Here is a 72,089-nt window from a genome sequence, read left to right on the forward strand (position 1 = left end):
CGAAAAGGTCCAAATGTAGTAATTCCAATGGTCTCTTGGTTGAGACAATGTTTTTACTTTGAAAAGACTTTTTCATTTGTTTACCTTGCTGACAAGCATTACATAATTGATCTTTTTCAAATTTCAATTTGGGCAATCCCTCAACTAGTTGCTTTCTAGCCAACTTGGCAAGGAGGTCCATGCTTACATGACCAAGTCTCATATGCCATAGCCAGGAGTTATCCTCTTTAGATACTAAGCATATATTTCTTGAAAACTGTTTTTCTAAACCCAACATATATACATTGTCAACACGAGGGGCAGTTAAAATCAAATTGTTTGTTTTTCCCTCGAGTATCTGACACTGAGTAGCATCAAATATAACCTGTCTACCGCTATCACAAAGCTGAGCTACGCTCAATAGGTTATATTTGAGACCCTTAACTAAGGAGACTGACTCAATGGTGGGGTTACCTCCGATAGTACCTGATCCTACTATCTTACCCTTCTTATTGTCTCCAAAGCTTACATTGCCACCTTGTTTAAGCTCAAGTGTGATGAACTGAGTTTCATCACCAGTCATATGCCTCGAGCATGCGCTGTCAATATACCAAAGCTTTGACTTCTCCACGCATCTCAGGCTCACCTGTATTTTAAATCATTCATATTTAGGTACCCAATCCTTTTTGGGTCCTCGTTTGTTAGCATAAGCAGGTGCTATGTCATGTTTTAACTTGTGACGACATATATTTATGGTGTGGCCTTGTTTACCACAGAAGTCACAATGAGTTACCCTTTTTGGGTGACTCTGTTTTTGGTCAGCACCATTGTGCTGAGCATGCCAACATACCTTAGTGGTATGCCCTTTCTTTCCGCAGAAGTCACATTGGACAATCCGCTTGTTATACCAACACACATCTCTTGTGTGTCCCCGTTTCCCACAATAGTCACATTCCGTGAACTGTCTATGTTGACTAGTACCTGAGTACTCAACATGGGATTTATTTTTGTTTGAGCCTTTAGTTTGGCTCTGTAGGTATGTGACATCCTTTTTCAGTTTCTTTGAATCTGACTGGACTTCCGAGACAAACTTATGCATAATTTCCATGTTACTATGCAATGTTGAGTTGTCTTGGAGAAGATATCGAAGGTCACTGAGCTTGACCTCTTCAATCTCGTCACACCGCATGTTGAGTGCCTTTATTTTCTTATTACACTTTTTAGTCAGTGTATATAAGTCACTCAGGGCATTAATCATTTCATTTCTAAGCAAGTGTAAGGATGTTACCTCATTTGAGTATTCCTCCTGTTCAGATTCTTCAGAGAGGTCAGCTTGCTCAGATCGAGTGTGGTCAGCAGCATCATCGGCCATGAAGCATATGTTTGCTGACTCGGTGGCATCAGCTTCAGATGATGTTGAGTCGTCGTTGTCACTCCATGTGGCCACCATAGCCTTTTTGTTTCCCTTTTTGTCTTTCTTTAGATTAGGGCAGCTTGACTTGATGTGCCCAGTTTGATGACACTCAAAGCACGTGACAGGCTTGGAGCTGTCCTTTTTGTATTTGTCACTGGACTCAGCTTTATACCTATCACCTCTTCTGAATGGCCTCTTGCTATTCTTTTCATTCTTTCTGAACAGCTTCTTCATCTTCCTTGTGAACATGGCCATTTCCTCATCATCTGATGAGTCAGCTTCAGTTGAGTCAGCTTTCATGACAAGTGATTTTTGTTTCTTATCTTCTGACTTTTCTTTTGCTTCAAAATTTTTCATATAGATCTCATGAGTCAGCAGAGATCTGATCAGCTCGTCGTATTTATATGTGGTCACGTCTTGAGCTTCTTCTACGGCAGTTTTCTTAGCTTGCCAGCTCTTAGGTAAGCTTCTCAGAATTTTCTTCACCTGCTCTTCTTCAGTGAAGTTCTTGCCGAGCCTCTTTAGCTCATTTATGATGTTGGTGAATCTGGCGTTCATTCCTGAGATGTCCTCATCGTCTTTCATCTCGAACAGCTCGTATAATCTCATATGTTGATTCACCTTTGACTCCTTGACCTTGCTTGTACCTTCGTAGGTTACTTCAAGCTTTTTCCAAATCTCCTGTGCTGACTCACAACCTGAAATCTTATTGTATTCTGCAGCATCTAACGCACAGTGGAGCATACTGATAGCCGAAGCATTGTTTTGTAATTTTTTAAGGTCATCTTCTGACCACTCAGTTTCACTCTTAACAATTTTCTCATTGTCAACAGTTTTATATAGCACATATGGGCCTTGAACTATTGCAAGCCATGCACTCATGTTTGTGGCTTGAATGAAGTTCTTCATCCTATTCTTCCAGAACGTATAATTAGATCCAAAGAATAGAGGAGGCCGACCAATTGATAATCCCTCAGGGAGTATCTGTGTTGTTTGGTTCCCTGGAAGGAAACGAGTGCTGTTCTCAGCCATTTATCGGGATCAGCTCAAGATAGTTATATCTTTGAGTAATGAGCTATTAGGCTTTGATACCACTTGTTGGTCCCGTGTGATTAGTTCCAAGGGGGGGGGGGGGGGTTAGGAACTAATATAACTTTTTCGTTTTAATTAAGCTGACTTAATATATTTTCTTGAGTTCGTTAACTCAGCTTTGGTCAGTGTTATCTTGCATTTTCATATAGTTTTTAATATATTTTAATTATAGTAATCATACATTTTAAGATAGTTTTTAATATTTTATAATTGTTTTATGTTTAGTTTTGTGTTTTAAGAAATAATACTTGTTCCATATGTTTTTAGGTATTATTTGAGGCAAAAATGCAATTATGGAATCATTACTGAAGTAAATAAAGTTGCCTGGCCAGAACTCCCTCCAGTTGCGACCTCGTAGCAGTTCAAAAATGAAGAATCCATGACTCTTTAAATAAGTCTTTATTGTCATAAATTCCTCAATAACCATCCAAGTAATGTTATGACTATTTGAAGAGTCTTTTGAATGCTCAAGAAGGAGTTACACTACTTAATGATCTCTTTAATTCTATGAAAGTTAAAATGTTGCAAAGAAGAATTGAACTCTCCATTAATCTTCTTTTTAATTACATTAAAGTTAGGAAGTTAGAGCAAAGAATTCAATCTTCCATTAACCTTCTCTTTAATGGCATTAAAGTTGGAAGTTTCAAGGAATGCATGAAGGCATGTGCAACTATAAATACCTACATTTGGAAGCATGAAAGCAGACCTGGAACACACGTGGAACAGGCCTCACCACACTCTCTTCATTTCTCTCTTTTAGACTTTTTATAGTTTTCTTTTTATTCATTCTCTTTCTACCTTTGTAACCGATTATAGTTTCTATTTCAAAGTTTATTCTCCTTCATCTTTTCTTTTCTTTTCTTTAATTATGTTTTCTAGTTTGTTTTCTATTAAATTTCTTATTTTCTTTCCATCTACCATGAACTAACTCCTCCATAGCTAGAGTTATGGCGGATCCTAATCGAAGTAGATGATTTACTTGCAATCCGATTTCAAGTTCATAATTTATTAATTAGAGAATTAAACTATGGAGCTTAATTTCCTAGTTAGATATTTGGCCAATATTTAGCTAAATTACAATTAATGATTTTAGTTGACCGACACTAAGATAATTAATGGAACTACATAGTTTAGACCTGTGTCTATGCGGTGCGGTTTTCAGGGTTTAGTTTCACGACTTAACTTTGGGGTTATTTTAGAGAACTTAATGCTTTCATTATACATTTATTCTTGACTCGACCAAAGCTAGGATAATTGTATGTGAAATAGGATTAATCTTGACTGGACCAAAGCTTGGTTAATTACCTTAGGAAATAATCACCGTCTCTAGATTAAAACTAAGAACTTGGATATGATTGTTGAGTTGATTATATATATTAGGTTAGGTGAAGTTTTGCTCTAGTGATTCACATCATATCTAAACTCATTCTATTTCCTTACTTGTTTACTTTATTTAGTTGTTTTAAATTCATTAATTTCGTATCACAGCCAATTCAAGTTTCGATTGCTTAGATAATAGAAATTCACAAAAATCAATAGCTATAAACACAATCCTCGTAGGAACGATACTCTACTTATTCTTTATTACTTGATCACGATGGGGTGCACTTGCCCTTAGTTTTGCACGATACACATTTCGAGCATCAAGTTTTTGGCGCCGTTGTCGGGGATTGTTTGTTTTATAATTTTGATTTAGTTGAAGTTCTATTAATTTAAGCGTTTTTTTGATATTTTGTTCCTTTTTACTTTTTTTTTTCTTTTATGTTTATTTTGCAAGGTGATGGACCAAAATAGATCTCGATGGTGGTTGAATGCTCCAACATTCAACAACCACTTAGAGATGCAAGCTCAAGCTAATGAGGATAAATTTTTGATGTTTATGAAGGATAACTTTCCGGATGTCTCTCTTCACGATGCGGCATGTATACATTGCAGGGGTTTACATTTTGAACTGGATTGTCAATATCAAAATTCAAATCTTTATACTAATTCTTGCTATATGGATGATCAATATGAGCTGCCTAGAGAAGAAATTCCAAGCGTGTTTCCCCCATATTGGGAGAATGGTTATGGGTGTCACCAAGATTTTCAGACCTTATGACCAAATTTTGAGCATGAGGAGGATCCACAATGGAATGAAATAATCAAAATTGTTGAGCAGATAAATAATAAATCCTCTTCATTCGAGACTTTTACCAAAAATATTGCTGCTTCTCAAAGAAATATAATGAAAACTTTAGAAGGTCTGATTGCAATTACGTCAATTGAAGAGCCGTATTCAGATTTTTCAAGTGATGCACTTAACTTGATTGAATCTCAACATGAAGAAGTCCTCGAGGAATGTTCAGAAATATGTTTGGTGATAAGTTGTGAAGATAAATCAATAGAGAAAAAAGAGTTTGAAATTTCAAATGAAGTTGAAAGTACCATCACCCGAATATATAAGACCACCACACCTGAACTTGTGGTGCAGAAATCCATGATTGAAGAGTTTGAAACAACCCCGACTGAAGAATTTTACGTGTTATATGATTTACCAAAAGAGTCAAAAAGGGAGACATCTAAACTCTTACATAATTTTTACAAATTTATGTCATGGATTTTATTGATTTATTTTGAAGCTAAAAATCCAATTTGCATTCATAGAATATTTATTAAAGAATTTGGATTCCTCATAATGCTCCATTCATTTATATAAAAGGGAGGTTTGTAGTCAAGCTAAACGACTATAATCTTAGCGCTTCCGGGAGGCAACCCGAGTTTTTTTTAATCTCTCTTTTATTTACAATATTTCTTTAAGTAAGTTTTATTTTATTTTATTTTATTTTTGTTTATTTATTTTGCAGGTAAACCAAAAAAAAAGAAAACAAACTTGAGCAACAGTAGAATTGAACTATCCCATCTCCTCTACCACATTCGGTTTAAGGGAGTTTTTCTTTAACCCTTTTTATTGTTCCACTTTACCTTTTATCGCATTTTTGGGAGTAAATGCATGCTCTAAAGTGTGAGGAAGGGTAAAATGGGTTTTATCTATCTTAGTTTAAGTTTTTATTATTTATTATTTATGTTTGTGTTTATTGTTTTTTTTAGGATAATTTCATTTAGTTGCATGCTTCCTTAGATGTTAAAATCATTGTCTTTGCTTTTCAAGGATTTGAGATGGACTTAGAAAGAAAACTCGTAAACAATTGACTCTTAATAGGATGAAACTTCACCATGAGAGTCATAAATTTTGAAATTACATTTTTTTTAGAATTACGAAACTGAGGAACTTTGGATTAAAATGGGAGTTCCGGAGACTACATTTTGTGGACTGAAAATAAGTATTGAACTTGTCATTTGGTTGTACTTTTTGGTACAAATATTAACCCGAACATATGTGAGATTTTGAGACTAACAATTTGAGCATTTTATTACACATTGCTCGGTTTATTTTTTGCTTGAGTGTGCTCATACTTGCTATTGTCTATAGAATTTGCATCAAATGCTAGTCGAAACCGCGTGCATCTAGTTGGAACTTGGCGTGATCAAGGCAATCAAGTGTAGCCCTTTGTTAATGTTAAAACTTATTTTTCCTTGTTTAAACCCAAAACCCTTTTACATCGTGTTTAGTTAAGCCCCGTTGAAGCCTACATATACCACTTTCTTTGTTTCACCATATTACAAACCCCTAACGTCTTAAATACCTTTTTCTCACCCTTGAATTTACAATTATTGTGCACAAATAAGAATGTTTTAGGGAGCTCAAGATTTGTGGAAAATAGAAAGCCGAGAATTATTTTTGCTACTTAATGTGCTTTTGCAAAGAAAAAAAAAGAAGAAAAAAATAATAAAAAAAGCTCAAGAAAAGAAAGAAATTAAAAAAAAGGAAGAAAATAAAAAGAGAAAGCATTAGTTGAGTCATTTAGTTCGAGGTGGAGATTCATGCACAATCGATCTAAAAAAATGCATTTGAAGCAAGGAACTCTAATATGTAATCATAAGTTAAGAATAAGGATAAGCGGATGAATACTCAACATTATGAGATTGGTTGCAGTCTCGGAGATAGAAGTTGGTAAGAAAAGAAAAAAAATTATTTTCTCATCAGTAGCACATCTTATGTTTCCCGGTTAATCTTTAAAGAGCTCTGAGTCTTATTGTAATTATTTTGCACAACTAGTTGTTTATTCACTTTCCACATATTTTCCTTATCCAAACCTGTCTCTAAACCAACATTACAACCCGTAAAAGACCTTGGGATCTTGTTTCTGACTAGATAAGCACAATGGTAACGACTGGATGACAATCAAATTCACATTAACCAAAGCTAGTATAGGGCTTGAGAGACAAAGTTTACACCCAAACACTTGAGTGAAATGAGTGACCAATAGTGAGGTACCAAAATAGTTTGCCTTTTGATTTTGTGATATGATTGAAGATACGTCTGCTTGTGTTGGTTTGCGGAGAAACGATTAGAATCTTTTAGCGTCCAAACCTTTCGTTTTTCATCCAAACTTGTGAAATCAAGATCTATGAATGCCAAGTGAAGTAAATCATGTTATTGTGTGAATTATTTATAGTGAGTATTCTAGAGTTTGTTTTGAGTCTAAGGCTTGCTTGAGGACAAGCAAGGTTCAAAGTGTGAGGAAGTTGTTATCTTGCATTTTCATATAGTTTTTAATATATTTTAATTATAGTAATCATACATTTTAAGATAGTTTTTAATATTTTATAATTGTTTTATGTTTAGTTTTGTGTTTTAAGAAATAATACTTGTTCCATATGTTTTTAGGTATTATTTGAGGCAAAAATGTAATTATGGAATCATTACTGAAGTAAATAAAGTTGCCCGGCCAAAACTCCCTCCAGTTGTGACCTCGTAGCAGTTCAAGAATGAAGAATCCATGACTCTTTAAATAAGTCTTTATTGTCATAAATTCCTCAATAACCATCCAAGTAATGTTATGACTATTTGAAGAGTCTTTTGAATGCTCAAGAAGGAGTTACACTACTTAATGATCTCTTTAATTCTATGAAAGTTAAAATGTTGCAAAGAAGAATTGAACTCCCCATTAATCTTCTTTTTAATTACATTAAAGTTAGGAAGTTAGAGCAAAGAATTCAATCCTCCATTAACCTTCTCTTTAATGGCATTAAAGTTGGAAGTTTCAAGGAAGGCATGAAGGCATGTGCAACTATAAATACCTACATTTGGAAGCATGAATGCAGACCTGGAACACACGTGGAACAGGCCTCACCACACTTTCTTCATTTCTCTCTTTTAGACTTTTTATAGTTTTCTTTTTATTCATTCTCTTTCTACCTTTGTAACCGATTATAGTTTCTATTTCAAAGTTTATTCTCCTTCATCTTTTCTTTTCTTTTCTTTAATTATGTTTTCTAGTTTGTTTTCTATTAAATTTCATGTTTTCTTTTCATCTACCATGAACTAACTCCTCCATAGCTAGAGTTATGGCGGATCCTAATCGAAGTAGATGATTTACTTGCAATCCGATTTCAAGTTCATAATTTATTAATTAGAGAATTAAACTATAGAGCTTAATTTCCTAGTTAGATATTTGGCCAATATTTAGCTAAATTACAATTAATGATTTTAGTTGACCGACACTAAGATAATTAATGGAACTACATAGTTTAGACCTGTGTCTATGCGGTGCGGTTTTCAGGGTTTAGTTTCACGACTTAATTTTGGGGTTATTTCAGAGAACTTAATGCTTTCATTATACATTTATTCTTGACTCGACCAAAGCTAGGATAATTGTATGTGAAATAGGATTAATCTTGACTGGATCAAAGCTTGGTTAATTACCTTAGGAAATAATCACCGTCTCTAGATTAAAACTAAGAACTTGGATAGGAATAAGACTTTCTCTGATTGTTCATCTTGTGTTTATGGGAAACAAGTTAAATTACCTTTTCATGCTTCTAGTAATTATGCTTCAATGCCTTTTGATTTAATACACAGTGATGTTTGGACGTCTCCTATATTAAGCTCTAGTGGTCATCGTTATTATATTCTGTTTCTTGATAATTACACCAATTTTTTATAGACTTTTCCATTAGCTAGCAAATCTCAAGTTTATTCTGTTTTTCTTTCATTCCGTTCCTTTGTTCGTACCCAATTTGAACGCGAAATTAAAACTTTTCAATATGATTATGGAGGTGAATTTAATAATGCCTCATTTCGTGAATTTGATCAAACTCACAGTATGCAATTCCGTTTTTCCTGTCCTTACACATCTTCCCAGAATGGAAAATCTGAACGTACAACTCGTACCATCAATAATGTAATTCGCACTATACTCAACCATGTGTCAATTCCTTTCTCATTTTGGCACCATGCTCTTAGTGTTGCTACATATCTCCTTAACATTTATCCTCACAAAATTCTAGGCTATCAATCTCCCACAAAAATTCTTTATCAACATGATCCATGTTACTCTCATTTACGAGCTTTCAGTTGTTTATGTTTTCCTCTCATTCCATCTCCCTCTCGTCATAAATTACAGGCATGTTCCTCTCCATGTGTCTTCTTAGGCTACCCATCCAACCATAGAGGTTACAGATGCTTCAACCCATCCACAAATAAAATCATCGTATCGCGTCATGTCGTGTTTAACAAACATCAGTTTCTGTTCTTACAAAACAAGCCGCTCGCACCCCTACCCCCTATACATCTGATCCTGGTTTATTTCCCACACCAGTACCTCATACCCCCCTCCTACACGCACGACACCTTCACAAAATCCCCTAACTCCATCGCCTACGCCACCCGCAATCAGCCCGCATACATCGCCCTCTCACATTCCCTCACCACTCTCGCCTGCCTCTCCCCTTCCCTCGCCACTCTCGCCTGCCTCTCCTCTAACGGCAGTTTCAACAGCACCTCCTACTTCCCCAAGCATAAAAAATCTCCAACTCGTCACTCTCATTCATTCACAACCAGAAACGCAAACATTCAACCTACTCACAAATGACAACCTGTGCGCAACACGGAATCTTTAAACCGCGTCATATTCTGAACCTTTTCGTCTCTAATTCCGTTTCTATATCTCCTCTACCCAAAACACCATCCCTGGCGTTATGTGATCCGAATTGGACACTAGCCATGACCGACGAGTTTGAGGCTCTTATTAAAAATAAGACGTGGGTCCTTGTACCCCATCCTAAAAATGCTAATGTTATTCGTAGTTGGTGGATTGTCAGGCACAAATTCAAGTCAGATGGATCGTTTGAACGATACAAAACACGCTTGGTTGGAAATGGATCAAGTCAAATGGTGGGCATCGATTGTGGTGAAACATTCAGCCCAGTTGTTAAACTTGCCACTATCCGTGCAGTTCTCAGCATTGCTATATCTAAAAATTGGAGCTTTCATCAATTGGACTTTAAAAATGCATTTCTTCATGGAGATCTTAATGAAACTGTATATATGCATCAACCGATGGGTTTTCGTGATACAAACCATCCTGATCATGTTTGCCTTCTTCAAAAATCTCTGTATGGGCTCAAACAAGCCCCACGGGCCTGGTACCAACGGTTTTCTATTGATGATATTGTTTACCATCAAGGTCCAGAGACAGCCTACTTACTGCTTTATGTTGATCATATTGTTCTTGTTTCTTCATCTGATACTCTTCGAAAGTCGATTATGTCACAGTTAAGGTTGGAATTTGCAATGAAGGACTTAGGTCCACTTCATTATTTTTTGGGAATCTCGGTCACCCGCTCCAGTAACTCTCTGTTTCTGTCTCAACACAAATATGCGTCTGAAATTATCGATAAAGCTGGCCTTAGTTCATGTAATGCGGCGGCAACTCCAGTTGACACTAAACAGAAACTCAGTATTTCATCTAGATCATCCTATCATAATCCAACTGAATATAGAAGCCTAGCAGGTGCCCTCCGATACTTGACTCTAACGGGGCCAATTCATATGCCGTACAACAGATATGTTTGTTCATGCATGATCCTAAAACTTCACACATGGAGGCTCTTAAATGGATTATTCGGTATAAAAAGGGACAATTAATCTCGGCCTGACTCTTTGCGCGTCATCTCTTGGTAACCTAGTATCGTACACAGACGCTGATTGGGGAGGCTTCCCTGACACCCATCGCTCGACCTTAGGCTATTGTGTTTTCCTCGGGGATAATCTAATTTCCTAGTCCGTGAAACGACAGCCGACGCTATCTCGTTCTAGTGCTGAAGCGGAATACCGCGGAGTTGCTAATGTTGTTTCGGAAAGTTGCTGGATTCGGAACCTCCTACTTGAGCTTCGCCACCCTCTGCAAAAGTCCACCCTTGTCTACTATGACAATGTCAGCGCGGTTTACCTATCAGGGAACCCGGTTCAACACCAACGCACCAAACACATCGAGATGGGCACCTATTTCGTCATGGAAAAAGTCGAAAAGGGTGAAGTTCGGGTTTTACATGTTCTGTCTTGCTATCAGCTAGCTGAAATTTTCACCAAGGGACTTCCACTTCCTCTTTTTGAAGACTTTCGGTCTATTCTCAACGTTCATCCTCCTCCCGTTTCAACTACGGAGGTGTATTAGCTATGTATATTTTATTAGATATTTCTGCATATCATATACATACTTCACTTATGATTAATAAATCATCAAGAGTTCTACTCTATCAAAAACAATATGTGTCTTAAGAATGTTAGAAGTGATTAAACAAAAAAACAAAATGAACACAAAAAAGTATATAAACAATAAAACTTGAAACTAAAGAACAGAGTTAGACAAATCTGAGGCTTGTATTAGCAGTCTCCTTAAGACAGATTTCATCGCTATCGATGATCGTCTCGTCTCTCAGGATACAACAGATTAAGCAAGCGAACTCTTACCGCGTGTTAATTCGTTACCACCGGAGTAGAAAACTGAGAACAATGTAAATTTACATAGAGAAAAAAATTTGAGAGAGTATTTCTATTTTTCTAGTATCTGAATTTGGCAGTTTCATTCTGTATAAATAGAACTCAGAAGAATATTTCTATTCACGAACAAACACGACTGTTCATGGATAGACATGATTGTTCATGAGCAAACACAACTATTCATGGAGGAAGGTGTTTGTTAGTATTTAAATTAATTTCATAATTTTATTCATTTTGTCCAACAAAACTAGATCGTAAAACTGACTGATAGAGAAAGGTTAAAAATATGGTATTTTAAAAATATTGGTTATCCCCCTTCTCTTGTTATATTCATACTATAAAACAACAACAACAAAGCTTTAGCCCCGAAATGATTTGGGGTCGGCTAACATGAACCATCATATAAAACCGTGAAATAAAATCGTGTCAGCGACACAAATTCTCTCTCTCCACTCTGTCCTATCCACTACCATATTTTCCTCAATCCCCAATAAAATCATATCACTCTCGATCACCCTCCTCCAAGTTTGCTTAGGTCTTCCCCTACCCCCTCACCACTACATCCATTTACCACTCTTCATTCCTCCTAATCGGCGCATCAAGCGCTCTTCGTCTTACATGGCTAAACCACCTTAGTCGGTTTTCCTTCATTTTATTCTCAAAAGATGTAACCCCTACTTTTGTCCTAATTATTTCATTACTCACCCGATCCTTTCTTGTATGACCACACATCCATCTCAACATACGCATCTCCACCACTGTCATCTTATGGATATGACAGTGTTTCATTACCCAGCACTCCGTACCATATAACAATGCTGGTCTAATTGTCGTGCGGTAGAATTTTTCCTTCAATCTATTAAGCATGTCGAGGTCACAAAGGAAACCCGTAGCATTCTTCCACTTTGCCCATCCAGATTTAATCCTATGGGCAACATCTCCATCTACTTCTCCGTTCGTTTGGATAATAGATCCTAAATACCGAAAGCAATCTGATGTCTGAACAACTCTCCCATCTAGGGTGATTGTCTCTATCTCCCTGCTCCTATCGCCGCTAAACTTACACTCCAAATATTCCGTCTTACTTCAGATCAACTTAAAGCCTCTAGATTCTAAAGTTTGTCTCTATAGTTCCAACTTCCTCTCCACGCCTTCTTTCGTCTCATCAACCAACACAATATCATCTGCAAACAACATACACCATGGTAAACCATCTTAAAGTGAATTCGTTAGTTCATCCATAACGACGATAAAAAGAAATGGGCTTAGTGCAGAACCTTGATGAACTCTAATCGTAATAGGGAACTCTTTCAGTCTTCCCAACACTAGTACGTACACTCGTTCATGCTCCCTCATATATGTCTTTTATGATGTCAATATATTTCCGCGAAATGCCTTTCCTTATTAAGGCCCACCAAAGTACTTCCCTTGGTACCTTATCATATGCCTTCTCCAAGTCAATGAAAACCATATGCAAGTCTTTCTTCTTATTTCGATAGTGCTTCATTAATTGTCTTATTAGATGGATGGCTTCCATAGTTGATCTTCCCAGCATAAAGCCAAACTGGTTTTCCGAGATCTTCATCGTCCTCCTTAGCCTTTGTTCGATCACTCGCTTCCAAAGTTTCATAGTGTGACTCATTAATTTGATTCCTCGATAGTTGGCACAATCCTGGACATCGCCTTTGTTCTTATACAAAGGGATTAGGATACTTTTCCTCCATTCTGATGTCATCTTGTTTCTCCAAATTTTATTGAAGAACGTCGTCAACCATTCAATTCCTCTCTCTCCCAAACATCTCCAAATCTCAATAGGGATGCCATCAGGTCTTACTGCTTTCTTCAATCTCATCTTATTTAATGCCATTTTGACTTCACCCTTTTGAATTCTCCGTATGCATTCACGATTTACCATATCGTGAGGGATACTGATATCTCCAACATCTTGTCTGCGATCTCCATTAAATAAATTATCAAAATAGGACCTCCATCGTTCTTTGATATCCTTATCTCCAACTAGGACTTTTTGGTCCACATCCTTTAAACATTTAACTCGCGTCTTCCTATCTCTCATCCGAGCAATTCTATATATGTCTCTTTCCCCTTCCTTCGTATCTAATCTTGTATACAGATCCCGATTCACCTTTGCTCTAGCATCTCGTATGACCTTCTTTACTTCCCTTTTAGCCTCTTTGTATTTTTCGTAGTTCTCATCACTCCTGCACTTCCCTAATATCTTATAGGATTCTCTCTTACTCTTTACTGCTTGTCGTACTTCTTCTGTCCACCAAGATGTGTCCTTACCCGGTGGCATGCTACCTTTAGATTCCCCTAAAACTTCCTTCGCTACTTCCCTTATACTATGCTCCATCTTAGTCCATATCGAATCTATATCTAAATCCATATTATAAGTCCAAATATTTTTTTTGGCCATCTCATCCACAAATTTTTTGTTGATTCTCCCCTTGCAGTTTCCACCACTTAATCCTAGTCTCCACTTGTGGTGTTCGTTTTCTCATACATCTCCTACTTCGAAAATCAAGCACCACTACTCTATGTTGGGTTGTCGTACTCTCACCAAGGATCACCTTACAATCAACATAACTCTTTCTCCAAGCACTCCTTACTAGGAAGAAGTCAATTTGGCTCGCATTACCGCCACTCCGATAAGTCACTAAGTGGGATGTTCTTTTCATAAACCATGTGTTCATGATACTCAAGTCATAGGTTGATGCTAATTCCAAGATATCATTTCTTGCTTCAATTTTATCTCCAAAGCCATACCCTCCATGGACACTCTCAAACCCATCTCGCCTAGAACCCACGTGTCCATTGAGATCACCACCCAGTACCATCTTTTCATCCCTAGGAACGTGTTGCACCACTTCCTCTAAGTCCTCCCAAAAGGCTTGTCTTATAGAGACATCTAATCCTATTTGTGGCACATATGCACTTATGACATTCACAACCTCGTCTCTTATCACAAACTTAACACTCATAATTCTATCGCTCTTTCTAGACACCGCTACTACATCATCAATATACTCCCGATTAATAAGAATACCTACTCCATTCCTACCCCTGTCCTTTCTTGAGTACCAATGTTTATAACCCCAATGAGCTATCTCTCTAGCCTTGGCTCCAACCCATTTGGTTTCATACTATATTGATTCTTTTTTTTTCTCCACTTTTTTATTTTTATTTTATTTTTATTATAGATGTATAAATAGAATAGTTATGGAAATAGAATGTTAATCTAACTCTAACCTAACGACAAAAATCATATCATAAATATCTTTTTTTTTTGCCTAATGCTCATTCAGCCCCCTTAACTTATTCAAATTGGTCATTTTACCCCTCCAACTCATCAAATGTCTTATTTACCCCCTTAACTCTATAGGAATGATATTTTTCATCCTCTTAACTTGTCCAAATTAGTCATTTTACCCCTCCTCAACTCATTGAATGTCCTATTTACCACCTTAACTCCATAAAAGTGGTATTTCTCACCCCTTATGATCATATTTACCCCTCTTAACTCCATAAAAGTGGTATTTCTCACCCCCTATGATCATATTTACCCCATTAACTCCATAAAAGTGGTATTTCTTACCCCTTTATAGTGCAAAATTAATAGCACTTATTCAAACGAGTTTGAAAATATATATTTTTAATATCAACTTTTTATTTTGTTTTAATTTGATAACTATATCGATCCCTCATGTGTTTATTGTAATAATATTGTATTACAATAATTAGATAATCAAAATTTAACTAGCAAAAAAAGTTGAAAAGAGAAAGAATGAATAAAAGATACAAATAACAAGAGCATTTTTTTTTATATAAAAAACAAGAACATTAATATAAACAAGTTAAAGACATTATATGTAGGGAAAATGTACCAAAATAGGCCTATGATTTTGGAGAAGTATCAATTTAGGTTCCACGTACAAAATAACACTAATATAGGTTTAACGTTTAAAAAATGTATCAATTTAGGTCTCGATGACAGATTATAAGGGGTGAAAAATACCACTTTTATGGAGTTAATGGGGTAAATAGGACATTCTATGAGTTAGGGGGGGGTAAATCAAGTTGAGGGGGCGAGAAATACCACTTTTATGAAGTTAATGAGGTAAATAAGATATTCTATGAGTTGGGGGGGGGGGGATAAATGGACAAGTTGAGGGGGTGAGAAATACCATTTTATGGAGTTAAGGGGGTAAATAGGACATTCGATAAGTTGATGGGATAAAATGACCAATTTGGATAAGTTAAGAGGGTTGGAAGAGTATTAGGCCATTTTTTTTTTATAGGATTACTTCTCCTTTTCTTTCAAGATTTTAGTGTGTTTGACATTTTTGGAACAAAAATATAGTTTATGTTATTTAAGTTCTCTTATTTTATTAAAAAAAAAAAAGTATATATAGGATGGTTAATTAGCGAAAAGGGGAGTACTTAATCAGAAAACACTATCTAATTAAACTATTAATTGAATAAAGCATTCATGAAAATAGATGACTAGAACAGGAAGTTTGGATCAAAACAATATAAATTAATTATGAGACTTTTATTAAAATACAATTATTATTTTTAGTAGAAAGCATGCTTAAGAGAACATATCTATCATGGCTACGTTAATATATTTCTTATTTTTCTGATTAGTTGATATATAAAATTAGTATTGAAGGTTGTACGTTTGATGTTTTAAACCTTAAAACCAACCAACCACTTGAGTTGATATTACATTACATTACATAAATCAGTTGGATTCATATATACCATAATGTAACAAACAGATTGGTTCACCAAAAATCATTCAACCAATATTAATAGTGTACTGACTTTATGTCTAATTATAATAATGATGAAATTTCCCATTTAATTGAGTTTTTTATAAATTAATTATTTGATTTTCGAAACTCTCTCCTTTCACATAATATTAATCAATATTTATGTATTATGAGAATATTTCCAATACTAATTAGCAATTTCATTTCTAAAAAAAATAGCAATTTAAATGTTATCTACTTAAAATTTAGATAATTATATTTATGTTTGCTCTAACTATCTTAACTATTTCACTCTCTATTTTATTATTTTATTCATAAGTAATTAAATTTTTAAAAAGAAAAAAAATGAAAGGAGAACCAGAAAAAAAAAATAAGTAGCTAAAAGGACTAGTCAAATTTAGCAAGTGAAAATAGTTAGCTAAATATTTTAGAGAGTCATGTTATCCTGTTGGACTGCCTCAAATTTTACATAGCTAGCTAAATTTAACAATTTAGAGAGTCATATCACCCTCTCTTAGAGCCAAAATGAATTGACTTGTACTATTCATATTATATCGACCAAATCAGATGACCTGATTACGTTCAATCCTGATACTATTATGAGCACCATTTTTTAGAGCTAATAATGAGGAAAATCATTGACATGTTAATTTGGAGTCCCATGGTGCGGCGAATCAAAGAGGGGAACCTAGAACTTCCAAAATTAACTTTCAAAGCTAAAATTCCTAAGGATACGCCTCCTTCTCGAACCGTGCACCTTCTATATCTCTTGTATCCGAACGTATGCTCTTTATACAAAGCAGACGCTTTCCAGGACACCTGGCTAATGAGATCTGAAAAATAAGGAAACAATTGCAAAGTCGAAAGCTCATCTTCTAATTTATTGTAAATTGTCTATAAAGGCATCATTTTCTTCAAAATCGAGGAGGTCAAAGAGAGAGACAGAGAGAAATCAGAAAAGAATCACAAAAAAAAAAACCCAGTAGCCTAGTTCTTTAGAGCATTTTGAGCTAAACACACTCAAATACCTCCTGAAAACCATTCAAAATCATTATTCCTTGAAGCTTTTTTACAATCTCAAACCTTTCTTAAGGTTTTACCTTAACTTCTACCGACCTTTGATATAAATAGCACGAGACTCCTAACACACTATGAGGGTAAGGTTTTAGATGGTTTTTAATAGATTTTTCATATTCATCTTCGTGGGGTTTTGCATATTAGGTTTCTTTCTTTGATCGTTAGTTTGGTTTGATGAATTTCCATGATTTGAGGCTTGGGATGTTGAGATTTGTTAGGTTTCGACATATCATAATAACATAGCAGAAGCAAAAACTCCAAAACAAAATACATGATCTATGTGTTTAATTAAATCGAACGGAAATACAGAATTATCAACCTCAATTAAAGTGCAAATTTGAGTATGTAAGTTAGAGATAAGATTAGATCCAATGCTTCCTGTCGGACAAACGAACACCCTCTAGTAGTATTCACACGAATGAAACTAACGTACAGCTAGTGTGATAGCAGTACGTTGTATGTCTATTAAACCCCCCTAAAAATTTGAAGTGCCTACTAGGTTTCCGAATATCATTGTATTCAGAAAGAGATAGTTGTCTAACCCTAACTGCCCACTTAATATGTGTATTTATAGGTCGAATTAATCATAATTACATATCAAATATTTAATTATTATTACTTCGAAATTCTAATCTGAATAGAATTTATTTAAATTTGAAATTCATTAAATAAAATGTCTTATATTTTTATTTAATATCGGGTCTTATAATATTTTGGATATCTAATGCAAACAATTTCATCGAATCTAGTCACAATCAAGATATTATAAATATGAGCATTTTTTGTACATCTTAATTTTTGTGTGATCCTGTAGGTTCATATAATGTTGGCAATAAGACAAATATCATTTTATCCTATAAGTAATAAGCGGTATCTAACAATGCATTATGACTACCCAATTTATTTGAAGGAGATAATCCAATATAACATATTTCATAGTTTATATCATAATCAATTTGTCTCATGATATCTAGATTAAACATATGCATGGTCTTTGTCATACTTATCTTATTCAATCATATAGTTTCTCCATCTCCAAATAGACTGTAAAAAAATTATACTAATACCCTTATCGATTTATTTGAGCACGACCATGCATTTTCTAGTCTTACTTATCAAGAGGCCGATTAATGTGAGTAGTAGGGTTTGTTGTCCCGTCGTACTCTTTCAACATACTTGAACCTTGGGGCATAGGCTCGCTCATGATCTTTTTACACATGGGTACTTATATCTTTTTTATATCAAGGAGCTCGGTGCCAAACCATACTTCAACGATGGTGCTCTTGAGCTTATCGGGCTCTTTCTATATTGCTTCGATTTTAGCCTCGATGACCTCATCCTTAATCAGGAAGTTCCTTTCCTTTAGTGCTCATCACTCCAAGGTCTAGGGTTCAGCTTCTCTTTCTTGGCTGAAAGATTGAGATTTATCTGATCAATGATGAACTCTTTAGTGATTGGAGTCTGGTATCCTCTTGCTTGGAGAGGGTCGTCTTCCTTCTCTCACTAGAGTAACCTTATGGGGGATTAATCAGCATCCCTTATATTAGGCGCAAGGGGAGTTCGGAATCGATGGTGTTGTGTCGGGAGCCTCCTTTCCCCTTTGAATGTGTGGCTAGATCTCTTATTTGACTATTGGATGATCTGTCTCATTAACGATAGCAGCTTCGGACAGTGTGGTGTCCCTTCGATCAATTGGTATTCTCAGGTTTGTTCAAATACCTGATGGTTTCTTCTATTATCTCGAGTTTTTATTTCACTTTGGCCATTTGAATGGGATGTCTTGTCTCATGACATTGACGAGTTCATGGACAAATCTAAGGTTTTCTGCTTAATGTCGAGAGATTGTGCCTAAGAGCCTTTGCTATTGGGGTTCTACGGCTTCGTCTTCTTCTAGCATTTCTAGAATTAGATCTTGATTGACATATTAAATTCTGCACGCCTCTTGTTCAGTTGTTTTTTAAACTCCCATTGTGGGAGTGCAGTGGTGGAAGGAATTTCAAATGAACTATTCAAACGAGTCGCCGATGTGTCAGTCCACATTCACCGCACCAATTTGATGTGGTTGAATCCTGAAAGTCCACTTATCAACTTGTGACTCCATATGAACAAGGTCGATGGGGTGCCATTGTCCGGCGAACCCACTCCAATGCCTAAGTCAAGTTATGAAAGGACTAGAGAATGATCACAATCAGTAAACAAAAGTTGTAATGTAAGCTTTTAATAAAATGAATTAACCCCCTTACCTTGAGCTGAGCTTATTCTATTTATACTGATGTCGAACTATAAAAGATGCTTATGAGTTGAGGAGTGGGGTGGGGTGGGCCACGTATCCCTTATTGGTAGGAGGAAGTGCGTCCAAATATGAAACCTAATATACCTCAAGCAAACTAGGCCTGTAATTACCGGGATCAGACGTGATTATGGCAATGACTGGATTTTTTAGTGGATCTAGTGAGACTTCACAAATCTGGTTTCCTAATACGTATTCATGCTACTATACTTTACATAGCAGATGCCACATATATTCTATCTCTGAGAGCTGGTTCGGACCTCTTAAGCGCCACGTGGCAGAGTTGTATTCGCCTGATATCAATTAGTTAATTTCTCCACCTTATAATTCTAATATAATGGTGACTGATCAAATTTCATTGAGCATATATATATATATGTATATATATATATATATATATATATATATATATATATATATATATATATATATATATATATATATATATATATACACACGAATAAAGGGTCAAACTGGCTCTTAAAGTGGGCATGAAGTGTCAATTTAACTCAAATCCATCTTTGAGGATCAACTCAGTCCTGAAAGTTGATGTGAATGGTCAAATTAACTTATGACCAAATTAGTCTTGAAAAGTATAATATATTTTCTATACCCGAACTTTATCATATTTACATTTTGATGCTTGAAGCATATTCTTATACTTAAAAACTATTATATTATGCGCAACCGCATAAAGTTTTAGCATTGGTGCATTACTTTATATGCCAGTGCATCGATATTATGCAGTGTCGCATTACCCTTTTGAAATCATGAATGTTGTATAAAGTTTATTCTTTTATTTCTTTTACATTAAAAAAAATCCAAATTGTTGGCTAATCAATAATAATATTAATTAATGACATAGGATAAAAATAAAGTTTGGATATATTTTTATTTATAAAGAGAACATATCCAAATTTGGGAGAAGAATTAATTGAATTTAGAATTTTAATTCTATTGGATTTTTTTTTAAATTTGCTAATGAAATTATTATATTAAGTGATAAAATGCGAGAAAAATAAACAGAGACTAAAACCACACTAACAAAGAAAATCTCTAAAAATCCTTCGAAATAAGAGTATGAGTTACAAACAATTAGTTCTGGTAGAAACTCCTCGAAACAGATGCAAAAAAAACCTCATTAAACCCCTTAGTGCATCAATATTCTGCACTCGCATATAAAGTACGTGTCGACGTCAAAGCAATCTGCGGATGCGTAGAATATAATTGTTTTTAAGTATAAAAATGGTTTTTTAAGTATAAAAATAGTTTTCATGTATCAAAATGTAAACATGATAAAATTCGGATATCAAAAATTTATTATAATTTCATAGTTGATTTGATAATGGTTAATTTGACCATTCATACGAACTTTAAAGGCTGAGTTGATACTCAAAAATTGATTTAGACTGAATTGACTATTCATACCGATTAAAAAGAGGATGTTACCCTTTATTTTATATATATATTCAATTGATGTGGACTACATAAATGGTATTGTCGTGTCATAGTTCCTATCGATAGTTCTATTTAAAAGAGAATTGAATTAATTGAAAAGAACACAAAACATAAGTCTATCCTATTTTATTTTCAGACATCTTGTGAAAAGATTACAATAACAGTTCAATATAAGTATCTTTTTATTGGGACATCTCTAATAAACTACCAAAAGCAAAATTGTCTAAACATGAAGAGAAGGTAATTGATTAGCTTGTTAGTGTTTGTTTCCAGCATGGAATCTCCCTATTTTTTATTCTTCATTATCTGCTGTCCACATTTTTTCATAATATATTCTACAATTTATTTCCCATCCTCAATATTAATTCAAATGTAATGAAATTTAATTTGGAAATTAATAATGTTCATTTTTTCTATAAAAATGATTGAGTTTTAAATGTATACTAGAAAGTACTCTCGTTACACTTTGGGAGTATTAATATTTTTTCGGTGGAAATATATAACGTATAGTTCTAAATATGTAACAAGTGTAATAATGTATGTTTTCATTATGTGAAAAAGGTAAAAAAGTAAAGTAAAATATAATTATTCATGGGTAAAGAAAGCGTTTTGTAGCTGTGTATTTTGGCTCAAACATATCGAGTGTCTGCGGTGCTATTTTTTGGACGACGAAGAAGATGAGCCGTAGAAAAAAGGAAAAAAAATTAACAATTAACAACGTATCTTCAAATAGTTGTTGTTGAGTAATTGAAAGTTGATAATGAAAATGTAATTTTTGTATATAAAACCCTAAAACAAATAGAGTTGGCTCGAAGCCTTTATATAGGCAAGGGGGAGAGCTAAAACCTAGTCTAATAGGGTAAAGTAAGGATGGTCCTAAAAGAACTAGGATTTACAAGAAGATAAGGACAGAAAGTGTTATCCCTATCAAAGGATAAAAACAAAATAATTAACACATAACTATTTCTAATAGCTCACCGTAAGTTGAGGACGAGGGCAAAGCTTTAGGCAATCTCTAAGTAGGAGGAAGCGAGCACTCGTCAATAGCTTGGTTAGTATATCAGCAACCTGATCCTCTGTGAGAATGAAGCGAACAGCCAAAAGACTCGTAGAAACTTGCTTACGAACAAAGTGATAATCGATTTTGATATGTTTTGTACAAGCATGAAAAACCGGATTTGAACTTAAGTATATCACACCAGAGTTGAACAAGTCGAGGAATCAGATAGTGCAGTTCTCAAAGTAAGGATTGGAGCGAGAGAAGTTCAGTAGTGGCATTGGCAATGATTTTGTATTCACTTTTAGTGGAGGACTGAGTGATCGTAGGTTGCTTTGTTGTGTGCCAAGGTATCATACTTTTTCCCAGAGAGATGCAATAAGCTCTAGTAGAGCAACGATCATCATGACAACCACCCCAATCACTGTAAAAGTAACAATGGACAACTGAGATTGGAGAGACTGGAAAAAAAATAAGATTGAGGTTCTAAGAGCCCTGAATGTATCACAAAATGCGTTTAACTCCTTTCTAATGTTCATCAATAAGACAATGAAGGAATTGACAAAGCTTATTCGTAGAAAAGGCTATGCCAGGATGAGTCAAGGTAAGATATTGTAGAGCCCCAACAGTGTTGCAATATAGTCCTCCCCGGATTTAAGCTTTGTGCCTAATTCCCGAGAGAGAATTGAAGTAGTAGCCATAGGAGTGGAAAAAGGTTTGCAATCAACCATTTTAACACGGTCAAGAATAACACCTGCATACTTAGCTTGAGAGACATGAATGTCAGTCCTCGTAGAGAATTTCAAGATCTAGAAAATAGGAAGCTCGTCCTAGATTTCAAATTAGAAATTCTCGTTCAATGGCCATAATGGGGCCTGCTTCAAGCCATAATGAGATTTTTGCAAAAAGGCAGATGTTATCAGGTTTGTCTTTATCACGAAATCCTTGGTGTTGCTCCATATAAATAGTTTCTGTGAGATTTTCATGGAGGAAAGCATTTAAGACATCTAGTTGATTGATGAACCATTAGTGAGAAGTGATAAGTGCAAAGATAAGATGTAATGTGGTTGCCTTAACAACTGGACTAAATGTTTCTTTATAATCAATACTCGATTGTTGAGAGAAACCTCGAGACACAAGTCTAGCTTTATGCCGATTAATGGTACCATCAGGTTTACATTTTTGTGAAACAACCATCGATATGTGATGGTATTGTGAGTCTAAGGACAAGGAATGAGTGTCTAGGTGTTGTTTTCTAATAATACAATTATCTCAGTCTCCATCACTGGTCTCCATAGAGGAGATTTATTGGCCTGGTGAAGGAGGTCGGATCTTCAGTACTGTCAACAGTTCACAAGACCTAAGAATGCTCCATAAGAATTTAGTGTGGAGGTTTGAAGAGCCATTGGGTGAGTATGCGGTTTGTTAATGATGTGGGAGTTAACATCTTCCATGTGCACAGAATAACAAGACAAGCTTTTGTCCAAAGTGTGAGGAGATGCAGCTTTAGGATTGGCGCTGAGGTGATTGGAAAGATTTAGGCCCGAAAAGGTTAGAGACACGTCCTCGATATGAGCATTAGGAGAATTGATATGAGAGGGAAAAGGATGAAAGATAGTTTGGGAAAGGGTACCTAGCACACCAGTCGGATGAGTGGGGAAAGCAGACGTAATAGTTGAGGGGATAAGGTCAGTTATAGCAGAGGAGAGAGGTAAGTTTTATGGGGTGAGAATTTGGGATGAGTGAGATGGTTGATTGTCAATAGGTTTAAGAGATGGAACAGGCGCGCTAGAGGTTGGTAAAGGTAGGCCTAGAGTTAATAAGTTGTCCGAGTTTTTTTATTAGGGAGGTAAAAGCTTTAGTGTCAGTAGACACAAACCGGAGCAGAAAAAGTGGGCAAATGATGATTGTGATCCTCATGGGATGTCTTTGAGGTAGGATTTGAAGGATTTTTCATGCATGGGATTAGAAAACTTAGAATAGCTGTAATTTAAGCGAACAAATTTCAAATTGGTACTCGGAGGAGGCCCGAGTAATGATGGTACGCCATTAGAGATGAAAGCTGGAGAGATAGGTTCCGTTGAAGACGATGTTGCTGCTGAATTCTTGAACGGAAAAAGTTCTTCTAAAAAAGCAACATGGATGGCAATGTACACTCGATTAGACTCAATGTCAAGGCAAAAATGGCCATTGTGATTTGGTGAGTCACCAAAGTATATACAGAGTTTGGGGGGAATTGAAATTATGAGCATTGTAGGGTCAAAAAAGTGGAAAGACACCACAACCAAACACCCAAAGTTTAGACAAGTCTGTTTTTGTGTGAAAATCTTTTTTAAAAGGACATTTATTTTGCAAAACACATGCAGGTAAAAGATTTATTAGCCGCACACTAAATTTAGTGGAAGAGAATCATGAGCCAATAAAGTTAAAGAAGTGTCTGCAATGTGATAATTTTACGTTCGGAGATGCAATTTTGTTCATGTGTATGAAGATAAACTAATTTGTGATGAATGCCTTGTTGCTTAAGAAACGGACCCAGTTTCTGAAATTCTCCTCCAAAATCGAAAAGGAAAATTTTAAACTTTAGCACTATAATGTCGAATTATCAAGGCATAGAAGTTTAGGAATAAAGAGTATACTTCACTCTTTTGTTTTAAGCAAAAAATCCAACCAAAACGAGTGAATTCATCCATAAAAATCACAAAATAACGATGAACTAAATTTGATAAAATAGGACAGGACCCCAAACATCTGAATGAATAGTTTCAAACATAAAGGTAATAGAACGAGAAACATACGGTAAATTAAACTTTGATAATTTGCCCATATGACAATAAAGCACGCTTGAGAAGATTTTAAGGGTGAAAGGTTGTGCTGACGAGCAATGGTTTGAACTATATCAGGCTGAAAGTGACCGAGACGAGCATACCAATAATCAAATGGTACCTTTTCCCCAACAAGCTTTTGTCGGAGCTCCTTAGGCATGATATAAAGATTGTCTTTACTCTGTCGTCGTAAGAAGATTTCCTTACTGATCTGATCCTTTATGAGAAAATAAGATGCCCAAAATTTAAAAAAAAACATGAGTTGTCTTTTGCAAAGTTTTGTACAGGAAGAAGAGACTTGGTTAAATAAAGCATAAGTGACATCATTTAAACGAAGATTCCTGAATGACAGAAGTGTCAGAATAAGATATAGACAAACTTTAACCATTACCTAAATGAATATTTCCATACCCCTGATAAGGCATCATATTCTGCATCTGACTAACATTGTTTGTCATATGATGTGTGGCACCAATGTCATGGTACCAGAGTTGTGAAGGCTTGGCTGATGGTGCATATCCAACATTCAGTCCAATCCATGTCATATGAGCATGCATATGCCAATTAAGTAACTAATTAACACGAATCCATCTCAAATGACTTGCCAGTTCAGACCTACCTCAAGTAGGTTATGCATAACACGAATCCCAAATTAAAAATATACCTACTACATATATACACGGTAAAGAAATAGAGGAAACATGAGCAAGGAAATGGCATAGGAATTTAATTCTCTTCTTTTCAATTGAGACCCTATATTTACAAACTAGACGTGGTAATAAAGAGGGAAATGCATTTACCAAAGGAGCATAGTTCAGTTGGTACACCTTTGAAATCAGAGGTACTAGTAATGATGTTAACCTTAAGATCCATGTACTAAACACATAGACATTAACTATAGAGTCAAGTGAAGCGGACCTTTAAATAAGGTATTGTACTTGATAATTCGAAATTACTTAATAGGTAAAATGTAAGCCATGTGAACCATGTGCAGTTACCAGTAAGATTACAAGCAAACATATATGTGATAAGGGAAAACAAAAATGCCAAAACCAAACAAAGTCAAATGAATGCTTCCCAATTATATCTAACTAAGTGCATTTACAAACAATTCATCTAGCGCAAAGTCATGTATACAATGTGTGAAGCATAACATTGTGAATATTGACAAAGGGATTAACATGTTCAAACATGAGGAAATGAGACCTACCCAATAGGAAGTCAACAAAGAGGTCCAATTGTTGCGTGGGAGACTGATCGAACAGTCCAAATAACATGACACATTAGGCATTGCTTTATGAAAAAGGTATTAATTCGGATAAAACAACAATTCAAATAATGAATTGGAGTATGCCCCTTCAACCGAATGAAGGCACCATCCTATGAAAGCGTGGACAACATAAATCCAGAGCAAGAACAAACATTAAATTGCACTGAAGACACTATCCAATATGTTTATGCATGGCATTTTTGTTAGACGTCACATTAAAGCAACATTATACAAACATCTTCATTATACTCACACAAATTGATGGCAGTAACATCGTTGAACTGCATACATGATTAGGGCATACAAATAAGACATATCATTGTCTATAGAATGTGGGTAAATAATTAAAAGGAAACATTCGAGTCAATCTTTACCAGCGTATAAGTAAGTTCCAAATGGCTTCAATTCAAACAACTCATTACTATTCCAATTCGGTGCGTTGATAGAAGGCATACAATTATGGTAGGATTGAAATCAATGAACGTGTGTGATCAACCCTGGCCCATTAAAACAGTACATGTATATGAGGAAGTTCCACTGGGGCCGCATTGGATAATTTTTTTGATGATCCGATCTGTTGGAGTTTAGTGTCCTAAAGACAATTGTTTTAGGATATTAATATTAATGAATAAATTGTTTATTTGATCATTTGATTAATCAGATATATAACATTAAAATGAAACTATATATAAAGGCAACAATCTTTCACAAAGAAAGTAACCCTAAGTTTATTTAAGTAGTTATAAAGTGTTCATATAAGCATGAAGTAAGACCGTACTTTATAATAGACCAATAGACTTAAAGTAAACCCAAGTCAAGTGATGTGTTATAAGGGTTGGCATATTGCTGTTGAGACTTGCATGTAACGGTGTTTTCTATCGAGAAAGAAAGCTGATCTCACAAGCTTTAGATATTCACATGGATCCGGTGAAGGAGTTCATTAGGATTGGGACCCGACTTGAGATAACATAATGGATTGATTTATCTAATGTGTCAACTGTTCATCTCATTGGTATTAGTAGGTGTAACTAATCCTCAGACTCAAACATTCGTTAATTAGTGATTCTGGATTATGGAGTCTGATACTTTGATTCTGTGCGAGCACGATCCAATAGGTGAGAGCCTAAGGTGTGTGAGAGCAGGGTTGGGTATCACACAAAGTAATTGCAGAATAGTTAATGTCAGATTGAGCATTCATCACTCCCGGTAAGTGGGAGATATATCCAAATGGCCGCTTGTGGTGAATTGACTGAAATCCTTGCAATGTGATACAGTTAAGAGTAGAAATGAACATTTCACTTAACTTATCTTTTCAGAGTGAATTCAACCTGTACAAGTAAAACCGGACTCTTCGTTATATGTAACCTTGACACATTCCATGGTTATAAGGAATCGACCGACAGGATATAGTTGATGAAGGATCGTATTATATTGTACCTAATACAGAAAGGTTAACGTCAGTTATCAACCTGACTTCTTAATTGCTCTGAGGGAATATCATAGGTTCTGCTAGTAACAGCTCGCGACGGTATTCCGTTATATATATGTTGGAATTAATCGTGATGAATAATTTCAAATGATATATACGGCTAGTGGCAATAAAGAACCTAATGGGTCGCATATGAGACTTGGAATCGGAGGATGAAAACGTAATTAGCGGGACACATACACATGGTCCGAAATTTACATATTAGTTAGGGATATTAATTTAGTTTAATAATTATAATTAGATTATGATTATGAATTAAACTAAAGAATTATCTGATAATATTAATTGGATGTTTTATGCAATTAAAACTCTAATTAATTATCCCTAACATTAATTAATTATTAATTTGATTAATAATAATTATCTAAATATAATTAGTTATTGTTTAGATAATATTAAAGTGTTTATTTAATTATCTAATTAGGAATCCTATTCAGTATAAGATTCCAATTAATTAAATTCCTAACACAACTGGGATTAGGGTTTCGGAAGTCTATAAATAGACCCCCTACCCTCAGTATTTCGGCTAACATAGAAACAAGAGGAGGAATTGTTACGTCGTCATCTCGGCTAATTTACTTTATTTCTTACTCCCTCTTTAATCTCGTATCGATTTCTGTTAGAGGTAATCATTGCGATTGCTATTTATTAAAGGTTGATTACTGATTAGTTTTGTTTTGTGTTGAATCAAACGTTCGTGGTTCACGAGTTGATAATAATAAGGCTTAAAGCATTATTTGGCCCCTGACCTATCCAAAATTGTGTCATTTGGCCCTTGACCTATTATTTGGTCACATTTGGCCCTTGATCTATCCCATCTGGTGAAATTTCACCCAATTTGTATGAATACTTAATGGAATCGTTATCTCATTGATAAGCACTTATATTTTGACACTTAAACTTGAAACGTGATATTTCTTAAAGTTTTTTTTCACATTAAGTGGAAATAATTAATTAGATTAAAAAAAAAGGAAAAAAGAAAAAACAAATCCTAAACTAAAATCTATTAAGTTTAAGTGTCAAAATATCGTTATTTATAAATGAGATAATGATTCGGTTAAGTTTGAATCCAAATTGGGTGAAAATTCACCAATTTGGAATAGATCAGGGGCCAAATGTGACCAAATAATAGGTTAGGGGCTAAATGATAAAATTTTGGATAGATCAAAGGCCAAATAGTGCTTTAAGCCTAATAACAAGTTGTGGGCACTTCGTTTGCAACGGTAGATAGTTCTTCGATAAAGGTATTACTTTCTATCCCTCTTTATATGAAATAACAATTAACAAATCTTGGAAAAGGGAAATAGATAAAATAGATAAAATTTTATTATTCTGCTATGCCTAGGCTTGTCTATTTTTCTTGGTATCAGAGCCTATGTTAATCTGTTATTTCATATATGTAAATAAAAGAGTTTTTCAATCAGATTGAATAGATTTATTGTTAGGTTAATTAATTAATCGGTTAGTTTAATTAATCTAAAGATAAATAAGTTTTGATTACTTGATAATTAAAACTGATTATGCATAGTTCCTAATTGTTTCGGTTGATAATCGTTTAAACAAAACATTAAAGGTTTTATGGTTGGATAATTAAAACGTTTTGTTTTATTAAATCTCAAAGATAAAAACTGATATTCTGAAAATTGTTTTGAAATCGTTTTGAAACAATTATATGTATATATATATAATTTTAAATAAAAAAAATATAAAACAGTAGCGTCGGGGTCGCTGCCGCGAGGTAGCCACCCCGCGCCACTGTTGCTGGTTGCTGCCAGCGGCAGCAACTAGCGGCAGTGCGACGCTGCTGCCGTTAAGGCGGCAGCGCCGCGGTGCCGGCTGTTGCCCTAGGGCAACGGCCTTAACGTTTGGGTCGGGACGATTAAATCGGCCCGGTCCAATCACTGATACGGGTTTTTTAAAATCGTTTTAAAACAGGCCCGGGTTTTAAATATATATATGTATATGTTTCAGAATATAATAATTTGTTTTGATTATCAAAACCAATTTATTTAAAAGTTTGTTTTACATAAATATTTGATAAGTAATTCAAATCATTAAATGAATTATACGAATTAATTAGGGTATGCATAATTAAAATTGGATGTAAATTAATTTAAGTTGTTAATTTGATTAACTCAAATATTACATAAATAGTTTATGTAATCAACCAATTAAATTTAATTTAATTGAGTCTTTGCATGTTTGGCGTTATGGACATATTAGACCCTCTATAATAGTTATTTAGTCTTTTGGTATTTTAAATAGGACCTGCGTGTCCTGCCTTCTCTTACTCTCTATTGGATTTCTCTTCTCATCCAAATCACTTCAAGTAAATTGAAGTTTCTTAGAAATTGAATATTGTTGTAATTCAAGGCGCCAAGGAGAAGACGGAGGACCCAAAGAGAAATATGTAATAGTTGGTATTTCCCTAGGGTGACCCTTTATTCCGTTTCTGTCTCAACGGAATAAACTTAGAGATATGTCCATAATTGTCAATGTTGAATGTATGAATGTTTGATATGTGCTAAAATAAATCAAGACTAGGTTAGATTATGAGACTTAAATAAAATCCCTCACTAATCAAAAGTTAAGTAAATAAGCAAGTTATTAAAATCGGTTGCCCCTCCCTAATATTATAATTCAGCCGGCAGTACTGGGGGCCTTTGGGTTGTTGAGTAAACTCAAGCTCGGGGTCTTATGGTAACACCTGAATTATCGAAAAAATTGTTTTTCACGAATATGGGGTAATGCTTAAATTAGGATATAATAATTGGATGAGTAAACTCATGTTGTTCTAACCTAATGGGCAATATGGTTGGGATTGATAGACGACACATATCAGTTACTAATGTGGTTAGTAACCCAACAACCTAGAAATCACATGTTTTGATGTGATTGATTACATGAATCTACCTAATGAATGAAACTAGCTTGTTGAGTAAACTCAAGGTGAAATTTTAGGAGTTAGGTTTCTAGCTCACTAAAGGAATTGTGAATATCCTTCGAATTAATATAGAGGGTTATTAATTTGGTAAAATAGTGGGAGCAATTTAAAAACATAAAAGTCCAACGTATTTAAATTGTAAGTGAATTAAACAAATGAATAGCATCCGTCACTTTTCTCACTCGCAGGTTAATTTTATCAAATCGTACTCTAAAACAATCATGTCGAAAACCAATCTAAGAAATATCCTTACCGATAACAAGTTGAATGGTTCAAACTTCGCCGACTGATTTTGTAACCTCAAAATTGTTTTGAAGTTCGAAAAGATAGGGTATGTACTGGATACATCGATACCCGTTCTTCCGGCCGATGATGCACCCATTGAAGAGATTGATGCCTATCAGAAGCATAAATCCGATGATGAACACGTCGGGTGCATCATACTTGCATCAATGACACCAGATCTGCAAAGGCAACATGAGGAGATGGATGCTTATTCTATTGTCATGCACTTAAAGGAGTTGTTTGGAAAACAGACTCAGTGCTAACGTTTTGAGATATCAAAACTGTTGTTTCGCTGTAGGATGCAAGAGGGCACATCTGTTATGACACATTGTGTCAAGATGATTGGCTATATCACCAAACTTTCAAGTATTGGTTTTGCGATGGATCATGAACTAAGTGTAGACTTGCTTCTTCAATCCCTCCCAGAAAGTTATTCACAGTTCACCATGAACTACCATATGAATGACTTACATACCTCTCTTGAAGAGCTTGCCAATATGCTCAAGACTGTTGAGCCCAACCTGAAGAAAGATAAGGTGGTACCTGCTCTTGTGATTGAGGGATCAAAGAAGAGGAAAGGGAATTTTCCCAATCCTAAATATCCCAAGAAGAACAAGGGAGGCAAGTCAGCCCAGACCAAAGGAAAGCAAGTCAAGAAGCCCAAAGGGGAATGCCACTTCTGTGGTAAAGATGGGCATTGGAGGAGAAATTGCAAGGAGTACCTAGCTTCTCTTAAGAAGGGAAAGGACGGTGCTTCAACTTCTGGTATGTTCTATATTGAAATTAACTCAATTTCGCAGTCTGAATCTTGGGTATTAGATACCGGGTGTGGATCTCATATTTGTATGAATATGCAGGAACTAAAGCAGACTAGGGAATTAAAGAAAGGAGACATAAACTTGCGAGTAGGAAATGGAGCAAGAGTTGCCGCCCTCGCAATTGGAGATTATGTTTTGAGTTTGCCCTCTGGGCTTGTAATAGAATTAAGGAACTGTTTGTATGTTCTAGAGATGTCTTGTAACATTATTTCTATTAGCTGTCTAGTTGATGATGGCTTTCATGTTTCAATTAAGAACAATGGTTGTGAATTTTATAGAAATAATATTTTCTATTTTCAGGAATATCATTAAATGGGATTTATATTTTGAATGATAAAGTTTCTGCTTTCACAATTGATACCAAAAGACTTAGATTAGATAATTCAACTTACTTGTGGCATTGTCGTTTAGGCCATATAAACCAGAGACGCATGCTTAAGCTACATCAAGATGGGCTTATAGACTCAATTGATTTTGAATCAATGGGAACATGTGAGTCATGTTTAAAAGGAAAAATAACAAAGACACCCTTTAGCAATAAAGGTCAGCGTGTATCAGACACTCTAGGATTAATACATTCAGATGTATGTGGTCCTATGTCAGTCCAAGCAAGAGGAGGATTCAGATACTTCATTAGCTTCACAGATGATCATACCAGATATGGTTATATCTATTTGATGAAGCACAAGTCAGAAGCTTTTGAGAAATTCAAATGCTTTAAGAATGAAGTTGAGAATCAAACAAGAAAGACTATCAAGATACTTCGATCTGATCGAGGTGGAGAATATCTTTCTGAAGAATTTATGAGTTATCTAAATGAATGTGGAATATGCTCACAATGGACACCTCCTTATACACCACAACACAATGGTGTATTGATAGGGGTAAAAAACCCCTATCTTTGGGTACGATTTTAGGACGGGTTTTAGCGTTATTTTGTTAATAAGCGAGCAATTCTCGCATTTAAATGCTTTTGTGTGAGTTAGTTAGAAATTGGAAACGTTTTATTTACTTTTCGTTGTTTAGGCTCGTTTTATGATCAATTTAGGCAAATACGGCCAAAATGGCATGCATATTATAATTCCGTTATCTTTTGAAGCTAATTGATCCGTCAAAAGTCGCACCAAATGAAGCGTTTGCTCAAATAAGCGATTGGCGGGTCAATTTAGCCCTTGGACTAATGTTGTTTGGAGTTTATGTGCGTGTGCAGGTTAAAACATGATCAATTTCAGGCAAAAATCGTGTCTCGGGGACCCCCGGCAGTCGCTCGGCGAATTGAGCATCGACGCGCAGCCCGGGCGCTGCTCGGCGAGCAGCCCAAGCACTGCCCAGGCACCGCTCAGGCACTGTGCCTGCTCGCCGAGCAGGCCACCAGAGGCCTGCTTGGCGAGCAGGGGGCTGCTCGTCGCGAGTAGCCCTGCTCGACGAGCAGACCTGCGGGAATTGGTCAAAAAGACCAATTTCGCCCCCACGATGCCACGATGGACCCCACGACTTCCTACATCAATAAGGACACGAATTAGGTCAAGAAAAGGGCCCGAGCCGCGTCTATAAATAGAATTTTTCTATTGTAATTTAGATATCTTTTGTTTTTGTAAATTATTTTAGCTTTCCCCTTGTAATTCCTCTCCATCTTCTCCATATCTTCTTCAACCTCCATTGAAGCTCCTTCAAAGCTTTTCCTCGAGGAATTATCAAGGTCCGTCCTTAAGATCAAGTTGCCGGCTGCAGAGTAAACAGGTTCCCTGAAAGGGATTTTTGTATCTCCTTTTATCTTTCCTTGTTTGTACTCTTTGATACAGTTGCCGAACTTGACTTATTGTATCTTGTGACAATTATCTTCGCCTTTAATAATAATTTAGCTCTTGTTTTGTTCTATGATTATTTATTTAATCTCTGTCTTACGCTTTATTCAATTGGTTTAACTCATTCAAAAGCCCCAAAATCTAGTAGGCACATATTGCGAGCTGAATCTGACCTAGTCAGAGCCTAGGAGATTGACGACCTCTTAGTTGATTAAGCACCAATTTACTGAGCCTTAGACCTAGTTTCGGCCTTAGGGAATCACGCGCTAGGAACCTCAGGAGGGTAAGTAGGGTTAATCGCCTTGAATACAAGTGACTCAGATTAGGTTTTTATTCAATAGACTTGATAATCTATCTTCATTATTATCGTTCATACCATGTTCCTTCGGATAATTTCATTAATAAAAGATCAATTAGGGGTAGAGTAACTTAGTTAAGCGTAGAATAACTTAGTTAGAATTAGATAACTTAGTTAGAATTAGATAACTTAGCTAGGATTAGTATAATTCAACCTAGGAGTAGATTAGTTTAAACAAACCAACTCAAAACCCCCTAAGCCTAGATAACATCTGAGATCGAGTAGCTCGGTACTTGCAGAAATAAATCCTGTGGACGATAACCTGGACTTAAACCAGAAATTTATTACTTGATAACGACGGGGTACACTTATCCCTTAGTGAGTCTTCACCGAGGACGCATCATGTATCAAAAAGGAGAAATAGCACCTTACTAGATATGGTACGATCCATGATGAGCACCACTTCTCTTCCAAAATCATTCTGGGGCTATGCCCTAGAAACTGCCCTATTTACCATAAATCGAGTTCCAACCAAATCCGCCAGTTCCACACTATTCGAACTGTTCGTTGGTAGAAAACCCATCTTCTCTTTCATGAGAATATGGGGATGTTCAGCATACGTCAAATGTATTATGTCAGATAAATTAGATCCCAAATCTGACAAGTGTTTCTTCATTGGATACCCAAAGGAAACTATGGGATATTACTTTTATCATCCAGATGACCAAAAGGTAATAGTATCCAAACACGCGGTGTTTCTAGCGAAAGAGTTTCTGGAAGAAACACAGAATGGAAGCGTGATTGAACTTGAGGAAGTTCAAGAGGAATCACATGTTGAAAACGCGGAAGAAGTTGAACCCGAACCCATTTCACTAGATGAAACACAAGTGTCATATCCCACTCGTAGGTCTCAAAGAATTCGTGAACTCCCAGTTAGATATGGTTTTCCAGTGGGAGATGACGAATTGGTTCCCGTGTTAGACGATGAACCTGAAACCTACGAAGAAGCTCTTACTAGTCCAGAATCTAAAGCATGGCTTGAAGCCATGAATTCTGAAATGGACTCCATGTATACTAACCAAGTGTGGACTTTGGTTGATCCACCCGAAGGGATAAAACCCATTGGGTGCAAGTGGATCTTCAAGAAGAAGACAGACATGGATGGAAAGGTTAGTACCTACAAAGCTAGGTTAGTAGCGAAAGGATATCGTCAAAGGCAAGGTGTTGACTATGACGAGACTTTCTCTCCAGTAGCCATGTTCAAATCCATCAGAATATTGCTTGCAATTGCCGCTCATTTTGATTATGAGATTTGGCAAATGGATGTGAAAACAGCTTTCCTAAATGGAAACCTACTTGAGGATGTATACATGATGCAACCTGAAGGTTTCACGTCGAAGAATGCAACCAAGGTTTGCAAACTTCAAAGGTCCATTTATGGACTCAAGCAAGCATCTAGAAGCTAGAACAAACGTTTTGATGAAACCATAAAACAATTTGGTTTCGAACAAAACTCAGAAGAGGCTTGTGTTTACAAGAAGACAAGTGGGAGCTCAGTCGTTTTCTTAGTACTATATGTTGATGATATAGTACTTATGGGAAACGATGTTGCAATGTTGCAAACAGTAAAAGTTTGGTTATCGAGTAATTTCTCCATGAAAGACTTGGGAGAAGCAGCCTACATCTTAGGGATTAAGATCTATCGGGATAGATCAAAGAGACTGCTCGGACTATCCCAGTCTACATATATTGACAAAGTCCTAAAGCGTTTTGACATGCATGAATCGAAAAGAGGTAACTTACCAATAGTCCATGGTGTCAAGTTATCAAATGGTCGATGTCCTAAAACGGACAGTGACAAGAATCGCATGGCTATAATTCCTTACTCCAGCGCGGTTGGTTTGATCATGTATGTTATGCTTTGCACTAGACCTGATGTGGCGTTCGCATTGAGTATGACGAGCCGATATCAAGGGAATCCGGGATTTGATCACTGGATTGCTGTCAAGAACATTCTTAAGTATCTTAGAAGAACTAAAGACATGTTCCTCGTATATGGACAATGAGAATTGAAAATTGAAGGATATTCAGATGCTAGTCATCTGACTGATGAAAATGATTATAGATCCCAATCAGAATACCAGTTTATCCTGAATGGAGGTTCAGTTAGTTGGAAGAGTTCCAAGCAAGGAAGTGTTGCTTTCTCGTCAACTGAATCAGAGTACATCGCAGCTACAGAAGCGGCAAAGGAGGCTGTTTGGATTAGGAAGTTCATAACAGAACTAGGAGTGGCACCTGACATTGTGAATCCCATTACTCTGTACTGCGATAACAATGGAGCCATTGCACAAGCAAAGGAACCACGGTCTCATAATGCATCCAAACATTATCTCAAGCGATATCATCTCATTAGGGAGATCATAACCAGGGGAGATGTGAGAATAGAAAAGGTGCCCACTGAGGACAATGTTGCAGATCCATTGACCAAGTCATTACCACAAAGAGCTCATAATAGACATCTTAGTTCTTCTGGTATTAGTTTCAGGAACAATTGGCTTTAGTTCAAATGGGAGAATGTTGGAGTTTAGTGTCCTAAAGACAATTGTTTTAGGATATTAATATTAATGAATAAATTGTTTATTTTATCATTTGATTAATCAGATATATAGCATTAAAATAAAACTATATATAAAGGCAAGAATCTTTCACAAAGAAAGTAACCCTAAGTTTATTTAAGGGTAAATTCCAAAAAAAAACCCATGTGGTTTGATGTTCTTCCAAAAAAACCCTTGTGGTTTGTTATTACAAAAAAAAAGGACTGTGGTTTGCGCCGTTACCCGAAAAACGGAAAATGGCTTAACGGTGTTAAATTGCTGACGTGGCACGGGGATAAAGTTGGAAATTCGAATTTTTTTATTTTTTTTTATTTTTCTCTCTCTCCTCTTCTTCTTCCTTCTTCTTCTCCTTCCTCCTTCTCCTTCCTCCTTCTTCTTCCTCCTTCTCCTTCTTCTTCCTTCTTCTTCCTCCTTCTTCTACCTTCTTTTTTTTTTCTTTTTTTTTTAAGTTTCTGAAATTTCCAGATTTCTGGAAATTTTCCAGAAATCTGGAAAATTCCAGATTTCTTCGGAAATCTGGAAATTTCCAGATTTCTGGATCTGGAAATTTTCCAGATTTCCGACGGAAATCTGGAATTTTTTTCTCACATCTTCTCTAGATGGAGCATACAATAGAACGTTGCAATTGTCCAATATGTGCTCTTCAATAATTCCCTGCCCAAATGTATGAATCAACAATCTGATCTTGAAAATAGGAAAAGACAAGAGAATGTTTTTTTACCTGGTTAACCATATCTTTGACAACATTTCCCATTAACTCCCAAACTTCGCAGCCATATTTGCAATTTGGATTTTGATCACTTTTAGCCATCAAAGTTATCACCATGTGACCCCCACTAACCATTTCCACTGATCTTGATCTCAAAAATTTTGTAAAATCTTTATGGACTTGTTTTTTCAGATATACTTTTTGAACGCTTTTTGGGCTTGATTTATCTATATGCAAATATTACCTTTGTTTAATGGAATTCCAGATTTGCTTACAAGCCCTTTGGGAACCTGCATGTTGAATTCATGAATGGATTCCTTGAATAAAAGAAAAATGATATATTAATTATTGTGTTAGAACGGACCTGCGAGCACCAATGGAGACTGTAAGAAGAAAAAACAAAGTGCAGAGAATTTGGGGGAAACAGCTTTTGATAGAAACTTCCAGGCATTGCAGCTACGGAACAATTTTCAAGAAGAAGAAGAAGGAAGAAGAAGAAGGAGGAGGAGAAGGAGAAGGAGGAAGAAGAATGAGGAAGGAGAAGAAGAAGGAAGAAGGAGAAGGAGGAAGGAGAAGAAGAATGAAGAAGAAGAAGAAGAAGAAGAAGGAAGAAGAAGAGGAGAGAGAGAAAAATAAAAAAAATTGAATTTCCAACTTTACCCCTGTGCCACGTCAGCATTTTAACACCGTTAAGCCATTTTTCGTTTTTCGGGTAACGGCGCAAACCACAGTCCTTTTTTTTGTAATAACAAACCACAAGGGTTTTTTTGGAAGAACATCAAACCACAGAGGTTTTTTTTTGGAATTTACCCTTTATTTAAGTAGTTATAAAGTGTTCATACAAGCATGAAGTGAGACTGTACTTTATAATAGACCAATAGACTTAAAGTAAACCCAAGTCAAGTGATCTGTTATAGGGGTTGGCATATTGCTGTTGAGACTTGCATGTAACGGTGTTTTCTGTCGAGACAGAGAGCTGATCTCACAAGCTTTAGATATTCGGATATCTAGACAGTTACATGGATCCGGTGAAGGAGTTCATTAGGATTGGGACCCGACTTGAGATAACAGAATGGATTTATTTATCTAATGTGTCAACTGTTCATCTCATTGGTATTAGTAGGTGTAACTAATCCTCAGACTCAAACATTCGTTAATTAGTGATTCTGGATTATGGAGTCTGATACTTTGATTCTGTGCGAGCACGATCCAATAGGTGAGAGCCTAGGGTGTATGAGAGCAGGGTTGGGTATCACACAAAGTAATTGCAGAATAGTTAATGTCAGATTGAGCATTCGTCACTCTCGGTAAGTGGGAGATATATCCAAATGGCCGCTTATGGTGAATTGACTGAAATCCTTGCAAGGTGATACAGTTAAGAGTAGAAATGAACATTTCACTTAACTTATCTTTTCAGAGTGAATTCAACCTGTACAAGTAAAACCGGACTCTTCGTTATATGTAACCTTGACACATTCCATGGTTTTAAGGAATTGACCGACATGATATAGTTGATGAAGGATCGTATTATACTGTACCTAATACAGAAAGGTTAACGTCAGTTATCAACCTAACTTCTTAATTGCTCTGGGGGAATATCATAGGTTCTGCTAGTAACAGCTCGCGACGGTATTCCGTTATATATATGTTGGAATTAATCGTGATGAATAATTTCAAAGGATATATACAGCTAGTGGCAATAAAAAACCTAATGGGTCGCATATAGGACTTGGAATCGGAGGACGAAAACGTAATTAGCGGGACACAGACACATGGGCCGAAATTTACATATTAGTTAGGGATATTAATTTACTTTAATAATTATAATTAGATTATGATTATGAATTAAACTAAAGAATTATCTGATAATATTAATTGGATGTTTTATGCAATTAAAACTCCAATTAATTATCCCTAATATTAATTAATTATTAATTTGATTAATAATAATTATCTAAATATAATTAGTTATTGTTTAGATAATATTAAAGTGTTTATTTAATTATCTAATTAGGAATCCTATTCAGAATAAGATTCCAATTAATTAAATTCCTAACACAACTGGGATTAGGGTTTCGGAAGTCTATAAATAGACCCCCTAACCTCAGTATTTCGGCTAACATAGAAACAAAAGGAGGAATTGTTTCATCGTCGTCTCGGCTAATTTACTTTATTTCTTACTCCCTCTTTGATCTCGTATCGTTTCTGTTAGAGGCAATCATTGCGATTGCTATTTATTAAAGGTTGATTACTGATTAGTTTTGTTTTGTATTGAATCAAACGTTCGTGGTTCACGAGTTGATAATAACAAGTTGTGGGCACTTCGTTTGCAACGGTAGATAGTTCTTCGATAAAGGTATTACTTTTTATCCCTCTTTATATGAAATAACAATTAACAGATCTTGGAAAAGGGAAATAGATAAAAATAGATAAAATTTTATTATTCCGCTATGCCTATGCTTGTCTATTTTTCTTCACGATCTGCATCCCCGTAGAGAAGGCATTAAACGCTAAGACGAGCAACACTATATTAGTAAGTTATTCTAGGAAAAAAGTTGAAAGGACCTAGTATACCTTGACCCCATTTCACATAAGAAAGAAGGCGTGGAATCGGTAGGTACGAATGTAAGGATGAAATGATCATCTGTGAGTGAAAGATTTACATGTACACCGATTTTACACCATACCGACATGATTGTAAAAGGTTCAAACCGGTAGGGCTAGTAACCAAGCCTGGCAGAACTTCAATTCATTTAACAAAAAACGAAGGTGATGCAACCGTGAGGTAGGGGTGGTCTAAACATGAGGAAGAAGCAAGCACTTGCGATTGGGAAGTTTTTCAATCGCGGTCGTTGTACGCAGCACTGACACCATTTGGGTTGGGTGTGTAAGAGTTTGGGGAAGGAGAAAGTTCAGGAGTGCATTATTTGTGTGAGTAGAAGATTAATTCGCATTCACTATGAGAAACGTGGCTTCTTTGAGAGAACTATCGATGAGGGCGATGTTTAGAAGTTTTTGGAAGAAATTAAGAATTTGAATTCAAAGTTAAAGAAGAAACATAAAGAAGAAAAATGAGTTTAGAGACATAGGGAGAGAGAAGCAGGGGCGGAACCAAGGGGGGGTTAGGTGGGGCTCGAGCCCCGGCAGGCGGTCGGAGAATTGAGAAAAAAAAATAGTAATGGTTCTGATAATATTTTGGAAAGAATTATATTAACTCTATGTAGTATTATTTTAATGTTTTAAGGTAGATGAGATAGTTAATGATGCTTATTTTTATTTGAGAGGTCCTATGTTCGACTCCCTTCAACCTCATTTTTATTTATTTTTATTTTATTTTTCAATAATTATAAAAACATGTTACCATTATTAGTTAATTTAAATGGACTCTTTACTTTTATTTTGATAACACTTTTGAATTCATTTTTAATATGTCTTTACCATTAAAAAAAATAGACATATTTAATATTCATTTTTATTATGTATTTACCATTAAAATAAATTTAAACATGTTTAATTTTCTATTAGTTCAATGGTAGTTTCTAAAAAAATGATAACATTTTTACAGTTTTAATACGTTGGAGGCTAAAAAAAATTTGCCAACTCTAACGGGCTGGACTTTGAAAATTTACTGTTAACCGCACAGTTAATTTCGATTTTTTTTTTTACATTTTAATTTTTTTTTTACTGATATATTTGAGCCCCGGATCATCCAGGGTCCTGGTTCCGCCACTGGAGAGAAGTATCAGGATGGAGACAGTTGGATGCACTGTCGTGTTTGGAAAAACGACGTGGTTTGCGTCAATAGGCTTGCAAAATGACGGACAATGGTAGGCAGCCAATCAAAAAGCATGGGCATGATTGGGTGCAGAAACTAAGAAAGACAAAAAAAAAAAAAAAAAATACACAGAAAATAAAAGGTTATAGATGAATCAGAACAACTTATTGAAAATTTGGATAATTATACACAATTTTAGTGTTCCATCACTAGAGTTTTAAATATAAACATAATTTAGATAATACATTTCAAAATCCAACAATAGTTATAAATTATAATTGACCGCAGTGGTCTTGTGCAGTGCAGTGTGAAAAACAATTAAAGTAAATATTCCATATTTTCACGCCACGTTTCGAAAATGATGCAATCTTCCGTTAGAAGGATTTATTTATTTTTCACTAATTATTTTCTCATAATTTAAAAATAGGAGTGACACTGAGAGATGAAAATTTCACAAATTAAATTAATATGGTTTTTTTTATTCAATTCCAGTGTCATTCTTTGAAATTTCTGTTTTATAGTATAAGGAAATTATGGGCAGCGTTTGAATATTGTATAAAGTTGGGTAGTCTAACGCACAAGTAAATTTTGGTGGCTAATTTTTATAATTTCATTCATATCTTTTATATTTATGACCTTTCAACCCATAATTTCAATTTAAGAAGCAAATTAGATATACTAGTGCTCAATCAGGAATTTTCACATGCACCTTAATGAGTAAGTGAATTTGCTCATTCTCCGTTAGATATAGGCTTATTAAATCTAAGTCTCAGGATGCTTTAAATCTTCACCTTATGATTTTAATAAGCCTAGATCTAATGGTGAATAAGCAAATTCTACATGTTCATTAAGGTGCATGTGATCAAAACTGAGTGTTCAATAGTCTTATATTTAGGCTTCTCTTACACTGAACTAGAATTACCTCTTCTCTCTTTAAATGTTTTTTTAACAAAAAGAAATAGTCTTTAACCATAATTTTTTTAAGGAAAAAAAGTCATTAGTCTTAACCTACTTGAGAAAAAATATACTATCAAATAGTAATCATGAATTAAGAACAGTCAATTAAGTGGAGTAGTGTAGTGATGTAGCAATTAAAGTCTTTACTTCCTTGTATTTTATCTATTTAATTTGTAGCTGATTGCATTTTGTCTCCATGGTATTAACTTCCATTAATTTGTCTACTTTTAAGTTTAAATTGCTGATGTAACATATTTTACTCAATAAAATTGCCATTTTTCTAAATTTAGATGTTGTTTGATAAAACTGAAAATTAAGTGATGAAAATATAAGTACTGAATTTTAAATGCTGAATATTATAAGTGCTGAAAGTATTGAATGATATAAATTTTATAAAAATATTAGTTGATAATGTTTAACTTAAAATATTAAATTAATTATTGTGATTTTTAACTTAATTAACTAATTTAAGTGGTGGAGAAACAACCGTTATCAAACGCACTTAAATTAAATAAGTGCTTAATATTTTAATTTAAGCAATTAAGTGTTTTATCAAACAAGGCCTTACTCTCTCATATCTTAATAGCTATAAGTTCTATCGGTACAATTTTAAGTTTAATATTTTAAACTTTATTAATAAAAAATTAAAAAAATATTAAAAGAAGAGATATAATTTTTTTCTAAAAAAAATATAATTTCAAAATTTATTAGATGGGCAAAATGTCAACAGTTGAAAAATTATCAGAACAAAAATTCAATTAATAAAATTTAAAATTGCATCAGTAAATAGTATATTTAAGATTGCATTGTTTTGTACAGGGGCGAATATAGGATTTCTCCCCCATGCGGGCGAACAATACGACTAAAATAATTTTTATCCAAAAAATAATAATTATAGAAAACCAGAGATCAAAACTCGAGTTCAAGTAAAATAGTAGCAAAAATATCAAATCAAAATTCAAGTAGGAGAAAAAAAATACCAAAGCAGAGAGGCAAAAATCGGAGATGGAGTGCTGGACCAACGATCCAATTGCGGAGGGATTGGCTGCCGATTTTGACTTAATCTTACTTAGGATTAGGGATTGGCACATGTTAAAGCTAAGATTGAAATTATTGCTCATTGGGTTGTCAATGCATTTACAGTTTTGCATATTGAATTGTTCAAGAACTTTGTTGATATAAGTCTCTTGAGACGAGGTCAAAATTTCTTAGAATGATCTCTTGTGATCTTGACTTTAAGGATATATGCGGCTTCACCCATATCTTTCATCTCGAAACTTGAGCTGAGCAAAACTTTGGTTTGATTTATGTAAGTCATAAAAAAATGTTGTTTCATAATTATACGCTATTTTTATAGTTAGCGAATATAGAATACTTAACATATAACTTCACTTGAACATTTGAAAGGTGAATTTTGTATGTTAAAATATATGTAGATAATTACATAACATCAAGAAGCGTAATATAAGACTCAATTAGATGCGACCAGAGTTATCACATACGTAAGAATGGGAGTGGAGAATCAATTTGATTGATGAGATGAAAGGAAGTAATGAGTGGGAGAAATTTTACTATACGTTTGACACACCACATCATCTGTACACCAGATCGGTAATTTGATGTCATGTTATATATTTTAAGGTTTAGAATTTATAATTTAGGATCTAGATTTTATAAAAACAATTAATTGAAATATATAATTAATTAATTACATAGTGTTAATGTTTTATTGGTTGAGATGTTACATGATATCAAACTATTCACCCTGAGCACCATATCGTTCATGCGTTAGGCATATAGGAAAATCTCTTGAATGAGTGATTCCTATAAATCTAGAACGTAATTCTCCTATTCCTAACTAGTTTTGTTTATCCAAACAATCACAAATCGAATTATTTTATTCTCATTCCAGACCAATTTTCACCCAACGAAATGTTAGAAATTAATATAAATGCTATTTTTGAGCCTTAACTATTAGTCTAAGTTTTCAATTCAATTAGTTTCTTGACATGCCAAAACCTCTTAGACTAAAGTGGTAGAGTGTTCGAATCCTGACAACTATATTTAGTTGATTAAATTTCTACATATAGTAAGATGGATCTATACGCTTCAAGCGCATGGAGCATTCACGTGTGGAAATCTTTTAGCAATCAAATTGTTCTTAAACCTTAACTATTAGCTATGCTTTTTAGTTTAATTTGATTCCTTTACACCAAATACCCCTTATTAGTAGCTTAGCTAGGATCATAGTTAAGAAAATTCCTCAATAATGCCTTTTTGTTTCAAGTGTTTGTAATAAATTCCTGAAATTGAAAAATGGTTTTGAATGGATGAATGTATAGGAGAAAGAGTGGGTGCAGTGGTCTAGATAGATTTAGCCACATTATATATGATTATGAATTAGCCACATTATATATATATAGTAGTTACAAAAATGGAGTATTATTATTAGAAATGATCAGTAAATATAGTAGAAGGGAAGGGAAGGGATTGGTACCCACTAAGACATTGTGAATAAATACAGAATAATTACCAGGTATAGGAACAAAATGAGGTAGAATAAAAGATTTGTTACCCCACTTCTAGATCTTTTTTTTGTTTTTGTTGGCTTTAATTACAACTATATAAATATCCTTGCTGGCTTCACCCATCATGCTAAAAAATGGATTAGTAACTTTTAATTCGAAGGGTGCGTTTGGTTCACAAAGAGTAATGGAAAAGGAATCAAGAAAGAAAAATTAAAGGAAATGAAAGGAATCAGCATTAATTCCCCTATGTGTTTGAATATGCTTAGGAAAGGGAATGAGGTAAAGGGAATCAAATTCCCTACAGGGCTTGGGGTAATGAGTTTATGATTAATTTTAAACTCACAAAGATAGGGTTTTATGGACTAAATCCATAAAAATAATGAAATCTCCATTATTGAAGGTGAAAACCTTAATAAACGCTTCTTGAACAAGATGATTAAATTTATATTGATAAAAGTTATTTAGATCATATTTTTTGTACAACATACTAAAGTAATGTACGTGAATAGTATTGACATTGTAGTGCTTTTTGGGAATGAAATTAATGTATATGGTATTGTATATTGTTTTTTTTTCTTTGTACTTCTTTAGCTTACTGTGTTTCACTTTCTGTTAATTTAGTCCATTTTTTACAATGACTATCATACACTTTCAGTCATTCTCAGAAACTTTACTCTTGCATGTATGTTTTTAATTAAATTTACATTCTTTAGTTTTTTGGGGGGCAAAAATATACATTCTTTAGTTCATATTTGTTTTTTATTATAATTTTAATTGATTTTCATTCAATTTCTTTTATGGACAAATTACAAATCTAGCCCAACTGAAGAGGTCCATTAATATATCTAACCCACTTTGCTTCCATCTCACCAAATTAGACACTTTCATCTATTTTGGACAAAATTACCATTAGTTCTATTCGATATATCTGCTTCTGCTCCCACTTCTTCTTCTTCTTCTTCTTCTTCTTCTTCGGTTCAACTTCTTCGGTTTCTGATACCAATCGTTAGCAATTTTTGAGATTATTAAAGTATTCTAAATTTTGGAAAGAAAACACAAAACAAATGAAGCTTTCCAATAGAAATTGTATGTTTTTAACTTATACACCTGCTTTTCTCGCTGGTCTTGCCTCTTTCTTCATCTGTAACGGTATCGTTTCAATTTCCTCCATTTTCTTCTATTTTGTCGCATTTATGACGAAATTTATCGCATCTGCGACAAATTTCGTCACAAATGTGACAACAGTTGTCGCATCTACGTTGTCACAGCTGCGACAGGAGTAATGATATCACATCTGCGACGAATTTCATCACAAATGCGACAACTCTTGTCGCATTTGTGACGAAATTTGTCGCAGATGCTTCTCTATTACGATTAAAAATGTAATTTTTCCTCTAATCATCGTCCAAGATGGTGATGCATCGAAGACTATCTCTGATCCCGATGGTTTTGATTATGGACTTTACAACATGAATGACATTAATAAGATCCTTGGTACTAAGGCTTCCTGCATCTCTTTCAAAGACTCTGCATGTCGCTGTTTTGGTTACATGGTTTCCAAAAAGAAATACATTTTCACCATCGATGATGATTGCTTTGTAAGTTTAGGGGTTTTTCTTTTTCAATTATGTCTTCTGATTTTCAAATTTGATCCCAATTTTTCGATGTTTCGATGTTTATGGTTTATATTGTGATTAGGTTGAGAGTCTGAGGGAGAATGTGAATTAAAATAAGGGTATTCTTGTCCAAAGTAGATGAAAATGTCTAATTTGGTAAGATAAAAAGAAAGTGTGTCAAATATATTAATGGATCCCTTCAAATGGGCTAGATTAGTAATTAGTCATCCTTTCATTTCGTTTAAATTTCATTAAATTTCTTTAAATTTACCGTATATTTAATTGTGTTTTATTAATTTCATTGTCTTTCAATCAATTTCATACAAATTCGGTATCTTTTAGTAACATCTAGTTTGTTATTAAAGTTTATGAAATTGATGTTATGTTATGTGTTATTGTATTTAAATATGCGTTTAGCCATTGCTATGGATTTTAAACAATGTTGATAGTTTTGATCTTGAACTGCAAAAAAAAAAAAAAATAAGTCTTCTCTATTTTAAATAGAAGGAAATAATTTCAAGAAGGTTTGAAATATTAGACTCCAATGGAGAAAATGTATTTGATTCATAAAAGGCTAAATACATCCAAAGCCCCCTGAACTTGTCCAAAAATATTGATTGGTCTCCTGAACTTACATGGTGTCTTATTAGCCCTCTTAACTTGCTTACAATAACCTATTGGTTACCTAAATTTGTTTAAAATGCCTCCTGAACTTGCTTTATAGTGATCCATTTGCCTCATAAACTTGTTTAAAGTGTTATGCATTGTAATTTGCCTAAATCTGTAAAAAAAAAAATCAAAACTTAAAAAATAAAGACCTAATTCGTAATTCTAAATCTTTAAAACAAATTAACTTTCTGTTTTGTAAATCTCTATGGCGTTTTTATAGATTTAGGGATTTAATCATGACACTTTAAACAAGTTTGGGGGGTTAATGAGATACTGTGTAAATTCAGAGGGCCAATCATTCTTTTTGAATAAGTTCAAAGAGCAACTGGTGTATTAAGCCTTCATAAAAAGTTGCATCTTTTACCAAGATTGAGGCTTTTATATCTCTACAACCCTATAATAGAAATGACATAATACTCATCAATGCGCCACTAACATAACTTAAAGCATTATGAGTAAAATAGTTCTATTTGAAACAGATGCGAAAACCATCACAGACAAGATCAGCTCATCATCTGAAGATCTACCTGAATTTGGCTCTTTAATACGGATTGCAAATTTATTTTAAGTAGCTTTTCTGATTTCAATATTTCATTTATTCCTCATATAGCGAATGAGGCAGCCCACCTTACGGCTAGGTATGCCCGTTTCAATTCTAGCGAGTTCTTTTCGACAGAAGCGCCACATTGGCTCTTTGGTGTAATTCGTAATGAGATTCAAGCTAGTAAATAAAATAAACTAATAGCAAGCTAGTAAATAGGTTGAATGACAAAACATTAAATAGATAGTTGCAATATAGTAAATAGAACCTAATGCAGAAATGGCAAAACTTGGCAGAACTTATGTTAGTCCATACATCGTGTGGAAAAGTAATATGTCGTGTGAACTGGGATTTTGATAATCCACACGTTGTGTTGCCAAATCCACACACCGTGTGAATTAATAAAAAATAAACAGAAACTTAGGTTGTTGGCCACACGTTATGAGGGCGCCTTGGCCACTCTTCTTTGTTGATGTCCAAAATCCACACGATATGTGGCTGTTTTCACACGATATTGGTTTCGATTTTTTTGGTTTTTAAGAAAGTATCCGCGTATTTTATATTTAAGAATAAAAATGATTTTTTATCAAAAAAAAATGATTTTTTTTGTGTGTGTTTAGGTGAATTTGACGTTTGGGCTTTGGGCTGATTCTTTGTTACATGGCTTTGGGCTGAATTTTTCTGTAAATTTGCCCATTATGTTTGGGCCGGGGAATGAATACAAGCATTGGGCCTATGTTTGTTGTTAGTGGCAAAGGTAAGCTAAGGTAGCACTTTAAACAAGACGGAATCCAACTATTAACGGCTGAATCCCAAAAGACATGGTTTCACTGCGTTTTCCGTTCTTGTTTTCTCAGCCCAAAAACCACCCCACCGCCATTTCCCGTACCTCCAACACCCAGCCCTTCCGTGTGACGGCCCTTGTTGCATGTGCCATTGCCGCCGGCGCCGCTACATTTTCCAGCATAGCTTCCACTCAGAAATCCACTAATCCAAAACACTCATTTGTTGAAAATGCACTGAATTTGCTCCTCCCGAATCACTCCTTGCTACCCTGGGGTTCGCTCTCTCTAGCTGACGCTTCATCTCCTGTTGTGGAGTCTAAAACCGGTGCATCATTTCCTTCGGTTATTCTTGAATCGCGGAGACTTTTGGGAATTGGATTGAGGAAAAAGAGTGTGTTGGGGTTGAAAAACATTGATGTCTATGCATTTGGTAACTGCATTTTTCTTTTTCGTTTTTTACTTTCCACGTCAATTTTTTTTCTTGTTGATCAGTTTTGTTTCGATGCGCATTTTCCACTTACGATGTGAAAAGTTTCTGTTTCTGCCTCCAATTGTGTTTAATTGGAACAACAGGAAGTGCATAAAATTTAATTTAGTGTTTTTATGTGACAAACAGCTTTCACAGTAGTTGTCTTCAAACTGATACTGGAGTCCAATTTACAGAACTATATTGATTGAAGGCATTGGGTTAAATCTCTGAGTAGTTTGCTAATTAGAATAGAATTGATGATTTCCTAATTGTGATTGAATTCTATTATCAGTAGATTTGAGAAATTATAGAATAAATACTGAGCTTCAATGAGATTCGTTCTTTAATGCTTGAAGTTAGAGTTCTTGGAGAAAATTTGCTTATGTTGCCGACTCATTGTATTTGGAGTTCAATCTTCGCTTCAATTACTGCAGCTCTGCTTGGAGCAACTGATGATCTGTCTTACAAAACTCAATTTCAATAACTCAAGTCTCGGCCTTAATAGTCTTGTGTTTTTGTGGAAATCATTGCCGACACATTGTAGGGTTCCTGTACATAATATTCGATTTCTAGATTGTCAGAATTTTTTGCCACTGTAATATGATCTTAAAGATGACAACTGTGAAGTGTATAGATATGTATTGCTGGTAACAGAACACCATATTGTAATTTGAATAGTCAACCCTCCATTTGATAAAAATAGTTTTCCTTTGATAGGTGTTTATGCTGATGATAATGACGTGAGAAATGTTCTGGGTGAGAAATATGGAAAGTTATCCATCTCTGAGCTGAAGAAAAGCAAAGTGTTCAAAGATGATCTAATCGAAGGTGATATTCCCATGACAGTTCGACTCCAGATAGTCTATAGTAAGCTAAGTATTCGTTCTGTACGAAATGCTTTTGAAGAATCTGTAGGAAGCAGACTTGCCAAGTTTGGAGGCCCAGACAACAAGGAATTGCTCCAGAGGTGAACTGCTTTTTCCACTTATAATAATACTATTGTATAGCTGCAAGATTTTTACGCGACATAATTGTGCAAGGGGTCATTATTTTAGATCATTGTAAATTTAGAGGTTTTAAAAGTTCTTTGATTCTTTTTTCTTTTGGTGGTATGTGTGTGATGGACTGGAATTTTGGGTTATGGTTGAAAACTGATCAAATCATGAGGACCGAACTGAAACAAGACGTTTCAAACCCTATTCTATGTATTTCTTGATGCTAGTCCGGCAGAATGTGGCATTCCTGCAATCATCTTGGCACGTGCCACCCTGCATTATGCCGGTCTTGTTATTAATGTCTCATCTAACTGCGCTCCGTTTTCCCCTATGCATCACAGCCTCATTAATTAGCATTGGAGGAACTTTTCTATGGACTCGTAATTACCTCAAGGACCAATTGATTAGTTCACAACTTCATATTTACTTTTTTATGTATGCATTCTCCTAATTTCCAATTCATGTATAGGTTCACTTCTCTGTTTAAGGATGAGTATAAGATACCACGAGGTTCCGTGATAGAGCTTTCGAGGGAACAAGGACACGTGCTACGAACAACAAGTGAGAACCACTTATCTCTTGTTATATTATATGCTTTATCTCTTGTTGTGTCACAAATATTTGTATTCTTCTTGTGTAATAATTTAATTTTGTAAAAATTGTAGTTGATGGAAAGGAGGTGGGAAGTATCCAGAGCAAACTGTTATGTCGATCGATACTGGATTTATACGTGGGTGAGGATCCATTTGATAGAAAGGCAAAAGAAGAGATAGAGAGCAGTTTGGCATCTCTGTTAGAGAAGTAAGTGAATATGTAGAAAATGCTGCTGGTATTGTACATTCTGACCAAAGGATGTACCTCTACCTTTCTGTTTGATAAAAATGAACTGGAAGGCTTTTGAGATTCTAGTACAACACAGTAACAATCTTTGTCGATTCCATATTTCTGTTTCTTATGCTATAATAACAATGATAAGAGCATATAGCGCACTAGCACTCCAATTCTGCTGCTTCATTGTTAAATTATGGGGTAAGATCCAAATTTGCACTAATCGTTTTTCGGGGTGTACGAAATGGCAAAATTTTACCCTTAACGTTTTTAAATAAGATCAATTTTTAGTCTTGCTTATTAGAAAATTTGAACAAAAATTGAACAAACTGATTTATTGTTACTGTAAACAAGTTCAAAATTCAATAAATTCTTAAAGTTTAGAAAGTCTGGAGTTTATCAACTGTTTTTAAAATTTGTGGGCGCAATTGATTTTTATGGCCAGAAGAGGAACAAGAAGCCTATTGTTATGCTCATGCCCATAAATATGCTCGTTTCCATTTGATTTATTCAACATCTTAAATTTAATGGTATTGACATGTGGCTTTTGCTGCTATTTCCAGACCTTAGCAGTTTGTTCGTATATTCAAGTGTTGGGTACCTAAACTTTTAAAATAATTTTATCTCGGTGACAAAAAATTTGAATTTTTATTTAAATTTTACAAAAATGAGATCCGGCTAATTAATTTTTATCAGATTGCTGAACTAACATCTTAACTTGGACATAAAGAATCACCTGCAAAAGATATGGAGCGTAAAATTCTCAAGCTGTGGATTTTCAGCTGGTTGTTACGTGTCAATGTTTGTTAGAACTTTAGTTTAAAAATCTAACAAAAAAATTAACCTGGCTCAAAATAAGGACAACATTCTCAAAATGTAGATTTCAACAACATAATCATGTTCAGCATGAACCCATTAAGATAATGACATGTGCACCCAGATCCAGTTAAGGAAGACATCAGATTAAACGGATACATTTCTTATGCTTGAGACCGTACGAGAACAAGGAAAATTTTGACAATAGCTATACAACTTGACTTGTAACAAAAGCTCATACAGATTACTTTTCATCTTTCATCCTAAAAACCAATATCCACAAGTGTCCAGTTAATGTGCCCAGGTGTCCTTATGGGCAATTAAGCACAGTGTACATCACAAGAATCGCCCATTGTCACTTGTACACAAACTGTCATCAAACCTTCAACAATTCCTGAAAGACAAAGCATAACATCAGTTGAAGTGCTTAACCATCACATAAAATTCCTGAAACAAGGACATATTCCTCTAATAAGATATCAGTTTGATCAACAAGGAGATACCTTTTCCTTCTGTTTGTATACAACGTCAACCTTCTTCATGTACTCATCTATCAACTTCTGGAGAAAGAATATGACACTAACTTAGAAGAACACAAAGTAGAATCCATCAAATCATTTTTTAACGACTCATAGAGGAAATCATGAATGAGAAATTGACCAAATATCAAGGTATTTTCAGGGGGAAAATCGCAGCATGCTATAGAAATATTTAGTTTCCAAATAACATAAGGAATGTTTTCCCAAATGCGCCTCTCCAAGTCATGACTGCAAGAATGGGGTTTAAGTAAATTATAGGCGTATAGTAAGCACCACAACTATTTAGAACTTCTATCAAGAGCATTCCTAACAATGTGGTTCTTCTAGTGATGTATGTGATCAATATTTGTCCATGGACCCATAAGAAAACTCTAATTAAACATCGACTAAGCGTATGCATAGAAATAATAACTGATCATATTAGTGAAGCAATTTTTAAGCGAGTTCACTGATAAACATTTAAAAGACATGCAAGCCAAACTGTAGGTCATTAAAAGAAGAAAATCGATTCCATCAAGTCACCTGCAAGTCACCAGACAAATCCTTCACATTATCCTCTGAAAGCTTTTTTTCCTGAAATAAATTATAACTTGACTAAGAAACAAACCATCAAGGAAAGAAACCATCTAGGGAGATTCAGAAAAAAAAAATGTAAGGCAGAACAATATTTCTTGATTCAGACCTTCTGAAGTTTATCGTAGGCTTTCAATGCATCTCTTCTGATGTTCCTCAGAGCCACCTGCAATAATAGACCGAGGATCATTTTACGCTTGACAGTTTATTCAGTAGCTATGGGGCCATCTTTTGTGCTTTGTTTACAATTATTCAGCCATTATCCACTTTTGTGTTAATAAATTCATAAAGCTTCTATTGAAAAAAAAACCCCTATCATTATGAACTTTGCAAAAAAAATTCTATTAAGCCCCTATTGTTTGTGAAAAAAAAATCATACAACTTCATAGGAAAAATAGCCCTATCAGCCATGAACTTTGCAATTGTTTTCTATTAAGCCCCAATGTAAATCATGTTGTATTTAGCCATTGGACTATTATAAATGTTAACATTGAAGCCGACGTTGACATTTAAACTTTTGAAAAATAAGAGCTCACTATTATAGATATAATAGTGAAAGTGCAATATACAACACAATAGATGAATAGAACAATCAGGCTCAATGCAAAATTAACGCAAACTTCAGGGCCACATAGGCTTTTTGCCAACTTAGTCGTTGTTTTAAGCCATTAAAATTGTCAGGAATTCGATGATCAAAGTTAATCTTTGAGATGTAGATCATATGTAAGAACTGTATAATGAAGTATGAAGAATAAAATGTGGGGAAACTAAAAACAAAATAGCTAAAGATGTGGATATGTCCTGTGTTACTGGAAGGATGAACTAAAACACCCCTTTGTTTCTATTTAATATTGTCATGAAACCGATTGAACTAAAAGCTCGAACTGATAACACAGGTCCATCCCGCCATGTGTTTTTAATTCCACAAATTAATGAGGTTGCCGGGACTCGAACCCTCGACCGGCTCTGATACCATGTCATGAAACCGATTGAACTAAAAGCTCGAACTGATAGTTAAGGCCAAATCATATATCTTATATTAATCTCCGACAAATATGACCCTCAAGCTCTCTTATCAAAAAAAAAAATATATATGACCCTCAAGCTCTAAGTATCCCTTTATTTGATCCTCGTTGGAACATTGTGTCTTTCTCACAGGACTTACAGACTTGGGACCTTAAATAATTGATCAAAGCTTTTAATCCATGTCCTTAGGCAGCATGGCTGGCTGCTCAATTTGATTGAGCCAAGCTCAAAAGCAAGATCGGACTTGAGAAGGACAAAACTAAGCCACGCTTGTACAAGGTTTCTTGAATTTTTTGTTGAGATGTAGTCAACTTAAGAGAGGGCGAGCCTTGGCGCAACGGTAAACGTTGTTGTCGTGTGACCAAGAGGTCACGGGTTCGAGTCTTAGGAGCGGCCTCTTGCCAAATAAATTGGCAGGGGAAGGCTTGCCCCCAGTACACCCTTGTGGTGGGACCCCTCCCCGGACCCTCGCTCAGCGGGGACACGTAATGCGACCGGGCCGCCCTTTTTTTTTTTTTATGTAGTCAACTTAAGCTTGGATAAGAAATGACTACACCTATCATGATCAGTTGAGAACTGAGATTGGTTCAGTTATATTTCACCACAATAAGGCACAACCAATTCGCATGGCAATGATGCACATTAAAACAATTTAACTTCAAAATGCATTTATCAATGGATCGATTGATTGAACCTGAAAGTAGGTTACTTCTTCATGCATTTCAAGAGAATTCCAAGGAGCATAAAAGTGCACATCAATTGTGACTTCCATAGCAGAAAAACTTCATTACTAGTTATTAGTTAAATATCCATTCTTGTGGGTTCTTGAAAGAGTTTTCCCACCTAATATATTTACCTATGAAGAAAATTATAAGTTATACAATGACTATCTAATTGCAATAGGTAATTAGTTATATAAGGCGTTGACTAAATTTGATATGTACCTTCCCTTCTTCCGCCAATTTGGCAACCATTTTTGACATCTCCTGAAAATGAAAGATAAATTCCAACCTTTAAAACAATTCCATAAGAAGCTCTCTCTCCAAATATTTATACAGAAAGCACTCTATCTTTATTGTCATCATACAGTAAAAGAGATTTAAGGATATAGTTACTGGGTAAAGGCAAGGGCCAAATGCATATATCAACTTGCTGAGACATTTAGCAAAACTCGAATACAGCTAATCAAAGAATCTTAGGACTCCAGCAGGATTTTAAGATGATTGCTTTCCAGTTTTTTTGAAGGCTAGCAGCACTGGTACATGAATTTTCAAAAGCAAATTGATGCTTTACCTGAGATCAGGCATACCACTTATGGAACTCAAAGTTTAACAAATGATACAGTGGATCTGTACGATCTTCAAGGCAATTTCATACAAATAAAAACAGGGTATTTTTATATATCAAACTCCTTAAGTTCTATGAGATCCAACAGCAAAGCGACTACCTTCCTTCTATCTGATGTCAATTGAGGAACAGATAACCGTATCACTTCTCCATCATTATTTGGAGTCATACCAAGATCAGAGCTCACAATGGCCTTCTCTATAGCCTTTAGGCTGCAATTTTGAAGAAACAAAAGATGAGCAAGGGGAACAAACAACCATAATGCAAACATCAATTCACGTTTAGCCTGAAAAGAACAGGAAAAACTTTTATCATTTGGGCGACCACCTTAGGATGTGGAACTAATTAGTTAACAAAGACTTGTCTCATCGTGACTTTACTACATACTTCGAACTTTTGGCAAATGAAAACTTCAAAGAAATGTTAATCCCTAGTTTGGTGAGAATAGGAGTGGTTTAGCAGTGCCAATAATAGGAGTGGTTTAGCAGTGCCAATAATAGGAGTGGTTTAGCAGTGCCAATACCTGGATTTGTCATATGGCTGGACCAATAGAGAACCTGCATCAGGGGTGCTAATTTGAGCTATAGTCTTCAAACCGACTGGACTTCCGTAATATTCTACCTGTAGGTGCACAATATTATAGATTTTTCGAAAATAGAGATTTTAACAGAGCAAAATATAACAAGTAGAATTCCATAATGTTGCATAAGATATCACGCAGGAGATATTTAGCAGTGTTCAAAAAAGAATAAATCTAAACTGAAATGTGAACATTAGCAAAACCAGCAATGTGCTTTCATGAAGTTTATATCATCTGCATAAAAGTGAAAAATAAGAGAAAAAAATCAATCGCTATTTATAGCTCACTGGAATAGTTAATAAAAACCAATTACATTTTTAAATTGCTAAACTAGTTCTTTTCTTTTCTTATGTTATAGCTGACACAGCTTTTCCTGCAACACAAAATCATATAAATCAGAGTAGAACAAACTTGAAAGTGATAAGCTCATTCTGATCTGATTTAGATAGATTTACAGTGCTCGAATAACTAATTTGGCTAAAACATCTGATCTAGATGTGCATTATTTCCCAAGAAAGAATAACAAATAAATAACCAAACATGGCACGCTTCTTATACCCAAATTGGTAACTTTCTTCTTTGCTCACAGAACATAAACTTTCTACTTTCTAGGTGGGATCTAGGAACTGATAAATGTCACCTTTTTAAATCCTTCAAAGGACAGGAGACTGTTGGAGCTGACACACATCACACACTGATTTCTAGCATACAACAGCCATAACCACAACAACCAAGCCATAGTACTAAGTTACTAACTAATTAAGATGGTTATACAGATAATTTCTTCTTTTTCATTTGTTCCTATTCCTTATAAGATCCTGTATAAGATTCAACAACTGAAGGTCATTTTCAATAACCCTTCATCCAAGTTAACCTTGGTCTTCCTCTACCTTTTAAGAAGGATAGAGAGAAATAATATAACATGTGGACTTTTCCTGAAGACAAGCCTTGCGCCCTTGCTCGCGAAGCAGGCAATATATGTTGAAAAAGTTAGAGGTACCTTGTCCAAAATTTTATAACAATACTTGAATGGCAAACAGAAATTTAGCGAGTATAAAACATACAACATCAAATGAAATTACAGAAACAAATTATTAAATTCTGCCTTGGATGAGAGGCATGAGTGAGAATGTACTAATGCCCCATGATATTCAAAAGTTAATATTGTTTTGGCATAGGATTAACATATCAGTAATTTATTATATTTAATTGCATCCTTTAACCTTCAAAAGAAAAAGGGTTAACTATGGTATTTAAATCGAAAACACAGTTATACAAACCTATGCAAGAATTCGTACCTCAATCTTATCTAGCATAGCTGGGTTTGATCGGCCTGTCCTTACGGAATTAAAATTGGTCCGCATTGTTTCAATAGTCTTTTCCATTCTTGCTTTCTGATAATAACCAACGTTCTCAAACACTAGGTAGTAAACAAGAATGAGGAAATACCAAAACGCTCTCAGCTCCCAGTCTGTAAGCTAAAAAGCACACTTACAGCATCATTCTCAATGGAGGATTTCTCTGCTTCAATCTCTTCCATGGTTGCGGACCTTACCACTCCTCGCCTGCATTTCACACAACATTACATAAATAATTGGAATCGCAAAAAACCACATTGCTATCGTCTATGAAAATAGAAAAGTTAACAAACAACAGCGAATTCAACAAAGGGGTTAAGTATATGCCTCTTCTGCAAGAAATGCTTAACAGGAATGGAGTCACCGGAAAGTTTAGCGGGAGCGGAGTAACAGGAAGAAGAGCTCCATAAACAGGCAGTGGCATTGTAGGAGGGGTTCTTAACAAAGTGAGATAGTCTAAAAGAAAAAGAACCTGTAAAACCGCATAGCATGAGAATGTGAAATTGGAGAAACAAAATGAAGGGATTAGAGTTAATAGAGTGAGTACCTGGAAGATAGAGTAGGGTCTTAACAGGATTTGGATTGGTACGAAGGTGTGTGGAAGAGAAGGGAGTCGCCATGGAAGTTACAGAACAAATAAAAGGGGTTCCAGTATCAGTAAGAAAGCCTTTTGGGGTCTTGAGTTGAGTCGTCAGCAAAAGAGGAAGGAGAACGATGTAGTTTGTGGATAAGAGCTCCGTCGTTTTGCACAGTTGTTTTGGTTGCTTGAACCTAGACCTGGGCATGGGCCGGTGAGCCCGCCCGGCCCGCCCAGATCCTGACCCATTTAGTCGGGTCTGGGCACAAAAAAATACATTTAGGTCCGGTCCGATCCAAGCCCGTATAAGCCCGTCAAGAACTGGGTAGATTTGGGCTTTACATATTTTACATCGGCCCGCCCGATATAATATATATATTGTTTTATAAATTTATATTATATTATATAATTATATAAACATTAATTATAATTTATAATATAATTTTATAAACAAAATTAAACCCGAGAGAATAAATACAGATTTGCAGAAAGAATTCGCCCAGGAAGTTTTCATAATGAGGTATCATTCTAATAACTTCTTTGCACCTTTCTTGAATAGCTAGGGTTCTCAAATTCTCTTAGAATGATTTAGGAATTCAATGTTGAATCTTCTAAGTTCTGGCAAGTATAATTCTTGTTGCTTTCATTTTTTTCACCTCTATAACACAGCTTTTGTAAATTTGCAGAAAGGTTCGACATAAGAATGTTGTACAATTTATAAGTGCTTGTACAAAGCCTCCTAGTTTATGTATTGTGTTGTGACAGGTAATATAAAATGATTTCATCACTACAAGAAAATGTTATCCTTTTACTTGTTTCCATCTTTCACTCAGTTTCTGAACCGTTGTTAATTTTTATACCTATTTTTCTTCCTCCTTAGAACTGATAGTTTTATTTTTGTGATCTTTCTTGGTGTGACATTTTAAATCTAATTATATATTTTTTTAAATATATAGATGGGCTTGGGCGGACGGGTCTGGGATTTATATCTCAGTCCCGAGCCCGAGCCCGATTAAATTCCTACGGGCTGTGCTGGGCTTGGACTCATCAGGCTTTGTCAAAAGCCCGACAGGCCCGACCCGAGCTCGGCCCATGCCCAGACCGCACCCCCTCACAGCCCACAAGTATATTCTGGTTTAGTCTTTATATTTCGGTCAACCAATCTTTGTAAGTAAAATTTAAGTAATGTCTATAGTTGCTTATGTAAAAAGGTAAATAAAAATATGGTAAAATTTTATTTTGGATTAAAAGGTAGTAATTAGGGATAAAAAAAATATCCTTCAAAACAGATGGAGCTATAAACTAATTGAAAAAGCTAATAAAACCAGTTTTTCTAAAATTAGCTTTTTAAACTCAATAAGCTATTCAAACATCTTGTACTAAACACCATTATTAGAGGTTTGACTAGTCAAAACTTCTAAAGTTATTCAAACATCTAATTTTACCCCAAAAGACTATTTACCAATGGAAAAATTACAAAACTTAGTTAAATTGGAGACTCATTTACATATTTAGACTAATTACCTAACTCATTATCTATCTAAACTATTTTTATATGACTTTCCCAAAATATCCTTTATATATAAATTTCGTACTCTTTCTTCTTTCTCTCTTCCGTTTTACTTCGTATTTTTCGCAAAATACGAAGCCTGCGAAGATAATGCGTTTTAAGATCATGAAATTTACTTCGCATTTTTCATAATATGCAAAGCCTACGAAGGTAAATACTATTTAAGAACATGAAATTTATTTTGCATTTTTCGCAATCTGCGAAGCTTGAGAACTTAATACTACTTCGCAGAATGACTTTTTCTTCGCAGTTTTCGCCAGATGCGAAGTAAAAGTCATGTTCTTAAGTAGTATTATCTTCGTAGATTGCGAAAAATGTGAAGTGGTATATAACATTCAAATCATAACAACAAGAGTACAACAATAATTCTAACATTAAAATCATAACATTATCAAAATTTACAACAAGAGTGCACAATAATTCTAACATTATCAAAATTTACAACAAGAGTGCACAATAATTCTAACATTATCAAAATTTACAACAAGATTGCAACAATAATTCAAACCCTAAACTTGTTTAGTAAAATTTAGGTGATTGATATGGTTGCTTGTGTAAAAAGGTAAATAAAAACATGGTAAAAGTTTTATTTTGGATTAAAGAATAGTAATTATGGATAAAAATATCCTTCAAACAAAGATGGACCAATAAACTAATTGAAAAATTTCATAAAACCATCTTTTCTAAAATTAGCTTTTTGAACTCAATAAACTATTTCAAACATTTTTTTATCGTAATGGAGTCACAAATACATCACTCATATTTTCTTTACAAATTTATGTAATAAACATTACATAAAGAATAGACATGAATCCTCATTACGACTAACTCTTTCATTTTTATTATTAATACTTATTATGTACAATTCTTATTAAACGATAAAACAAAATATGTGAAAAACGTGAAAACTGAAAAACACGAAAAACGGAAAATCTGGAAAACGTGACGAAATATAGCCCGTCACGATTTTTTGTTTTCCATCTTTTTATTGCATTTTTTCATGTTTTTTGTTTTCTCATTTTTCTCATTTTTCATGTTTTTTTGTGATTTTAATTGTATAAATAAAATTTTATAATTACATTTCAACTAAGCAGATATAATTATTGTAACGGTAATTAAATTTCATCATTTTTTTTAGTTTGTCAATCAAACATGGTAATGGAATCACTATTACATTCTATTACATTACAATATGGCTTAATAGGCACCCAACTCCCTAAACTTGTAACTTTTTTTCATCTGGCCCCCTCAACTTAGGGGACAACCTCTCAACCCCATCAACTCTCCAAAAACATCACATACAGCCCCTTACACCCCTATGTTCGGTCAAAATATTGACCCGTGTAGAAAACGCATTTGACTGTTGACCACACCAATGCCATGTGTCATTTTTTATTAAATTTTTCCATTGAGACCCCTGCTCGGCGAGCAAGCCCAATTGTGCTCGGCGAGCAACTACCAGAGATGGATTTCGATCAGAATTCTTATGTCATAATGGAAAATTTTAATAAAAAAATGACACGTGACATTGGTGTGGTCAACAGTCAAGCGCGTTTTCTACACGGGTCAATATTTTGACCGAACATATGGGTGTAAGGGGTTGTATGTGATGTTTTTGGAGAGTTGAGAGGGTTGAGAGGTTGTCCCCTAAGTTGAGGGGGTCAGGTGAAAAAAAGTTACAAGTTTATGGGGTTGAGTGCCTATTAAGCCTTACAATATTGATTATATTACATTGTATTAAGGCATACCAAACATATCCTTAGTGGGATAAGGCTAAGACAGTATTGGATAGATTTGAGTGCACATTAGAAAAATGACTACAATATTTTGTATTCTTGTTTAAGGGTAATGCAATCAATTGATGTTGCTTTCTATGGTTACTGTGTTTTTGACAAAGTACCATTACTTGGTGTGTTTTGACCATTAGATGATGGAGTATAAAATTAATCTAATGGTGAAAACACACAAAGTAAGACTTACTTTGTAAAAAACAAAGTAAGCATAGCTTTTACCTCAATTGATGGAAGCCTTTCAAAAAGTCTTATGAGTTGCGACCAATTACCTAGGTTGATTTCTTGCGGAGATTGATGAGAAGTATAGGTTACTATATAAAAACATGAAAAGAATGAAATTCCCAATTTTACTTGGGATGGCGACATGTTTATAACAAATTTTAAAGTTTGAGAAAGCAATATGAAATGCACTAAATCGTCTCTACATGTAAATCTTGGCGATCTCTTTATTAAAACACAAGCAGATCATTAAAGTTTGAGGTAGATATTGTTAGGGGTGGATACGGTTCGGTTAACCGGTCTATAAGATTAAAAAATTAACTAAATCGAAACTATTGGTTTTTTAACCATTAAAACCGAAACTGGTCCATACATATCGGTTAATCGTGTGAATGGTTAACCATTAATTTCGGTTAGGTTTTTCGGTTAACGGTTTTTAATTAATTCTTAATGGTCAATCAAAAATCAACGTTTAACCATAATTTTTACTCAAACCTAAATTTTAAATAGTACTATTAAAATACCCATAATTTCAAGATATAAACTAGAATAGAATAAGTTAAGTACTTAATATAGTATAATAAGTTAGTATATTGGTCTGGTAATTTGTATATAATTTTAAGTATATAATTTGTATGTAATTTTAAAGTATATTATTTTAAGTATATAATTTGTGATTACAAAGTGCATATCTTATATTTTAAGTATATAATTTGTATTTATTTTATATGTAATTACAAAGTATATATTTTTTTAAAATACATATTTTGAACAGTTCAGTTTGAAAATTCTAATTAAGGAAAGAAGAAAAAAAGAAACAGCCGTCTCTCTCGAACTCGCAGCACACAAAGCCGTCGCCGCCGCCTGAGCTACCCTGGTCGTGGCCGTCGTCGTGCGTCTCCGTCGCCGGTGAGAGTGTCCTTCTGATCTAGTGAAGGTTAGTCTCAATATCCTTTGAGAGTTTTTGTGTTGTGGTTTGTTCACGGAGATTTTCTGGAAAATGTTGAGCCGTGTTCTTGCTCCGATCCATCGCTGTTACTGCTGTTCTTTTAGTTAGATGTGTGGGTGATGGTCTCTGGTTGCAATTTTGGTTTGTGTTGTGATTCTTGCTCTGATTTGCTGCTGTTACTATTGATGGTGAGGCGTTTTTTGGCAATTAGGGATCGTTCTCTTTACTGATTAGATTTGGTGCTGCTTTTCTAAGTATTGTATTGCTTGGGCGAGTTATTTCCTTGATTTGTCTGTGCTGTTCTTTGACCAGTAGTGTGGTCGTTGGAACTCCGATTATTTTTCTTAGTTTGAGATGTGGATCTTGCCCTGTTTTGCCAATTATAGCTGTTTGTGAGGATCCGTTTTATTGTTGATAGTGAGAAGTTGCTTTATAACTCTGTTTTGTTTTTGGTGCCGACTCTTCCGTATTGTTTTGCTTGGCCGGGATTAAGTTCTGGTCTGCCTTGAATTGTGTACTGCAGTTACTGGAGAGGTGGTGGGAGTCTGTAACTGTGTGTAATGGACAGGGATATGGAAAGGCTTCGAATTGAAGGAGAGGAAGGGGGGCATCTTGATTTGATTGCACCGCCGATAGCAGAAGTGGTGGTGGATGCAGGACTTCGGTTTCTGGGACGGTTTGTTGCAGATAGACCGCTCAACTTCTTGAGTATGAAAAACAGAATGGCAGTACTGTGGAGACCGGTGAGAGGAGTTGAAATCCAAGAGGTAAGCCCTAATCTGTATTCCTTTGAATTCTTCCACCCGATTGATAGGGATAGTGTGTTAGCTGGAGGTCCTTGGTCTTTTGATAATTATGTGCTGATTATGAATGTCTGGAACTATGGAGTCCATGTGGATGAGGTGAATTTACTGAATTACTCTATCTGGGTGCAAATTTATGGGTTACCTGTGCGAACTATGTCTGAGATAGTAGGTAAACAGTTAGGCAACTTTCTTGGGACTTTTGAGGAATATGATATGAACAATAATATTGGCATTCATAGACAGTTTATGCGTATCAGAGTCAGCCTAGACAGTGAGCGTCCATTGAAAAGATTTAAGAAACTGAAGAGCACCGGAAATGTTTGGTCCTTAGCAACCTTTAAATATGAACGGTTGGGGATCTTCTGCTATGTGTGTGGTTGTCTGGGCCATACCGAACGTTTTTGTGAAAAAGTTTTCAACCTGCATGGGGGGGAAATCCAGAGAGAGTGGGGGGAATGGCTAAAGGCCCCTATAAGAAGAGGAGGGGACCAAAGTGGGGCGAAATGGTTAAGAGAGAGTACTGGGGGCAGTATAGTAGGAGGGAGCCAGAGGGGAGTGGGAGGGAGTAGGGGAGGAGGAATGGGGGTCATGAGGGACATAACCAATACAGGGAGAGGGAGAGGGGAGAGGGGACCGACCAGACATGTTGGGGAAGGAGAGAGGGAGGTCCTGATTTGCCCAATCTCAGGGCCATTTTTAAGACCCAACTCGAAAAAGAGGTGAGTGAGAAGATGGGAGAGGAATGGGGGGAAAAGGGTGAGGATACTGAGATGGAATTAAATGATATTAGAAAGAGAAGACGGGAGGGTTGAGGGGAGGGGTTGGAGAAGGAAGGGGAGAGTAGACAGGAGGGGGGAATTTCTGTTCCTGGAAAGGATAAAGGAATTTCTATAGAAAATGTTTCGGCGAGCCCTAGAGAACAGGGTCGCCGGGGAGAATGAGTTGCTTAAGCTGGAACTGTCGTGGCTTGGGAAACCACCGGGCAGTTCGCTCCCTAAAGGAGCTTGTTTCTTTCCAAAGTCCCAGTATTGTATTTTTAATGGAAACATTGGTGGAGGATCAGAGGATAAACTTAATAAAACAACAGTTGAAGTTTGAGGGAGCATTCCCTGTGTGTAGAAGAGGTCGTAGTGGTGGTTTAGCGTTGTTATGGAAGGCAGGTACTCAGGTGGCGGTCAAAAGTTTTTCGGATCACCACATTGAGGCAATTATTTCTGATTCAGCCCAGGGAGATTGGAGATTAGTAGGCTTCTACGGGTTTGCTGACCGTAGTAGACATGGAGAGTCGTGGGAGTTACTGAGGAGATTAGCTAGAGACGATCCCCTGTCGTGGGTAGTGATAGGAGACTTCAATTGTATTCTTAACATCACTGAAAAGGATGGGGGAGCTAGCTACCCTTACCTTTTAATGCAGGATTTTGCCAGAGCAATTGAGGAGTGTGGCTTGTGTGAGCTGGAGCTGAATGGTGATCCGTTTACTTGGGAAAGAGGTAGGGGCACCGAGATGTGGGTGAGAGAAAAGCTTGACAGGGGTTTTGCCTCAGCAGAATGGCTGAATAGGTTTGCAGACTACAATCTCAAATCTTGCATGACAGGGTATTCGGACCATCTTCCTCTTTCACTTCAACTGAAGAGGGAGAGGAGACGAGGTAGAGGAAACAGATTCTTCTTTGAGGAATCTTGGCTTAAAGAGCAGGAGTTTCAGATTTTGGTCAGAAGGCACTAGAGAGGGCAGAGAGGTAAACCAGTGCAAGATAAATTAGAGTCGTGTGTTCAGAAAATGGCAGTATGGGGGAAAGGTTTCAATATGCGATTTAAAAGCCAGATCAGAAAATGGAGGACCCAAATGGAAAGATTACATGGAAGCAGTGATAGGGAAGCTATTGCCTCATATTTCCTTGCCAAAAGAAAACTTAATGACATCCTGGAAACTGAGGAAATTTACTGGAAACAAAGGGCTAAGGTTTTTTGGCTGACTGAAGGAGACAGAAACACACGCTTCTTCCATGCAAATGTCAAAGCTAGAAGACAACAGAACCAGATAGCCTCACTAATTGATGAGAATGGGGTGGTGAGTGAAAATCAGGCTGATTTGAAGGAACTTGCGCAGAGGTATTTCCAGAATGTCTTCTCCGCTTCGAATCTGCCAAGGGTAGATACGATCCAGGTAATTGACACACTTATCGATTCCCCTACAAATGAGCTACTTATTGCCCCTTTTGAACTGGAGGAGTTTAAACAGTCCCTTTTTTCAATGAGTCCCAACAAGTCCCCTGGCCCTGATGGACTTAATCCTGGATTTTATCAAGCCTTTTAGGATACATTGGGAGCAGATGTGGGTGAAGCTTGTGCAAAATGGCTTCATGAGGGTGAATTTCCTATTGGGGTCAATGACACTACTATTGCCCTTATACCCAAGATTGATAATCCTCAAATGCTAAAGGATTTTCGCCCTATCTCTTTGTGCAATGTCATATACAAAATAATTGCCAAGGCTTTAGCCAATCGATTGAAAAAGATTCTCCCTCAAATTATTGGTGAAACACAATCTGCTTTTGTTCCAGGCAGGTCTATAATTGACAATGTGCAGGTGGCTTTTGAGAGCATACACTTTATGAAGAGACTAAATAGAGGAAGGAATGGTCAGGTTGCCTTAAAAATTGACATCAGCAAGGCTTATGATAGAGTTGATTGGGATTTTCTGAAAGCAGTTATGATTCGGATGGGATTTCATGAGACCTGGATCAGATGGATGATGTTATGTATCACAACAGTGAAATATAAAGTGGCAGTGAATGGGGACTGCTCTGATCAAGTAACACCTGGAAGAGGCCTGAGATAGGGGGACCCTCTTTCACCCTATCTTTTTATCCTTTGCGCTGAAGTCTTATCTAAACTAATAAGGAAAGCTGAAGATGAAGGGCTTATCTCTGGTTGTAGGATTTGCAGTAGGGCACCGGTTGTTACACATCTCTTTTTTGCTGATGACAGTTTCTTGTTCTTTCGGGCAACTACTGATGAGGCTAGAAAGGTATTGGAGATCTTGTCTGATTACGAAGGAGCTTCAGGGCAAGCAGTAAACTTAAATAAATCAGGGATTTTCTTCAGTTTGAATACGTCAGAGGAAGTGAGAACTGAGATTAAAACGATTTTGGGGGTGAGTACACCGCTTGATACTGGGCGGTATCTAGGGTTACCTTCCCTCATTGGTCGCTCGAAACGACGTATTTTCACCTTCCTGGTTGACAGATTGCGCAAGAAGTTTGGGGCGTGGGGTCTAAAATTCCTCTCCCAGGCAGGGAAAGAAGTGCTTCTCAAGTCTGTGGCCAGGCCTTACATACCTTCTGTATGAGTACGTTCCTTTTACCCTTATCTACCTGTGATGAATTGCAAAAATTAATGAATTCCTTTTGGTGGGGTATGAAACCTGAAGGGAGAAAAAACATACATTGGTTTGATTGGGGTAAATTATGTAGGCCAAAAGATTCAGGAGGGATGGGCTTTAAAGATTTACATATGTTTAACCTGGCAATGTTAGGTAAACAGGGCTGGAAATTGTTAAAATTCTCAAATACTCTAGTAAGTAAAATGTTCAAAGCTAAATATTTTCCTAGGGATGACTTACTTCTCTCTAAATTAGGCAACAATCCTAGCATGGTTTGGAGAAGTATTTGGGAAGGCCTTAGCATATTGAGAAAAGGAACTAGATGGAGAGTGGAAAATGGCAAGTCCATTAGAGTCTGGGAAGATGCATGGGTACCAAACTTAGAGGGTTTTTGCATAAATTCCTTTGTGGTCCCTGGTTTGGAAAATTTGACAGTGGCTGATTTATTACTTGAGAATGGGAGAGGGTGGGACATGCAGAGTCTACAGGGGTGCTTTAGTGAAAACGAAGTGCAGGCTATTAGTGACATTATTCTGCCATATAATGCAAGGGAAGATATGAGAATCTGGCATTGGTCAAGGGATGGTCAATATAATGTTCACTCAGGCTACTTGACTGGCATGGGTGTTGTGGAAGGTAGTAGAGCTCAGGAAGGGTGGAGGAGGTTATGGAAGTTGATGATTCCACCCAAACTTAAGCAGTTTATATGGCGCCTTTGCACGAGATGCTTACCCACTAGAGCTCGTCTGGCCCAAAGAAGAGTCCCCATTACTACCGAATGTCCTGTGTGCGTGGAGCAGGAGGAAACGGATAACCACTTATTTATTGATTGCTGTTTTGCAGGTGACATTTGGCGAATTGCAGGCGTCCCTACTCCGATCGTGGGCAATGTGAATTTTGCAGATTGGCTCCTGCAAACATTGTGTGGCCCAAACCAGGACATGATTGTCAGACTATGCTGTGCAGTAAACGCAATTTGGGACCACCGAAACAGAGTCCTATGGCACATGAGGTGGTGGCCAGCAGACACTAGCTGGCATAGCAGCTTGGAAGCGACCCAGGACTGGAGAGCTTATCACAATAAGGCCACACCCGTAGGTACCAGGAGGAAGGAGTCAAGCAACCAGCATCCAGGGTCGATAAATGCTGCTGGCACTGGGGCGACGATCCAGAGACGAAGCACACCGAATCAAAGATGGAGAATACCGAATCCAGGCTACGTCAAATGCAATATTGACGGGGCAATCTTTAAAAAACTAAGAAGCAGCGGCATAGGAGCGGTCATCAGAGACGAAAGGGGAGCCTTTTTATTCTGCAGCAGTAGCTTCATTCCAGGTATCAAAGAACCAAGGGTCATAGAAGCTCTTGCAATCCGCACGAGTTTGATTTGGCTTTCTAATATGGGATATACAGATGTTGAATTTGAATCTGATGCTAAACTTGTGGTAGATAATATTCACTCTGGAAAACAGGATATCTCTGAGTTTGGAATGATATTAGAAGACTGTCGAATAGTCCTAAGATCCAATCCATCTTTTAAATTAGTTTTTATTCCTCGTTTAGCGAACAGTGCAGCTCATTTGGTAGTTAGGCTAGCCTGTTCCAATGCTAGCGATTTCTTTTCAACTGTAGTGCCGGAATGGCTTGTGAACACTATTGTTATGAATGCAAGTCCATCATCTATTTAATTATCTTTTCTGGTTCAAAAAAAACAGTTCAGTTAATCGTAAACCGTGGTTTTTGAACATCCCAAATTGGAACCGAAACCGAACTCATACTACTTTTTTCAATCCTAAATAAAAACCATCGTTCGGATAACCGTGTTTTTCAGTTCGGTTTGTCATCGTGTTTTTTTTTTCCACCCCCTGGATATTGCTACATTGAAATTGCACTTCACAAAATATAGAGGATGTGGTGTTGTTGGGCATGCTTCCCTTCCTCCTATATAGATGAAGCCCATTTGTAAGAAGCTCACTTGCTTAATATTAATAGGGAAAATTACACAGAAATTCATGTTTTAAAAATTATTTACAACTATGTCAAATCATAATTTTTTATTTTATTATATTAGTAAAATCATTACTTTTAATATACTTTAAGGATTATGATTTATAAATTAGAAGTCTAAAATATATTTTTTAGGGTTTATGATTTATGAATTGGAGTCTAAAATTTTTAATTTATGATATAAAATCATAATATATAGAGAATAATGACATATTAAGAATTAAGTTTGATGATATGATTTACTTATAATTTTGTACTTAATTATTATTATATTCATGTATTTGACTCTTAATACCCCTTTGCATAGTGCTTTAAAAGGCTTGTTATGCCTATATAATATGCGAATAATACAAGGAGTCCGTGTGGTGTTAAACGAAGGGGTTTTTTTATTTTTTTTTATAAGGTAGCAAAATAAATTTATAGTTTGTTTAGAAAATATCAACTTAAACTTAATATATAAAATAGCATCAATATAGGTTTAACGTTTAAAAAATGGTACCAATTTAGACATTGATATTACTTCGTTAAGTTCCGTCAATTGTACATGGAGGGAGAAATCAGGACTTAACGAAGTAATAGGAATGGCGTGTTTAATCCGTTATCGATACCTAAATTTATACATTTTTTAAACGTTAAGTCTATATTGGTACTATTTTATACGTGGAGCCTAAATTAATACTTCCTCAACAACCATAAGTTTATTTTGGTATTTTTTTTTTTACATTCTGAGTTGATATTTTCTTTTGGATTAAATACTCAATTCTTTTATTTCAATATATTAACTTTTTTATTTTTTTACATTTGATAGCAAAAAGAAAAACAGTTTTGAATATAAATGTCATTTGAAATTTGTATTTTTTTAACCGTTAGACAATTTTTCAAACGTGCAATTTGACTATAAAAAATTGTAATTTTTTTGAGAGAATAAGTTCGAATGAGAAAAATATGGTAGTGGATAAGAGGTAGTGGATGGAGAGAATTTATATCGCCGACACGACTTGATTTCACGGTTTTATATGATGATTCATGTTAGCTAACCCCGGATCATTTTTGGATTAAGGCTTTGTTGTTGTCGCAAGCGAATGAGTTTGAACACCTCTCACCTCTATGAGTATCACTTTTTTAAATGAGCTATATGTTTTTTTTTTAAGATGGTGAGTTCGAATACGCAACCTCTCACCTCTAATTTAAGAAAGGGAAAATTACACAGAAATTCATCTTTGAAAAACTATTTACAACTATATCAGATCATAATTTTGGATTATGTCAAACTAGTAAAATCAGTACTTTTAATATATTTTAAGGATTAGAATTTATAAATTAAAAGTCTATAATATATTTTCTAGGTTTATGATTTATGAATTGAAGTCTAGAATCTTTAAATTATGGATTAAAATCATAATATATAGAGAATAATGATATATTAAGAATTAAGTTTGGTGATATGATTTAGTTGTAATTTTGTACTTAATTATGATATTCATGTATTTGACCCTTTAAGAAATATATGTTCATTCAGTCCAAAGTTACATACTCACAATTAACTAATTTAGAGAGCTAAAGGTGAAATTTGACTAAAAAGAAACTATTCATAGGCTAATTAATATAAATTTGACTAAAGGTGAAATTTGACTTAATGAAGAAATTCTATGAATACTCTCAAGTATGTATGATATATGTGCTCCTTTAAATATAAAATATAAAATATAAAAGAGTAATAATATTTTTCTATTGACAAAAAGCATTATTAGATTCCTAATCTTTCATTTTTTCGTTCATTAATTCTTGATCTTTTATTTGGATACATTAAGTCTCTGATCATTTATTTTTGGTCTCATTAAGTCCTTGATGACCAAATTAGTAAGTTGTGGACATCTAATTCTATTAAAAATATGTTATTTTTTTTTATTAAAGATTGGTTAGCGAGGAAGGGTAAGCGGTGGACATCCCAGCTATGCTGGCACCCCCACCACAGACCCAAAAAAAATCCCGAACCAAATTTATTAAAAGAGTAAATAAATGTCATAATACAAAAAAGAATAAAGAATAAAATGAAGCCAGAGAATTAGGAAAAGCGATAAACGCAACGTCCTACACGATCATGAAAAAAGACCGATCCACAAAAATCCGGGACAACATCCCACCAAGTCGAAGCGGTTGCCGTCCGTCCATAATTTGCAAACGAATTCGCAACATGATTTCCTTCACGAAAAATATGAGACACCACAAAAGCCACATAATCGATCTGATTTAAACAATTGAACCATTTTTGTCTAAGCAACCAAGGAACCGAACAAGATTTAGATTTGAACATCTGCACAACATACATTGAGTCGCTTTCAAGTCAAATTTTTCGCCAACCTTTGCTGATAGCCATGTCAATGGCGTAAATACAGCAGATAGTTCAGCAAGATAAGCAAAGGAACTTTCAATCGGAAAGGCAAACGCACCAAGGCACATGCCAGTATGCGAGCGGTAAATACCTCCGCAACCCGCAGGACCAGGAGCACCCGTGACAGACGCATCAGTATTGATCTTAATCCAATCCCTCGGAGGTGGTTGCCAAAAAATTGGAGTAATGTGCGGAGCCTTAGCAAGACGCTTTTCAATCCCGAGCTCACCTAAGATTTGAAGTTCAACTAGCGAATTCCAAACGGAGCCTCGTCCAGTGTGAGCAGATTCACGAACAGCTCCCCAAATCCGCCTCAGCGTGACGGAAGTATCAACCCTCTCATCCTCAAAAATGGACCTATTACGAGCAAGCCATATAGCCCAAATTGTATTAACAATTGCTGCCGCCCACAAATCAGCGATTTGAGTACTGAAACGTTGAATAACAGCATGATCAACCAGATTCTTAAGAGTCGAGTCTGTGTTAATTCGTCTTCCAAACAATGAGCTAACACCATGCCAAATAAATTTGGAAAACCGACATGAGACAAAAAGATGGTCCAACGTTTCAGAATCTAACGAGTACAAACTGCAACGAGAAACAACTTGACAGTCGCGCAACTGAAGCTGATCATGTGTTGGCAAATACCCAAGATAAGCCCGCCATCCAATAAGCAAGTGTGCATGAGGAACACTCTGACACCTTAAAAAATGACTCCAAGGCTGTTGAGTAGGAGGAGATCTAAGCCAAGCGTACAGGAGCTTAACAGTTAAAACCCCACTCGTAGCAGGCTTCCAAACACAAATATCAACATCGTCCCTACCCCGCCTAATATTTCGCAATCTATTCTCCACATCCGCAGGTAACACGGGCAGATTATGCCAATTATTACCATCCAAATAATCCTCCACCAAATCAAAAGAACGACGCTGTTGACTAGCAGATAGGCCAACCTATGCAGCCAGTGAAGGACACATCCAGGCCCCATTCCAAAAATTAAGTTCAGAGTGCTGACCAATCCACCAAAAACAGTGATGCTCAACTTCAGAATAAATGGATTTTATCGAGCCCCAAATAGAAGAATTCATGATATAATGTCGTGACTGTCCCGCTTTATTGAGAAAACGAGTTCTAAGTAAGTTAAAGCAGAGAGACGTTTCTTGAAGAAGACCCTAAGCCATCTTTCCATTCAATGCCTTGTTTAGAATAGACAGATTCTTGATTCCAAGACCTCCATCCTTGAAGTTTTGACAACAAATTTTCCAAGGGACAGTGACAAGCTTCTTGCAATTAATGGACCCAGACCAAATAAAATTCCTCATATGCCTAGTCATACATGTAAGCATTATAAATGCTAAAAGAGTGAATGAAGCTACTAGTAATTACAGAATTTACCAGAGCCACTCTCCCAGCCATAGATAAACAATGCACTTTCCATTTAGCAAAGTGAGCAAGCACCTTATCCATCAAAATAGTCAGATGTCGTGTCTTTGGTAAACCAAAAAACAAAGGGACTCCAAGATAGCGAAATGGAACAGACCCTTGACGAATACCAATAATATCAGCAAGACGATTGCCACGTCCAGAAGAAACAAAGGAGCCCAGAAATAATTCAGATTTGTTCCAACTAACACATTGACTCGAGATAGATCCATACAACTCAAATACACCCTTAATAACAGCTAGATTACCTGAAGAGGCCCTGCAGAAGAGAAGAATGTCATCAGCATAAAATAAATGAGTCGGAAACACCTTTGCAGAAGTATATTGCATTAGAGCAAGTCGCCCAGTATCCACGAGGTGAAGCAACCAACGGCTAAGAAAGTCCTCGGCAATACCAAACAAAATAGGAGACAACGGATCGCCTTGTCGAACCCCTCTTGAACATCTGAAATATCCATTAATGGCTCCATTGTTCAAAATTGAAATCCGAGATGCAGATAA

At 35.5% G+C, this 72,089-nt stretch overlaps 2 protein-coding genes across 2 annotated transcripts; one reads left to right on the forward strand and one right to left on the reverse strand.

Annotated features, from left to right (window-relative positions):
* The first annotated feature begins 47,922 nt into the window (after nucleotides 1–47,922).
* LOC136218279 (fatty-acid-binding protein 1) lies at nucleotides 47,923–50,394 on the forward strand. Its single transcript, XM_066005076.1, has 4 exons — nucleotides 47,923–48,346; nucleotides 49,103–49,352; nucleotides 49,850–49,941; nucleotides 50,046–50,394. Exons 1-4 carry the CDS (start codon nucleotides 47,953–47,955, stop codon nucleotides 50,183–50,185), a joined length of 876 nt encoding a protein of 291 aa, XP_065861148.1. The 5' UTR covers nucleotides 47,923–47,952; the 3' UTR covers nucleotides 50,186–50,394.
* A 669-nt stretch (nucleotides 50,395–51,063) lies between these two features.
* Nucleotides 51,064–57,162, reverse strand: LOC136218280 (ribosome-recycling factor, chloroplastic). The gene is made up of 11 exons (XM_066005077.1): nucleotides 56,995–57,162; nucleotides 56,775–56,919; nucleotides 56,585–56,654; nucleotides 56,388–56,483; nucleotides 55,033–55,130; nucleotides 54,610–54,721; nucleotides 54,107–54,148; nucleotides 52,246–52,302; nucleotides 52,086–52,136; nucleotides 51,528–51,584; nucleotides 51,064–51,418 (listed from the first exon to the last, which is right to left on the reverse strand). Exons 1-11 carry the CDS (start codon nucleotides 57,065–57,067, stop codon nucleotides 51,401–51,403), a joined length of 819 nt encoding a protein of 272 aa, XP_065861149.1. The 5' UTR covers nucleotides 57,068–57,162; the 3' UTR covers nucleotides 51,064–51,400.
* Nucleotides 57,163–72,089: the final 14,927 nt, after the last annotated feature.

Source organism: Euphorbia lathyris, chromosome 2 (assembly GCF_963576675.1).
Source record: "Euphorbia lathyris chromosome 2, ddEupLath1.1, whole genome shotgun sequence".
Lineage (NCBI taxonomy): Eukaryota > Viridiplantae > Streptophyta > Magnoliopsida > Malpighiales > Euphorbiaceae > Euphorbia > Euphorbia lathyris.

Excerpts from the sequence above, each read along its gene's own strand:
- LOC136218279 (XM_066005076.1), top strand. The coding sequence starts at position 47,953 with ATGGTTTCACTGCGTTTTCCGTTCTTGTTTTCTCAGCCCAAAAACCAC. Across the intron at positions 48,347-49,102 it reads CATTGATGTCTATGCATTTG|GTGTTTATGCTGATGATAAT; the intron begins GTAACTGCATTT and ends TTCCTTTGATAG. Across the intron at positions 49,942-50,045 it reads ACACGTGCTACGAACAACAA|TTGATGGAAAGGAGGTGGGA; the intron begins GTGAGAACCACT and ends TAAAAATTGTAG.
- LOC136218280 (XM_066005077.1), bottom strand. The coding sequence starts at position 57,067 with ATGGCGACTCCCTTCTCTTCCACACACCTTCGTACCAATCCAAATCCT. Across the intron at positions 52,303-54,106 it reads AATTGGCGGAAGAAGGGAAG|GTGGCTCTGAGGAACATCAG; the intron begins GTACATATCAAA and ends CTATTATTGCAG. Across the intron at positions 51,585-52,085 it reads ATTTGTCTGGTGACTTGCAG|AAGTTGATAGATGAGTACAT; the intron begins GTGACTTGATGG and ends TTCTTTCTCCAG.